General features: G+C 38.2%; 1 protein-coding gene across 3 annotated transcripts; it reads right to left on the bottom strand.

The window, feature by feature from the left end:
- Positions 1-34,944: 34,944 nt before the first annotated feature.
- On the bottom strand, positions 34,945-65,914 carry tsc22d3 (TSC22 domain family, member 3). 3 transcript variants are annotated; one of them, XM_020923564.2, is made up of 4 exons: positions 65,765-65,914; positions 65,337-65,674; positions 36,681-36,732; positions 34,945-36,280 (listed from the first exon to the last, which is right to left on the bottom strand). In XM_020923564.2, exons 2-4 carry the CDS (start codon positions 65,669-65,671, stop codon positions 36,020-36,022), a joined length of 648 nt encoding a protein of 215 aa, XP_020779223.1. In that variant the 5' UTR covers positions 65,672-65,674; positions 65,765-65,914; the 3' UTR covers positions 34,945-36,019. The 3 variants fall into 3 exon arrangements, with proteins under 3 accessions (XP_020779223.1, XP_020779222.1, XP_020779224.1); XM_020923563.2 differs by having other exon boundaries at positions 65,337-65,904; XM_020923565.2 differs by lacking the exons at positions 65,337-65,674; positions 65,765-65,914 and adding an exon at positions 37,221-37,551.
- Positions 65,915-72,089: the final 6,175 nt, after the last annotated feature.

Genomic DNA, 72,089 nt, shown 5'->3' with positions numbered 1-72,089 from the left:
TTGTGAAACCATCTGGTATCAAAATAAACATATCCTGGTGTTACTTTGTATATTATTGATTTCTTACAGAAAAGCATGAAGAAACAGCTAATGGAAATAGTGGTTGTTGTGCAAGGCATCAAATGTCTTTTCCCACACCCTTTAAAAGATTGCACAGTGGTATTGCCAATCCTCTCAAACTTGTTACATTGCAAAATAATGAAGAGGCACATTTCAGTGGAAAGTATTATTAGTTCCTATTTTTACATTGCTTCAGGAGAATTTGCCAACAAGCTTCAACATATGGGATTGGGTTGTCCTGGTAGTTCTCATATGTGCAAATGCCAAATCAAAAGAAACTGAGAAAATGTTAAGTTAAAAACACCCTTATCAAGGCACTTTTATATCACAAAGGTAAAAACTCAAAGATGCCATGTGTACCTTGGTGGGAGGTGCTTGTCTCCATGGAAAAGTCATAACATTCACTGGACTTTTCCACAGTGGCAATAAATGTTATTATTGTAGTTATTCAATTAGATCTTATTATTTTCTAAAAATTATAATGTTATATATATCTTATCTTTTTTAATGATAACAATGACATGAGGCATGAGCCAGGTTTATTAGAACCTACCTTGAATATAAAACGGATTACTGCAAATACCATATAGCGTTGCATGTATCTTCTGTTCTTCAGTCGTTCTATGAGTCTACGCACATGACCTCACCAGGACATTATGATCCGTTGCCTTTTGCCCTCTTGTACCTCCCATTGCCTTTGGAGATATTTTTTCAGAGTGCTTCTAATTAGAAATAATAAGCTAGGGACATTTTGCCTTTGAGACTGTCTACCACCTCTGTCCACTCACACTAATCCTCAAAATGGAGACTTGTTTTGCAAATGTACCCAGCAGGAGGCAGAGGGAAAAGGCCCTGAGCTGTAGCCAGTCATACAGGATTGTGAATGGGTGAGCAGCTTGTATAGGACTCCTACAGGGTTGTTAGCGCTCTGGAAGGCAGTGGACTTGAATCCTGGCACTGGCTGGAGTTAATAAGGATTTAGAGGTGGGAGACGGACTATTTAGGCACAGCTTAGAAGCCCTGGTTGACATGGCTTACTGGAATGCCCATGTGCAGATCCACGTGGTCACTCTTGGTTTGTACACAATATTGCTCCTCCATGCATCTATAGGTCACTTAATTGCAGTCTTTTATTCCAAGTCATTTTTCAGGACATGTCATGTTTAATTTTGGAGTTGCACATTTCTTTGGCTATTATACAAAAATAGTTTGAACCCAGAACAGAAGTTTACTTTAAACTTACTCTGTCAGTTTTTCTGGAGTTTTCTCTCAGGATATATCACCGTTACTCATCCTCAGCTTTGGCTGCATCACTCCAGCACACAATAGCTCAAAGTTGTGGAACTTGAGAGTCTGACAGAGCTGCTAATCTGATTGATGGTAATGTGACTCATTGAACCCGGCGGAGTCCTGCTGCGGGGCCTGAAAACTGCACTGCGTCACTAAATCGTGCTTCCCACAAACCTGTTCTAATGTAAGAGGTGATGATGTGCTGGTAAATAGAGATTATGTTACAGCCTGTTTTGGTGCTGGGCCATTACCCCAAGGTTTGACTTCAACTCGTTTTTGTGTTGGGCCTTTAGTACAGTTACATGCTTATGTGAACCAAGTGTGCTATGATAATACTTAGTTCATTACATGTTTTTAATGCTCAAAACACCTTGAAAACATTCACTACAGCTTCTTCACAAATCTGACATATAATTTAGCCTGGCAAAGCAATAACATAATCCACCTCTAAGGTTCGTGAGATCAGACAATGCAGACTGCTGTCATTTAATAAAAAAATATATCATTTTATTTCTATGCAGGATTGACTTAATCACTGAAATTTGCAAACAGTGTTATCACAAAATCTTATTAAATGCTCATTCTTAGACAAAAAAAAAAATCAACCAGTGAGGTTATGTTGATTTCAGTTGCTCTTTAAAATTGGATAGGCAGTTCACATCTTTACCTTAAATGACTTTTGCATGTCAAATAAAGTTTTTGTGTTTCTGTGAGAAAACTGACATTTTTATTTTAGCCCAGATCTAGTTAGTCCTCAAATCCAGATTGTCCTAAATTTGCGTGCGTCATTATCACATTAAGACCAAGAATTCTCAGACAAAACTATATTCAGATCCCTGTACATACATCAAGAAATCAGGCAGCAGGATGTGAGAGTGCAGGGCAGGGCTGACTCCTTCCTGTCTGAAACCACTTCTGCTCTGCACACCTCTGTAAAATTAGTATTTAAATACATTTTTTATATTTTAAAATAACAAGCCTCTAAACAGAAAAACACAGCAAGATTTACATTGCATTATTCAGTCACTCTTCAGTAATAACATTTGTAGCCACTACCCCAGAGCTGACTAAAATGTTGGAGTAATTACTACAGTTCTGCCCCACTAGTCTGTCTGAGCACCACTGACCACACAGCCACTCAAACACGAGCCTAACTGTCCTAATCAAATCACCAATCTTGTGGCAAATGCTCTCCCATGAGTCTCTGCTGCCTCAAGACATTCACGAGTGAATAGTAAGATCTTTTGTATGGTCAAATTTCTCCACATGAAGTTGTTCTGCTCTTCAAGCCTTAATAAACCACAAAATAACAAATGGGACTGGGTCACACTGAACTGGATCCTGCCTGTCTTTACTACTCCTCAGATGTTGTAGTGACCAGTGGTGACTGGTTTTATAATTTTTTGGTGGAGCACCTAGGCCAAAGTTATAAATATACTGTATATTACAAATACTATGTATTATATATAGGTTAGTATTATAACGAATGCCAGTAACAGACATTCATTTTGGTCACTATTGGCTGAACTATATCTTGAATAAATATAAATCATTTGTCTTATATTTAATCAGTCCCATGTGTTTGTCTATGCAGATGCACGTTACATTTTAAACAAAATATGAAACATGTAACCTAATACACCTAATATATATCTAGGTCAAGTTAGGGAGTACGGCGCACTTGTGCACTCAGCCGTGCACACACATAAGCAGTGCCTAAAAACACGAACTTAAGGCGAAACACGGTCATGGTCTTGACTTGTCCATTGATAGTTTTTGGCGTGGCACTGGCACATCACGTTCCAAAATCCTTTCATAGAATTGTTCAGTGTGTGTTTTTCTTGTCAAATGAAATGTGCTGTCCTTTTACTAAGCCTCTGTAAAGATTCAAACCTGTACCACCTTCTTATGTACTTACTTTACTTACTTAAAACATGAAAAACAAAGCTAGGTTGCAGCAGTCCAGAGTTCTTCCTCATTTACCTTATGTATTCCAAGCATAAAAGCATTTTTCACAACGTTCAGGCTACTATGACTTTTATGGAGGATTATTTTTGTTTGTTTGTTTCAAATTGCCAATGAAAGTTCAAACTGGCAGTAGTGTATAGAGAGTCAGCAGCCTTGTCACACATGTGCAACACCTGAAAAAGGACAAACAGTCGCTGTATTTCTCTTTCCTTGGAAAATTACTTTATATTATACAGCTTTAAAGCTTTGCTGTTACAGTAAAGCTAACAACAACTAGTGTGTTACCAGTGCACCTCCTGATTCTCTGACAGTAAAATTGTTAATTAGGTGCAAACAGGACACAGTGGTCTTGTTCACTTTAGTGATTCATCCCTGTGTAAACCAAGTCATAGTTAATCCAGTCTAATCATTTACACCTTGAATTACACATGAAATTTGTTTCCAGACATGAACAGTGCACTTTTTGGTCTCACATCCAAAAGAGACTATTAGTATCATTACATTTACCACAGAGTTTTTCATATTGATTGCTTATTTTCCACATCATAAATTTGTCATTGTGCAGGCAGGTGGGGCTTGGGTACTTCCTTGTTTGTTTACACCAGTATATCTGGATTTTATGGCTCTGTTAGGCATGTAAACAACTTAAGCATGACTAACAAACTCTTCATTATCTTCTGCTTTAACTTCTCTCGTGCTACCAATTTCACAGCAAGTCCTCTTTGAGTGCCCTAGTTCTTATGTAACATTCTGAGTCCCACATGACCATTACAAGCTTATATAGTGCTCCATTTTGTGATCGTGTAGAAAGAAGAAAACCTGCGACTTTCTTTCCTCAACACCAGTGCCACAGTGACTGGAGAGGACATTAACTGTTGCATCCAGCACTGGCACAGACAAGGCCTCTCTGGTCCAGACAAACTTTCGATAGTCTGTTTTGTGACATTATATCTGGCTGTGGTGGCTGCTTGCAGAGACTGTTTGCCTTTTCTTGGCAGTGCTTCTGAAGTGCTGTGGTGCTTGTGCGGCGCACTGTGCCTGGTGCTGCGCCAATGACCGTACTTTGAACCAACAGCAACAGCTGCTAGGTCGCACGCCCCGCCAAAGATAGATAGTTGTGCTCACTGTCTCTCTCTCCCTCTCTTTCTCTCTGTCTCTCTTTCTCTCTCCCTCTCCCTCTATTTCCTTCTGTTTCTGTTTCTGTCTCTCTCTCTCTCTCTCTCTCTCTCTCTCTTTCCCTCTGTCTCTCTTTCTCTCTCCCTGTCACTCTTTCTCTTCCTCTCTCTCTCCTTCTCTCTCCCTCATCCTCTTCCTCTCTCCATCTCCCTTGCTCTCTCTCTCTCATCTCTCTGGGTCTCCTTTTCATTCTCTCTCTCCTTCCCTCTCTATCTCTCAGTCTCTCTCTCTCTCTCTCTTCCTGTCTCTCATACTCTCCCTCTCTCTCTCTCCCGCTCTCTATCACCTTCTTCCTCTCTCACTCTCATCTCTCTCTCTCTCTCTTTCTCACTCTTTCTCTCTCTTCTTCTCTCTCTATTTCTCTCTTCCACCGCCCCTCCCCACAGTGTTATACAATGTTACTTTCTCCTCCCTCTGTCACCCACCCAAAAGCAATCATACTTCACAAAAGACAAAGAAAACAGGAGTTTTTCAGCCAAAATTAAGTTTAATATATTGACTGTAATCATCATCACACGGCATTGCTCATGTAATAAGTACAATTTGTCTCCATGTAATAATAAATAAAGCGCTTTTATCATCTGCAAACTAGAGACTAATGCTGGTACACAGTTAGTAAGCTTGTTGTTGTAACAGTGGTGTGACAGCAAAACCACTCTGACCTCTAAAAGTAGTGAGAAGTGGTTATAAACTCATCAGTGTGAATAATCAGGATGCTGGGAATGCATCAACACAGCGAGGAATACATTAGGCCCAATGCGTTTTTAAGATGGTGCAACGCCTCTAAACTCCCCCAGAAAAGTTACTAAAACAAATAATAAAATCGAACGCCACTAAATAACTATAGCATTTTCAGCCTTGTTTATGTCCTGTTCTGTTGGGTTGTGTATCTTGTATTTCTATTCTTGGGCACTTCCTAAAAAACAAGCATGCTAATGGATTACAGATTTCCTCTTTTTTCCATACAGAGCGCGTTAGCTTGTTGACTGTTTTGTTCTCCACATGACTCAGAGCGGGGAGGGGGCGGTCTTCTGTACAGCGCCTCCGTCTGAAACTAACATCAGTAGTGTAATCCAGCGCCTTCACTGTTGTGCATCATATCCAGCTCTATAGCACAAAGAGCAGATCAAAAGACTTCAGATCTGTGCGCTAACAACAGAAGTGCAGCTTTGTTCCTGTCTTGTCTCCTGGAAATCCTTGGAGTCGTTGGTATAATGTTGTTTATTATAAAAGGGAAGAGACGGTTAAAAGTATACACCACACCTCAGCAGTTTATCTTGATATCTATAGCCTCACCTACTATGCATGTTTCTTCCGTCTTCTTATCTCATACAATATGATTAGGTTTGACAGGTGAATCAGTGCAGTAGAAAATGTTTCTTCTTGTCTTTCAGTCTCACTGAATTGAACCGGAACGGGCTAATTCAATTTCTGTGTGTAATTGTTACTGTACATTGGTGATTGAGGACGTGAGCTAAAATAAAACTCGGGTCCAACATAAGGCAAAAAATTAATAAGAAAGGTTTTGTAAAGATTTTTAGATTTTATTTTTCACTGATCATTTTTTTATTCATAATATTTTGCATTCTATTTTATTGTATTTATTTTGCACATGCTCTTCCAGTGTGTAAGATGGCTATTGGCAGTGTGTAAATTACCACCATCTGTTTCAACTTTTTGTGTATAAATAAAAGATTGTGTAATTTACGGGAAGAAATACACTTTTCTAAGCTCAGACATTCACTGAGATTCTCCTGTGGTAACAAATGTCTAAATAAATACAGAATATGGAAAGGAAACAGCATGACTAAAGTGAATGGTCACAAGAAGAGATTAGTTCAGAAGCTTGTCTCTAGCACACTGTGGCCAGAATGTTCGTAAAGAAGATCCCACAGTTGCTCCATTCATGTCAGCTAACAAGATTGGGGCTGAACTGTGTCGCAGGCCAGACATTAATCAGGCAGGTCTGCAGACAGAAGTACAGAAGCACAAAAAAAAAAAAAAAAACACACACACTCCAAAGACTGTAGTGTGTATATGAGAGGACTACTTCACTTCACTAAAGCATAGTTACTAGTTCTTATTTTTAAGTTAGTTTTTTTTTAAATAATTAATTTTAAGTTAATCATTTTACTTCCTGGTTGGACACAGGCACAGGCAGCAGATATGACAGAGGTAAAATACTGTTAAGCCAGCATAGTTTAAACCAGGGGGTCATCAAACTCCTCTGCCCCCCACCACTTGAACTGGCACTATGAGGCAATCCTCAAAAGTTGTCATGGCCTATTATTTTTTTTAAATCACTTTTTGGTTTATAATAACATGTCTACATCCTGCATTTTGTAGATTTTTTTTTTTTTGCAATAAAAAAATTATATTTATATGACGTATTTATATTTAAATAATTACATGAAGTATTTACATTTGCTGCCGAAATTGCCTCTTAAATTTCGTCACCTGTCCAGCTCGAGATCAAACAGTGACAGTCAACACATGCACAGAGTACTGTTGTGCAGTTAAGGACAGTAAAATGGCAAGTGTTAAAGTGCAAACAGTTGACTGAGAGTGCCAAGTTTTCAGAGTTCAATGTAAGGATTGTGCAGTTTGTCTGATATGTAAAGAAAGTGTGGTGGTTTTCAAAGAATGTAATCTGCATCATCACTACGAAACCCTCCACAAAGAGTATGCTAGCTTGTAAGGGCAAAAGAAAGAAGATAGGATTCAGAGGATGAAAGGTGGACTGACTGCTCAGCAGCATGTACTCCTTCATTGGCCTACCTGACCTCGGTCCCCCATCACAGTCAGTAGAGATAATGTGGCCCCCAGAGAAAAAAGTTTGGTGACACCTGGTTTAAACAATGAATACAAGGGCAATGTAAAGTATTTTCATTATTATACCGTTCTTACATTTTGGATGGAATTTTTGGTGCTGACAGAGATATTTTATTTTAGAACTCAGCTCTACTTCCTTTATTTTTGTTCTTTTCTTTTCAATGTTATTTTCCTTAAACTGCCACTTGACTGATGTGAAACTATAATAAATATTTGCCACAGGTATTATGCCAAGCCATGCCAAGACATAATTACAGAAACATGGAAACCTGTCATGTGCACTAGAAGCCTTTTCATGTTTTTGTGCCCAAGTAAATAGGAACTAATAAATCAACACAAACACACTTTTTCTCCTCCAACAGCAGCCAAGACAAAATACCGAACAGAAAATATTTAGTTAAACGTGTAAATTTATGACCACTGACATGTCTGACCCATATTTGAGCCAGTCTGCTCTGTTGTCCAAAGTGCTGACAAGGCCTTACTTCTAACATCTACGTGGGATTAGTTTTGCTCCAGTACTGTGCTTACTGTCTAGTTATTTGCTTTTCCATTTTAAAAAGAGGCAATTACTAAGTGTGCTGTACACTTACTGATGGAGCTCTGGAAATCTTACGCCAAAAATAGTAACACAACGTCGTGAGAAGGGGCTGACTCAGATTGTGGGGAACAGTTGAGGTTGGGGCCAGGAAAGAGCAATATGTTGCTTAATATATAGTCTATGATGAGGTCATTGGAAAAAAAAACAGAGCCCCTATATTTTTACTCCTGCGCAGTGTTGCATTTTATTTGTATATATTTACACCTTTTAGCAGCTTTAGTCTGTTCAGAGGTTTTGCAAATTCTCTATTTTGTAGATTTAAGTATATAGTTGTAAACTCGATTGCTAATGGTATATTTCTTTCTCCTGCTCTTCTTGAACTTAGCATTGCAACTCTGGAATTTTCCCTGAACAAATAAAAGTTTTTTGAATCTTAGATGTTTCTGAATAAACATTAATGACACAGTATGTAACTTTTTGTTTTGTTTTTCATTTTGGTTGTGTTCTTACTGTGAGCAGGTTTGCATCTCCACAAACCTAACCCTTCTTTGGCCTGGAAGAGGGCCTCCACCTGCTTGTTTCCAGGGAAATGTTGTTCCTTTGGCTATTTAAATGCATATAAATGCATGAAATGTATTTATCGGCATTGAGAATATTCCAAAGTATGGTTTAACTTCCTGTTTCTGTGAAATCATGCAGATGTGCCACCAAAGTTACATTCTGTACCTTTAAAGAGATTAATGAAGGAACATGGAAGGGAATATAAAGCTATTATCATGAAAACAATATGATAAAAGTTTCAATTATTTAATGCTGTGTAAAGCTGTGTTGCATAAGTGAAGAGTAAATAACATTCCTTCTTGCAACTGTTGCCAAACACAAATTTCTTGGAGTACTAAACTAAAAATTTGTGAACTCCAGTTTTGGGCAGGTCTGGTCACTGTTTATTATCTTTAGAAGTCAGAGCAATCTCAAACGCACACACCTGTAAGAGTCACTGTGTCCACGGCAACAGGAGGGGCCGAGTCATTGAATGAAAGCCTTATACTGAAGCTTATGCATAAACAACCAGCGCAATGGCTGTGTGATTTTAACACCAAATATAGAAACACCAAGACGTAATGTCCAGTGGGACGGAGAAGTGGCATGACATCTTCACCGACCAATCATCTTCTTTCTTTCTCTCTCTTTTTTCTTTTTTACCCAATAAGGCGATGGCAGTTGAAGGGTTTGGTAATATTTACTTTTCTGTTATTTCAGCACATTTTCACAGTCAGATCATGAATATGAGAATTATACAACCAAAAATGTTTTCAATGTATGGATGAATGATCAAAACAAGTTGTGTCTCGGTTGTTATCAAAAACAGAACATTTGTGAGGTTTGCAAACCACAAAGTCACACCATGTCCTCATTCACACTTCCTCTTCACGTCATTGTTAATAACGTTAGACAGTCACCATGGAAACAAGTCAAAACAGACTATAGAATACTGATGTATCACATACAGATATAGAAACATGCATGCTGTCAGTAGGTGGCTGAATTGCTTCTGAAATCACAATGTTTTGTGTGATATGTCGACAGCAGTTTTGTTGTGGAAACAAAATGTAAACAAAAAGTCACAGTGTGACTTGGTAAACAGTTTTTATATAAATGGTCTGTCCTTTATTTATTTAAGTTTTGTACGTGAGTAAAACTTTATTCATAGAGCACCTTTCACGGGTTGTTTTCATGAACTTACTCAGCTTACTGTTATATCCAAAATTTGGTAGGAAAATTTCCCATTCCCAAAAGATATAATATCTTGTTTTAAATTGGTAATCGCTATGACAACTGTTCTATTTTCCAGTCATTCTAAAACTCATGAGGATGTACAAAGTGGTAAGCCTATTGTGAGAAAATTCCCAAACTACTTGCTACTTTGCGTGCTGTAACCCATTATATTTAGAAACAGTAAACAGCATTGCATTTACATTGTCAGGGCTTCCACAGAAATAGCAATACAAACATTACAGTCTAAAATTAGAAAACAGTCTACTGTTTTCCACCGCCTTCCAGAATGACTCCATAGGCCGGCCTATAACTAAGCGCAGTTTCCCTTTTTTCCAGTGCGCAGACAATTAGAGCAGGGGGTTGGTAAAATGCTCCGTCTAGTCTGACCGTCTTCCGGACCATGACTCAGTCTCAGGGGGCTTTCCCAATCAATCATCCACCATCTCCATGTTACTCCAGGTTTTCCCCTCTAAACAGTGATATTTCTCATTGCGTAGTTTGACTGTAGCCTGGAGAGAGCTAATGGGTGGGCCGAATGTCCTTACAAGGCCTGTGCTGGAGTCTGGGGACAATGGACCAGCTGTGCTCATTCACTTCGCCCTCTCTCCCCCCTCTTTATCACGGTAGGTGTTTCCCAACATTCCCGCTGACAGACTCTGGCACAAAGGCAGGTAAACAGGAAGCAGATAAAAACACAGGGAGACGTAAAAGGCTGACATCATCATTTGTTTTTCTAGTCTTTTCTAAGATGTTAAGCTTGTTAACAGCCCTTTGCAAGAGTCTCAGTGAGCTGGGAAACTCACAATTCAGCACAGAAGTGAAGGTGATGTCATGACTCTGTATTATGCCCATAACAACAACATAATGGCCACTGTGGAAGCATTTTGGGATGTACCATACACCATACCAGAAACATATTATATAAAAATATTAAAATGAGAAATAAAACGTCAAAATTATTTATAGATTTACTAGATTTTTTTACAGTTGCATTTGTGTAAAAATATTATGTGAAGGTCAATGTGATGAAATCATCTTGCTTGACCTTGACTCCCGTCTTTGAATGATGTCCTCATATGTCCAAACATGCCCAGGGAAATCCCTCCAAATCCTCTAATTATCTCTCATCAGCTCCCTGGAGTAGCTGTGCGCCGAGTGGGGAATGAAAGAGGGGCTTGAACTATTGTATGAAATAGAACAGGCAGAACTGAAGCATTGACCTTCTCAGATGATAGGACTGACCTAGTTGTGGTGAAAAAAACTGCACATAGCATATAAGGGGGAAAAGTATAGACATGCATTAGTGGGCCAAGGGTCAAACACATCCGTAACAAGTGCAGATACAAACAGATCAATGGTTATTACTGTGCACTATGCAGGGAGCAAACTTCTCCAATTTTCAGTGCACGTATGAATCAAAGTACGCTCCTACAAATTTCAGTACATTTTAGTGGCCTGAATCTGAAAAGGCTGGCTTTTGACACCCTTGGCCTCTACACCTACAAACATGCTATATTGTTCCATTTTCTACATTCAGCACAAGGTAACTGTTGCATCATTCAGGATATGGAACGTGGAGGGCTTCCGAAAGTCCCAGAAGTCATTAGTGTGTGTCTGTGTGGTGTGCACCCATGTCCACCAGTGAACAGGACGTTTGGTTTGGGTGGGGTCTCTGGGTGAGGTCTGGGAGTTAGATAAATCTCCAGACCAGGTTGAGATTTGAGCAGCAGGACAGACAACCAATGATAAGAACATGCTCATTGTCACATTTCACAGGGGAGGGGACTGGGAACTTGTTTTCAGGAAAAAATGGCACAGTTTTGCATTGGGGAGATTGTAAACTCACCATAGCGTTACCATGACAGCGGTTTGTCCTGTTGTGGCTGCTGTTGTTGATAGTGGCAACAGGGCAGAGCAGGGCAAACCAAACAGGAAGTGTGACTCAGACTGAGAGGCAGAGTTGTAATTTCAATCTGCTCCTCAGTCAGGAGTGAAACTGTAACCAGCCTGTCTCATTACAGTACCATCTGTGTTTAATCTTAAACTATTGATTCTTTGCAATGACATCATGTTGGGCATGTATGTGGGTCTATGGGGGAATGTTCAGCAGTTTCCATGGTGATACATTGGCAAACACACTGCCAAATACTGCAAAATACTGAAGAAAAAAAAAGAAGAAAGAAATACAAACAAATATATTTACCCAACACACATTGAACACAATCAAGTATTCTGTGATCAATATGAGTGTTCATGGTCCTGAGACTGAAAAGCTATTGGCTAAAGACACGCAGCATAAATCAGTTCACTTGTTGCAGTTCCAGCTAATTCAGTTCTTTGATGATTATGTTAAAATAAAACTCAGATTAAATTCTGAATGTGAGCAAATGAGCTTCAGACAGAGCAGTGCTGATGCCAGGGAACACTGAAAACAACAGTTGCAAAGAATCAATCATGACCACATCACACTTTCTAACTGCTTTCAACACTAACCCTTATTGTGTTGTAGTATTCATTGGTTGAGCTTGAACTGCTAACCACTTCTACTTTCAACATTTATTGAAAACTGAAAATGGATCCAGTACTTTTAAACAAACTGTTAAACCTGAACAAAGTTTGATCTTGTCTTTCTTATTCTGTAAAACACATTGATTTACTCTGCTGCTATAAAAAAAAATACCTTGCCATAGTTTGCCATTTTCATGCAATTATTTTAAACAAATGACTCTTTAATAACCAAATGTAACCAGATGAAAAATGGGGTACCTGTGAAAAATTGTAGATTGTAATGTAAATCCTGTTCATTTTTTGTTTGTTCATTGTGACTGTATGGCTTTGCGCGAACATTGAAAGATTGAAAGCATCAGAAGGGTTCTATGTTTTGCTGGAGAAAGATCTGTTTAGGCCACAAAAGTTCATACTTGACCATATTGAGATGCCATTGCTGTTCTGTGTGGTTGTTTTGTACCGTTATTTTAGTGATAACGCTGTAATAATGCCCTTTTGTTCTGTTTCTGAACTAGTGAAGAGAAAGAGAAATAAAGAACCCCAAAATTTGAAGCACGGTGTGCTCTATAACCCTGGTTTCACATATAACTGTACTAAACCCTCACCTCACCTGCGTCACTAGATGCTTGTGAAAGATGACTGTATAAGACACTTACACATGTCACTGGTGCTGTGGAGTAAACAGAGCCAGATGGCACTGACAACAGCAGCGGCCTGGGCAGCATCACCACCGCTGAGAACACTTAACAACATATTGAGACGTGAGCGAGCGGGAAACAGCCTCTTAAACTCATAGGTCAACCTGTCTCAGTTCTGTGTTATAACTAGTGTGAGCACATGTGGGCTTCTCTATGTGAAGTAAGCTGTTCTCCTGGTAACTGGGCATGTCACAGTGAATTATGGAGAGGCAGTGGTCTGTTGGCATCAACTGTGCTATACTGTTATATACCAGTGTGCTGTGCCAAGGTGTTGATGAGAATTGGCTAGGACATTGCAACATAATATGCAGCTTACATATGCAATAAATGTAACTTTTCTGGAGGGGGATACGCTACATATTTGTCTCAGTGGAGAGGTTACTGCTTTGCCTGGAGTATATACGTATCTTGCTTTGCATTTATTCAGCTGCAGATGTTTTTTATTGCTTTGAAAATACTTTCGTAGATTTGACCCTAACTTGGCCTGCAGTGGGAAACCTGTGAGGAGCAGTGGGCTGGATCTTGATCCACTTTTGGTTAGACTAGGAGGGTGGTTCTGAGGCTGTAAAGGTGGCATTTTTTAATAGTATTTGATGCTTGAACTTGAGGTATTATGCAAAACACTTTTGGAGCTTTCTGCCATCGACCACATTATAATATTATTCTCTCATCCAAAACATGAAGTGATTTTATATGTCATCTATACATGTTTGAGTAATATTGCAATTTATTAACTGTACTATTCAATCATCCTTGTGGTTAGAAGTACGAGCCTGCACAGTGCTCTGCCCAAAAGTCTACGTAACCCATGCTTCCACTCAGCATTTTGTAATAGTTACATAAAAGCAAGATCAAAACAAAACATTTCAACTTAAAAAATCTGATACAATGTGCAGTAGTTTCATTAGCAGAATGCATGCTGATTGTGATAGCACTCTGAAGGGGGAGTGACTTTTCAAAATAAAACGTATGGTGATCTAAATATGTTATGTGTTAACCATTAATACCCTGAAGATTACTCTGGCTTACATACAATGCAGTTATGTTAAGTAGAGGATTTAAGGGAAGACTCAAAGGAACAACAGTCAGGAGCACATTCTATTTTGTCAGGGACCACTGAGGAATACTTGCCTTTGTTTGTTTTCACTCAGCAGAACACTTATACAACACTGTCTTTGTATCTGCCAAGTGTCTGTTTGCTTTTCCACGCACGATACAGTTTCACAACTGAGCTTCAACTTGATACACCAGAATGAAACTGGGGGAAATTATTATGATAATTTCAGTTTTACTTGATTTAATCTATGTTAATTCTGGTTTTGTGCACATACCATTTTAGTGCATTTTTATTTAGTAGCACATTGTTCTTGGAGGGTATTCACTTGATTGTCTCCAATGACATAATACTGTTTTGTCTGGAATGTTTCACAATATGGCATTAGTCTTGCAATTAGTAAAGTACATGTGTTTTTATAGCTCAAAAATACCTGGAACAGTGTGTAGTCCTACTGTGAAATGGGGTCAACTCTCCACAGATGTGACCTGTAACTTGGCCTGGTGGTGTTGCCTGTCTGTGTTCATGTAGACTGATACTGTACATTTAATTATGGTCAAACTTTGGAACATATCAGGCAAAGCAATAATATCTCTTAATAATAATAATAATATATCTCGATTGCATATTACACCTTTAAATGATCTTCATAACCCACATAACACACATTACTGTTTTATTTTCAGAATTCCTTTTTGCTAAGTAACTGTTTTACCTGTATGCATGTAATTAGAACATTTCCAGCCCTGTGCTTTCTCGGTAAAGACTGTGAAGTGGCACAGACCATAATGAGATGTCTGTGTGAGTTTAAGCAAAGGTTTTGCTCTGTTTACATTCCCATTCAGCAGCCGTCAGCCATGCCACACACAGACAAAAAGCTACTCCAGGCTATGCTACGCTATGCTACAAACTGTGTCAGTTGCATAACTAACCGCGTGCTAAGTGGCCTAGACATAAAGCATTAACACACATCTCACCGTGGCAGGTGTCCAACATCTTTCACCTCATTCTAAAGCTACTGTGCACTAGACCATAGTAAAAAAGGATTTTAAGAACAAAAAGTATTGGCTGCTCATATCTGGCAAAAAGGTCAGCTGATAAAACATGCACTGTATCTTTAGAGCAGGTTTGCCAAGGATTAAGACACATTGAGAAGAATCAACAAAGTAGTTCCCAGATTATCGTTGGTATTTCAAGAATGTCAGAGTAAGACGTCACATGAGCTATTAGTCTATTCTCCAATGCTGCAAAAGACTTACAAAACTGGTAACTGTTGGCTTTAGTCAAGATTCATGCAGGAGTTATTGCTGACAGTCAAAAAGTCACATATTAAATTATGAGTTAGAATACTGGAAAAAAGGGTTGGTCTCATATATTGTATTCTATATGCCTGATCACCATTCAAACCACTGCACTGTCCAATTCATTGCTCACAGAAGTGCTCCAGAAAAGTACAGTAAGAGGATAGACAACAGGTCAAAGAGAATATTCCTTTTTATTCCTGGGAACAGTTCAGAAATAAGTTAGGTGCATTTCCTCTGTCATGTGATGTTGTATGTAAAAGGTCATTGTAATTCTCTTCCAGACTGAATAAGTATGTGCTGCTTATATTCACCCTAGGCAGTCTTCACTTTCCTGGTATCAGCTTGAATCCATGTATTCGTTGCATTGTGAATTACATAATATACACCACAGATAACCTGTAGGGTATTATGGCAGCTGTCTGAGGACTGCAGCTGAATTGTTGTCAATAATGAACGTAAGCAAAGATGAAACTAACCATTTTTTTCCCCTCTGTGCCTGACTGGAACACATTGAGTGGATAACAAAATACAAATACTCAAAATGAGATCCCATGAAACGCCTTTAAAAAGCAATGATCCATCCTTAACCAGCTTCAACATGTTTCCCAACCCATGTATTTTTCCTCATCCCCACCTAGTTTCAAATACAACTTGCTAAGCTATTTAAAACCCGCTGACTCAAACAGGGATGCGTCCTTTTTTCTTTCCTTTCCAACATCTCTCTGTCTGCGTAACTGTGGTCGGCTGTGTTTGTGTAGTGTCACTTGCTCACATCTCCAAGGCAACGGCTCAGGAGGGAAGCCCATAATTGATTGCTAAAAAGTACTTGAGAGTTTACCACACAACACAGAGGAAATGGAGGGAGAAGTGACTAGGCTGAATGGGCTGGAACTGCTAAGTGTTGTTTGTAACTTTTGGATGTGATTCAAGTACATTTTCCCATGCTTACACCAAAGGGAGGTGCAAAAAATGAGAGGGGAAGTAGGTCACGCCTTGGTCAACTGTTGAAAGCCTGCTCAAAGCTGAGTCTGGTACGACTTATGTCAGTGGAGAAGTGGTACTGAGCGGCTAATGTCTAAAAAGTGCCGATCAGCCAAAGAGCCAGTAGTACAAGTCCTTATTATAATACACACAAGCTTAAGCCCATTACTATGTGGACCAAAAAGTAAAGTACTGTATATTCAGGATCAGGTGTTGGTTACATAATTGCTCATGTAGATGCATCTGATTTGCTATAGTCTGCAGGACCCTTGTGTGCAGCTGTCAAAATAGCCACAATAGCCTGGAGCAGCCTGAGGGGTCTGCATGGGAAAAAGACGGGAACAGTAAACAACAGAGACACTTGTAGCTGGTGGAGTAGTAGTGGTGCAACCTTCAAAACATCAGTTATAAAACACCAGTCTAGTACAAGGTTCCTCTCTGTGCTGTTTCTATGGGCTTCTGGTTTAGACAGACTGGCTACTTTTTCACATAGTAAAGTAAAATTCATCATGCCCTAGTACAGATATATTGTAAAAGCAGCATTTTGATACAAGTTGGTATTGGTATCAGATCAATATTGCAATATTTGCCATAGAAAAGTATCATAAAGCATTACATTAAGAAGGTCCTGGGTTTGATTGTGTGTGGAGTTTGCATGTTGGGATGCTTCAGTTTTTACCTACCACTAAAAATTACTACCATTAAAGAGATTCTTAATCTCAGAGGAACTATCCTGGTTAAATAAAGGTCTGTGTGTTTTCCAGCAGAATCAGCAGAGAGAAGCCAAACTGGTAAATAAGACTAAGCACTGTACAATTTACTTCATCACGCTATGTGAGCCCAGGACTTAAAGGCATTTCACCCTGTGATTTTTGACTAGGGCCACCAACAAAGACTCTACCAGAGAGACTGAAGTAGAATGCAGTTTGCTTGATTATAAAACTTTTGCAACCCTGCAGAGGAATGGGCTGAATTGTGTTTGGTTTACAATGTGTTTTTTTTTTCTAATTTGATTATGCCAGATGTTGTGCCATAACCATGCAGTGATTATATAAGCCTTCTTAGGGGTTTGAAAGATAAAGTGTAAAGCCATATCCTTACCAGCCTGTGACAGATCCCGAAGTGAAAACCTTAATCTGCCCAATCTAGAAGTAGCATTATGCAGTCCTGTAAAGTACAACAGACTGTGTTCTGCTGTACATGTTACTACTACTAGAAATGTCAATCAAATCCAAATACTATTGACATATATCTTTCAAATGTTCAGTACCTGCTCAAATAACTTTTAGCTTTTACTCGTTGAGCTGTCATAACATCCCACTAAGAACATTCTAGTTTTGTTGATACTGTGACCTAGTGTGCACTTGTTGAGACAAAGCAACATTTTGTAGATCGTCAGCCAGTGAGTAATGGTGGTTTACGCAAGTGGGTCTTTTAACCGATATTTGACAATATTAGGTCATTATAAGAGCCACTCCATGATGGCAGAAAGGGACAAAAGAGGCTAGTGTTGCTGAGAAGGCTCATCATGGGAGTCCCACAAAACCAAATGCCATTTAAAACAAGCTGCATTCTGTCTGAATAGTGCATGTACGTGTCCTATTGATACAAGTGGGTCATGGGAGAAGACTTAACTTTTGTTTTGTTTTTAGCATTCACGGTCCTTACATTTTTGTTTGTTTTGGCATTATCTTCTGAACTCACCTCAGCAAACCAGGTTCAGTTATTCTTGCTATGGTCTTATTTATTTATTTGGGCTTGGGGCTGTTTTGTTGTTTCTAAGAATGTACTACACTTCATCCCACCATGCACGTGTGGATCTACGCTTATTAAAATGTGCTTTTGCCAATTCAGCAGCAGTTTATATATGGGTTTATAGGTATGTTACTGGGAGGCATGTTCATATGTTTAGGACTTAGGTCACAACTTAGCATGTCTTTGAAATGTATCCAGCGGGGATGGCGTCATCTCTTGCCATCTGCTGCGCTAATTGCTAAGCCCAGTCACTTTTAAGAGCTCTCACAAACCTTATGCATTATATATTACAATGTATTACACACTGTGGGCCCCTAAGCACCATGGGAAAGTGGCCCAGTTACTTACAAATGAGAGTATTTAGTAGTTTTATAGTCTTATGGATTAGATTGCAACAAACACTTTGATTTGGAGCCAGGGGTTAAATGCTGGCAGAAGTCAGAGATAGACTACAAAATAATTACTTGAGAAAAGTGGAAACGTACCACAAACCAAATAAACAAGTCACCCTCAATTCGTAAATGTACTACAAAATTGCACTGCAGGGTCACTTAGCAGAAAATCGGAAACAGCCTAAACATAATTCTGAGTAAGTGTCCTACTGGAGAGATGTGGACATGCTGTTTTATGTGTAACAAATACTTTGCCCAGAAACACTGACCTGTGATCTCTATTAATTGATTTTTTTTTTCATGGCCAAAGCACATAAGGCAGTTCTTCAAGTGTGACCCTAAAGTATTGGGACACTAGACACAGACAAAAAAACTGTTATGAAACCATGACCTTAATCAGTTTTTTGTGTTGCTCATATAAACCAAACATACAGCACTGGCGCCTTCAAATGTATTTATCCCAACAGTGGTCAGCAGGAATGTTCAGAGAGCCTCATGACCCCATGCCGACACAAAGTCATGGAGGTTAACGTGTGAGTAGATGTAGGTCACTGGATCTGGCTCTATACACTGTCACATGCCTCAACTTACAGAAGCACATTAAACCAGGGTTTCTGTTTGTCCACACAGCCACACTACATTCAGAAAATTCAGGACACATTTTATTGCGACGCAACTGGAAATATGACCTACTTGACAAAAACGTTAGGGCAGTGGTTTGATAGGTATAAGTAAACAGTCCAAGCAATTTGTCATGAAAATTACTCATACTGGATGAATGTCACGTATTTGGCAGGGCCTGGTTTTAAGAACTTACAATTCATTGCAAATGTTTCCAGTTTTAAAAATGAAACACCTTTTGTACATACATATACATATATATATATACATATACATATACAGATACAGATACTGATACAGGTACATATACATATACATATACATATATACATATGTATACATGAGGTGCAATTGCAATTTTAACCCTCACATTGTCCAATTGCAAAGAAAATTGGTGTAAGGGCAAGTCATAGCCAAGAAAATTTCAAATTTTAGCATGATTGGAGTAACAGTTGAGGAGATATCGCAATTTCATTTTTTCACTTTTTTGCATGGTCGCCGAATTTCAAATTGCATTTACTCAGCTACTGGCAACTACTGGTCTGATATCAAAAACCAATGTATCTCTGGAAAGGGAAAATCATAAGGAATCCAAATCTGGCATTTATTTTTTGAAACTGCGCGACCACACAAAAAAGTGAAAAAAAATTTAATTTATGATATTTTGGAAACCTAAAATTTGAAATTTGGGCTTTTCTGGCTATGATATATACCAAGTTTCATCAAAATTTGACAAAGTAAGGTTTAACTCATTGGGTGAACTGAGGTGGACTGACTAGAAAGTGGGTCACACAAGGAGACACAAGGGATAAAATGAAAACTTGAAAAACTTGAAAAATATACACCTGTCTCTTGTCCTGAGGCATGTGTTGTCTGAATCTATTGGGCCGTTGTAAATGTGATGATATAATGAACGGCAGTGCATCAGTGTGGGCGTGTCACCATTTTCCAGGGTGTACCCCTCCCAGAGCTGGGTGAGGTGGAGCCACCCTGGGCCTGAATAGAACAAATGGAAAAGAATGAATCAATGAATGTTATTTTTAATGGTTAAATTGTCCAGGTTACATTGTATTTGTATCTAGGTTATAATGTTGTTTCCTCATCACAAACATACCAGGAGATGTGTTTTGTTTCATCCACACATGTTTAAAACACTAACCCTGCATGTTTAGGTCTTCTCTCAAACAGAAAACATTCTGTTCCTCCTTGTGATATCATGTCTTAATACAGGAAGTTGTTGTGGAAAACAACCTCTTCCTTTCATGTTTGTTAGTTTCTGCTTAAAAAATACATTTGAAACAGAAATATAGTCCAGATAATTTACTTATTCCAATATTAGAAAGTCATACTAGTACAAGGAGTCTGTGCCAACATTCCCATGCAGAGACTCAATGTTTACACCTATACAATGACTTTTAGATGCAAACTATAGTGGGAGGCTACCATGGTTTAGACTTAGCACCTCTTCGTTGGTGCATGGGTCAGCCAGGCCTCTTGGCATGTTGCACAGTCCAGTCAGACTCCATCCAGGGTGTTATTTGGCTAACAAGTCATGACATCACCCCTATCAGTGGTTATTGTTTGCTATGAAATAGATTGGAATATCATGTATATGTCTTGACATATATCCATGAGCCTCAAACCTGTGATCAGAGCTCTTATCTTCAAATGACCTCAATACAATAATGACAATAATGAACTATAGAAGTGATTATACAAAATAGTTAAGCCTAGTTATTTATCCTAACAAAGTCCTCCACTGTGTTTTTGTTTTTACACTCCAAACACCTTTACTAAAATCTTTTTGATAATTTCAGCCCCAGATTGCTGATTTAGGTAGCTGTTAACTTGAACACTACCACTACATGACTTCACAAGGTGGAACACAGCATTTTTAACCTTTGGAAAGGTAGACAGACAAATAATGCAGGATTACTCATAAAACCTTTTGATGAGGTAACAGCATTATAACATGACTTAAAGCTCACAAGAGTCAATTTTGTGTAACATATTACCTTTAAAATAAATATAAAAGGCACTTTATCTCAAAAGCAGCATTGTTTTTTCTATATGTTGGCGTACAGTTTGAACAGTTGCCAGTAAACTCCACAGCCATGCACATCATATGACAACACTTTAATGGGTAATTTACATTCACATATACAGCCTAAACTATAGAGCAAGACACACCTTTAGAAATAAGAGCTTAAACCTCAACATCACCTCAGGCAAAAGAAATGACCTAGTGCCCACTTCAGAGCTGAGGAACAGGCTCTAGATTCTTCATAGAAACAAACGTGTGGTGTTTGTGTTGTCAGTGTGCCAGAAGCAGCTCCTCTCAGGAAACTCCATGAAAGTGCACCATCAGATCTGCAACACTGAAGCTTCGATAGGATCAAGACAAAGCAGTAGGATATCAAAGTTTATTTTCAACTCTTTTATGAGGAGGGAAGCAATTATTTATCCATAGATCATATTTCTATGGAAAGAGTATAGAGACAGAGTAATCACATGGAAGAGATCTATTTGAGCTGCAAGAGTCAACTAATAGTCAGGCCTCACTGTTTTCCAATAAATGCTTAAAAGAGACGTGACTTTAGTTTGACCTTGTCGGGATGGAAACAGGGACAAAATGTTCCATAGAAAATATACGCTTCCATTGTGTCTCTGGTATTTTTGAGGTCAACTGTTTCCTGTTTTATCAATATAAACAAACTATAAGAATGACTTCCTCTCATTCTGGGCCTTATTCATTCATATAGAATGTTGAAAATGTTCTATTGCCTCCAGTGGTGGATGAAGTACTCAATTTTGTTACTCAAGTTACTCAAGTGAAAGGAAAAGTATCACATGAGAAAATCTACAGAAGTAAAAGTACCTGTTTAAAATAAAAAGTGAACAATTTATGGATGAAATGTAGTGATTTGGATGAAGAATTTGGCTGATTTTAAGTAATTCAACTGATTTCTTAATTTTTCTAGCAATTCTTGTGTATTTGGTTTGCTCAAAGTTGGCACGTTAACTCAATTTAAATGTGGTGAAAATAAGTCTCAGCCATTTCAGCAGGTTTCACACCGTAAAGTACTTACTTACATTTCAGTCCAGATCTAAAATGTAGTGGAGTAGAAAGTACAGATGGACGTTCTCAAACCACCATGTTTGATTTCCCAGTGGGACATGTTTCTGGTTCTGATATTGTCATATTTTAGTTATAGGATTTGGACATCGTAATCTTGTGGTTGTTGGATGTCCTAACAGCGGAAAACGGCTCGAGAAATGGACTTTCGAAGATTGTGGACTCTATATCTGCAAAAGGGAATCAGATTTGTGTGACTGCAAACCTCTGTTCAAACTGTTTCCCTTCCCAGCGGAACTGAAAATTAGTGAAAGGCGAAGATGACAGGCAGTATTGATACACAGGAAGGATGAAAAAGGTAACCTTTGGCTACCTAAGAAATCATCCTGAGTTTGCGGCAAATATTTTGTATGTGGAGCGCCATCAAAGCAAAATCCCGATCCCTCGCTCAACCTTGGTTACGAATTTAAAAAGTCAACGCCCAAGGGAAAGGCATCCACTGTTCGCCAAGAAACACCTTCCACTGCAAAGTGACCAAGACGTGACTTTGCTGTGAAGCCAGTCAAACAAGAAAGTGTGAGCTCAGCCTGCTTGTTTTCTGTACATCTCACTTAACAAATGGGATTTTGTGACTGCAAAAGATCGGCTTTGACAATAGACGCATCCCATTGCAAAATCAAACATGGTCATTTGATGCTCACTTTTTTGGAGGACCCTTCCCAGTATGCATTGCATGATGACCGGAAGTTCGGGATGCATGTATTACAGATACCTAAAATTTGAACCAGAATATTCTCTGATTCCATCCATTCTTTATAATCCATTCTTTCTAAATAAATGTTTCCAGCCACATCTAGTCCTCCTTATGCTAGCCCCAAGCTGTCGTATTTATTCCTTTTGTATGATCAAAAACAAAAATACTTGACTAGACTTGGTTTGGTCCACTTCTAGTCCTGTCTGGTCCAGGTACAGTTCTAGATTTTGTTCCATTGTCCCATTTTGATGTGGTGCTTGGCAAGTGTGAACCCAACCCTAGTATTTCCAATTGATCCATTCTATGTTATCATTACAAATAGTTTTTACTGGAAAGAATAAATTTCTCAGAATTCAAAGAGTTCCTGCTTTTCCGAGAAGGAATCATCTGACCACAACTACAAAATAATTATACAAATTTTTTCCACGAAAGAACAGCTCATTATGACCTATTAAATGTGCATTTAGGTCATTTGTTAGAGGTGAGTGTGATTTTCATTTTTTTTAAATGTACGTACATTAAAGTTTTATGTAACTTTTAGGTTGGGGTACGTCACCTTCTTGTTTCTATGGATATGTCATTGCTCAGCTTCAAATGTTCCCCAGCAGATCTACCTTACATTTATTCAATCACAGGTGGCTTTATAATTCAAAAATAACTACAAAACTGGCAATCTGACTGTGAGTGGGGTTGCTTCTCTAGAGATCTGATCTCAAACTTGGCCTGGTTTAGTCTCCATGATGATAGAAAGGTTTAAAGCCTAATTTCGAAACATTTCTGACAAAGCAATAACATCTCACCAGAAAAAAAAAAAAAAAAATGCACCTTAAACAGTGGTGCTTTAATATTACCAATATACCTAAAACACCATCCTAAACTTCTTGGTAACACTTACTGACAACTACCTTAATTGGCCCTAACAAATGAATTATGAATCATGTCTTTCTTTATGCTCTATTAAGTCTGTAAATAGTGTTTGTAAATAGTGTTTTATAATGATATATACATATGTTAATGAAGGCAGACTTGGCCCAGGTCAAACCATAGACAAACAGCAGTGAAATCTTGTGTACTTGTGTGTGTGCCTACAGCGTTCTGCACTGAGGCTGACAGCTGAGAGGTGTTGCGTGTGAAGGCTGTTGAGTCTGCAAACCTAGACAGTTTTTCTAAGACCTTATGTGATTCACACACGACTTAGGAGCTTCATTTAAATAGTTTCCCTAAGGCAGAAGAAGTTTTATTTTCAACATCAATCTAAATCTCAACCACTTACCAAACTCAGTGTCCCTATCAGCACTCAGAGGTGTGTGTACGTTAGTGTGAACTGAATGAACTGTAAGGAGCAAAGCTAAATCAACACTGGCTGATCTGGTTTCACATAGTGTAATCAAATATGGGAGGAGAGTGTGCTTCCAAAGCTTGACAAGCCAGAGATGAAAAATGCTTCTTACGTAACTCATTGAATTCCACTTATTTTCGCCTTACGTTTTCTTGTTTTAACCTATAATCCTAACACCGTGACCTCAATGAGAGAGTACACAGAGAAGCATTAACTAAAGTGTAATTTACAGCAAAACTAAGTAGAGAAATAAAATGATGAATAGATTTTGTTAAAGGCCTCACCTTTTGTTCAGCAGATATGGTTTATCTCTTACCAAAGGATTCCTGGAATGTCAGATACATAACCAGGCGTTTCATGAGATTTCTATCGGTGCTTCTGCAGACTATGAAATCTTAGAAACTTGACTTGTATTTTTTCTAAATGAAATAAAAATGTAATGTCATGGTTTGTCATAGTGATAGCCTTAATAGTAGTGAGGACAAAAGCCACTGTGTTATTATCACTGATGTAACTTTAATAGTGGCTCTCAGGATGTGAACTGGAGTCATGTTTTTGTTTGGGGAGCAGTACAAACAGTAGCTTCATCATATGAGTTTCTTTGTATGTTAGTTTTTTGTTTTTTTTTCTATCCCTGTGGGAAAAGAAAAACATTGTGTAAGCAAACACTACCAGTAATTCAGGCAATTTGGGGTGCTTCTGAATGCTTTTGACTGCTTGTTATAATCTTTGACATATCATAAATCATTATTTTATATTTTGAACATTTTGAATATAGATTTAGAATGACTTGACTGAAAATTGGAAATTGCGGTGCTGATTTCCGCCTGCTCTGTGTGCGTCACCGTAAACATTACACCGTACACCCCCGAGTACAGCCCCCCCATACAGCCCCCTGTACAGCCCCGGGTACACAGCAGTGGGTAAAGGAAAAATTAGCATTTTTGGAGCAACGGTGTATTTGTTTATTTATTTATTTGTTTATTTAGCACTTGTTCAAGTAAAGTTCATACAAACTGTGTAATAATAATCTAAGTGCTGTGTGTGATTTTAGCATGTTCTAATTTTATTAATATTTCTACAGTAGTATTCACTGATCTTATGTCTTTGTCATGTGTGATGGACTGAATGTTATTGTGCCTATGTCCTGTTTTTTGTCTTGCCATCAACCTGCCAATGGGACTTTGGATGAAAATGAGCCGGCACGGTTAACTCTGGCACATTTACATGCTGTACAAACACATGTTGATCAATGTGCACTGTCCCATATTTAATAAATAAGCATAAACATAAAGATAAACATAAACATGTATGACAGTCAAACAATACAAAATGCATGTGCATAAGAACAGTTCTATCGATGGGAGTGGTAGATGCTAAAAAGGCATTTGAAGACACCACTCCCAGGAGATAAACCTCAGTTATCAGTTGATCATAATCAAAGATTAAAAGTAACAAGACAACTGACAACATTGTTTTGTTTTGTTTTTCTACACATTGCATTTATAGCTTTAATAAATCAGAGCAGTGTCATCAGTTTAAATTTGAATCTAGATTTATAGTGACAGTTTCTAGAAGGTCTGTATGAGAGTTCAATGATTTTTGTTCATGATGTGAATTGAAAATTGCTTGTGAGTTCTCTTGTATAAAGGTATATGCAGCTTATTAGCCTGTCTAGTGGAATAATGGCAGAACAGATCATTTTGATATTAATAGTAATAAAAATGTGTTTTAAATAAGTAGTGAAAGCACTTCCTCACACATTATCACAGTGTGTTGAATAGGGAAAATCATACTGCAATACACTGTACATTTATAATGTAATATAATACCAGGTGATTGTGCTATCTTTTTCTAGATATGTTCCACTGCAGTATAATAAATTTATAATAAATTACTCAAACATGCATAAATCCCTCTAAATAAAACTTCAACAGGATAAAGGAGAACAGAAAATAAATTTAAGTTAACTTAAAAATGTATTTTGTGTATGTATGTATAAAAAATGTGTCCTTAAAATAAATCATAATCCTACACAAGTCCATTGTGATCAGGTCCAGAACAGGTTTGTTGTGAGAAACAATATGTAAGAATAAAAATTCAAAAATGGTTGCTCACCAATCTAGAAGATTCCAGCCAATATCAACTTTAATCTAGGGACACTGACCTGCCTCAGAACATTTTATCAGATATCAAGGCTCTATTCCTCGAAAAGTTTAATTATTGAACTTTATAGATTTTTAAAGTTGGAGCACAGACAGATAAAGAGATTGTAGGTGTGAAAACCTGTCTCAGTCTTTCATAATCCACACACTCTCACGCTACAAAACATATTTCATATTTACACCTGTCACTGCAGTGCCTCGGGCTAGAGCCACTCTGTTCACTAAGAAAGACAAACCGACTCTCATTTTAGCCAAAGGTAACAGAACAGAATGATCTGGGTAATCAACAGGATACAGGTTTAAGTGAATGCTGCCGTTTTTTTGAATAATCAAAACTTGGCCTTCATTTCTGCAGGATAATAAAAAGGCCATCAGACAGTGGGTGGGAATTCTTGGATTGCAATCAGATTGGTTTAAACAGCAAGTGAAGGAAATGTAGTGATTTTTTTTCCCCCACCTTTATTTTACCAGGAAATCCATAAGTTAAAATCTCTTTTGAGGGAGACCTAGTCAAGAGGCACCTCAGCAGACATCAAACAGAATAATTAAGAATTCAATAGTGAAAGGTTTAAAACATATTAAATATCTGGCTCAGGAAAAACATAGTCACATGTATTTTCAATAAGATGCGTCCCCATATTGTACTGTGGCTGTCACAGTCCTTGGCAATGAAGCACGGGTTACAGGCCAGTTGGAGGGCAATATTCCCTAATGGGACAACAATAAAAAGATTTATTATCTTTTTTTTTTTTTTCAATGTTTATATAACAAGTGATGTCAATGCAGCCTCTTTGCCCAAATGTTTTTCACTGTAGTGGTGGTGTGTCTGTGCAGACAGTTTGACACACATCATCACAGCAGGAGGCTTGTACCTTGTCATGGTGAAGCTGTGAAGAATGCACTGGAGCCAGAGGAGAAATGACTCTTTATGTAAGACTTGTATAAGGCCCCCAGCACCTGAGGTGCACTGTTCACATTCTGTTCACTGTCTCTCTACACTTTTCCCACTATTACATCAAAACAAATTGTTCCTTTGGAGTTACTACACCTCAGCAAGTCATCCAGACTTTTAAGCATTTTCCTACAGTATATTTATGGCACTGTTTACAACCCATTACAAACTGTAAAAACACACATGGTTAGATATAAGATATGATGGGATTGTTGTCTATACTCTTGTTGTGCTTGCAAATGACCCAATAAACTACAACTACAACAACTACTACTGTTACTACTACTACTACTACTACCACAACTACTACTACTGCAAAGATTTGGTTTTCACTTTGCTTAGTAGCATTTTGTCAGTAATCTACTATATGGTAAGGCATTCAGTTTGATAATACAAGTATCTTGCTTTGTAAGATTTATAAGAGACAATATGAATAATATCATAAACATAAACTATTACTGTGCAGAGCTGAATGAAACAATAGAGTTAGCATTAAAAAACATGAACTTATAATGATGATATATGTTGATTTATAAATATATAAAGGCACGTCCCAGATTAAAGTGACATGACATGATCCCATATGTTGAGATGGCCGCGTGTTCAGTTATTTCAGTGGGTGCAGAGGTGACTGTCACACTATGTACTCTATGCGCTGCCCCATGTCCTTCTACAAAACTGCCTGAGCACTGATAGTGGAGCTGGTGTGTCTTACTCTGGGTGACTTCTCTAACAGCCTGTTGTCTCTTCTGTGTCATCTGAGACTCAGCAGCTGTGAGCGGCTCCCCTGAAGGGTCTGTGCTCAGGTCCGACCGCCCCTTCAACCACCAAACCCTGAAGACAAGATTTAGTGATGGAGGGGCTGCAATCTGTGGCAGCAGGCAATCAGTCGGATTGAGAGAACTGTCAACACTGCACACTGTAAACATGGGCAGCGTCAAGGAACCTGAGATTTCCAAGATATACTGGTATAGGCTAAAATGAATACCAAATAAACAGATATTGCTAGTTTTCAGAATTTTCAGAGTTTTGTATGTGATGCTGTTATACTCTCAGACAGGGGGCAAGAGCCAGTTTGTACATTCATAAGAAATATCCAAAAGGAAAATTCACATATTTTGAGTCTGATTGTTTCTACGGTATTAGTCAGTAAACCTTACAACTTGCTTTTTTATTTGATTTATTTAAGCTGTGAATAATAGACCAAATTGTGTTTCAGTGTCTAGTGCTCACTGCTATAAAGGACAAACACATCACTATTGTTAGTAAACACATTTTAATTCTATTTTGAAGAGGACATGTTCAATCTGACACATTGCCCTCATGCACTCTACTCAGCAGTAAATTATTTTTCATCAGATAAACCTAAATGTCTACTTTCGCTCTGTGAGTGACAGTTCATGCGTGCTGTTTTGGAGCTCAAGGGCACTTATACCTTCTACACATTTACATTGACGTAAACCAAGATCACCCGTAGTGACAAAACTGTCATAACATCATGATAAGCATAACAGGTTAAGGCATTACAAAACCATGAATAAGACAGACATGTTCCCAAAGCCCCATCTGCAGAGAATCACGTGGAATAGACCAGAAACAGTATAAAACTCAAGGGTGGCCTAACTAAGACATAACCACAGCTGCCAATGGTAGAACATAAAGCTTGGCTGGCAAATGTTGTGTGATCTACAGCGGGTGCACACAGCTGGGGACATCTTAAAGTGATAGTAAATAAGGCCTTGTTAAGTTCACAAACCTGGAAAACCTGAGAAGGCTGTAAAACTCCAAGAACATAGTCCTCACTTCAGGAGAGATGTCATCCTGGGGCAGGCAGGTGTAGGGCCATGGAGTAACACCTTGCTCACACTCTGAATGAAAACATCAGGACTTATTAATAATACCAACACCATAATACCATAATTATATTCATTAAAGGTTCTATATTATACAAAATGTATTCTTGTGAGCTTTAAGCATGTTATAATGTTGTTACCTCATCAAAAACATACCTGGAGTTGTGTTTTGTTTCATTCACACATGTTTGAGTAATCCTGCAATATTAGTCTGTCTACATCTCCAAAGTTCAAAATGCTCTTTTCCACCTTGTGATGTCATGAAGAAGTAGTTTTCAAGTTAACAGTTAACTTTTACTTTTCCTGGCTATTCCAGGGCTGAAATCATCCAAATTATTATAATGAAGGTGTTTTAGAGTTTAAAAAACATAGTGGAGCACTTCCTGTATTACCACATGACATCATAAGGTGGAACAGAGTGTTTTCAGTTTGAGAGAAGAACTTAGCCTAAGCATGCAGGATCCATGTGTTAAACAAATGTGAATGAAACAAAACACAACTCCAGGTATGTTTTTGATGAGGAAACATTATAACATGGATCAGAAAATGGCAGTATATGGGTCAGAATCTCTGACAAACCCTCACTATCTCTAATAATAATGAGCTATAAAAAGCCTATTCTTTTTAAGAACATCATAGCAAATCCACACATTAGGGGATATGCCTTGAACAGTGGTGAGTTGCTGCTGAGTTGTTACTCATATGACCAGAGGGTCATTTGTCACCTGTTGTCACACATGTATGACTAACCAACTGTAACACACACACACAAACATTTCCAAAGTAATGATCAATAAATCAAAGAAGTATAAGACCTATGGGAACAGGCAGTCCTATCTTGGAAGGGGAGATTTGATCATGTAAACAATGTTGCTTATGTAGAAAAAACCTGAACTGTTTTATGAGGCAGAAATCAGTTGTGTGTTGTACAAAGAAGCTCTCACAGTGTTAATCTCACTTTTTTATGATGCAGCCAGTACAATGCACAAACTATAAAACAGATTAACAGAACAGACTTTGCAAAGAGGCTATAATTTATTAACTGTCTATATAACATTTTTATTTTGGTATGTGTTTGGAGTTTATTTGTACTAACATCCTCTGATTCTTGCTTGACACAAAGCTAAAGAGGAGAGGTTGAACCTGATTCCCACTCTAAAGGCCACAGTCACTCAAACGCACCACAATGAAGCCTTACATAAACTCTTTACCTCTATGTGCCATAAACTTGTGTTTTCTATTTGTAGTGCAGGACAAATATCAAATACATCTTAAAGGTGGAAGTTTTACAACATCTTTTTACTGCAAGTGCTTCAGCAGGTTTGTAGGTCTATTACAGTAATGAGATATGTCAACAACAACACCTTTATGAGGTCAACCAAACTTTTACTTAGAAACACACCATGAGATGGTGATGGACTGTATATACCATGAATAATACACAGACTTCGAAAAGCCTGCAGTCTTTGCATCTGATGGCTAAATTGTCATATGAAATGTATTGGAATTGCAGGTTAGATTTCTTTCATTTTCTGGTTATGCAACTATGTGTGCCCTATGACCCTGTGATGTCACATGCTCCTGTGGGTGCCTGCGGAACTTTAAAGAGTGTCTGGACTCCTGCTGGGCTGTACCAGGAACTGGAGTATCACCATAAACCCAAACCCCAAAGGTCATGACCTTTTGTCTTCAGGAATAAGATGTTCTGGTCAGCCACATTTCTGTACTCCATCAGATCGTATGCAAACAAAGCTTCAGTATTTTCCCTCTCACACTGCAAAAAGTGTCATCTGCCAATCAAACATTTAAATAACCCACTAAAGGATTAAGTATTCAAGCATTATCGTGCCGCAGGATTAGACCATTTGTTTTTCCAGATCTGCACTAAGTGCCATAACTAATTCTGCACTGTACACCTGTCTTATCACATGAGGTCCTGCAGACCAATCTGTATCTGATGGCTACCACAGTTCAGTAATGCCACACATCAAATTAAATGCTATGGTAAAGTCTTGACTTGAACAAAACTACCAAGAATTAACTCATGAGTTAATTCATCGTTTATAAGTCAAGGTGAAAATGATTTGCTCAAAAATAAAGTACAAAATGTAAAACCAAAGACTAGACTAAACATCTCCTTGAGGTGAAATAACTCACAATAGTACATGTGTGACGTAAGTTTAATCTGAGGAATGCTGTTTTTCCACATGAAATGTGAACTAAATGTGAGTCTAATGCTGTTTGATAGACATGTGCAGTGCCTTTAAAGTGACATTTTTGTGTGGTTTACAAAGTCCATACTGCATATTGATCAAGACTTTTGGACTGAACATTCTGAGAAGTGACATAAAAAACAAAAACACACATCAACTTGACGGACAGAGACAGACCTTTAATGAGTGGAAATGGCAATGAGTGACGCTCATGACCATTACCCCACAGTGGTTCTAATGATAGATGAGCAGCCTGTAGCATCTCCACAGCTTTATACAGACAGAAGATTTCATGTATCTTGTTTTTATTCACTTCATTTTTCCATTCTTTATTTTGGCACAGCCTGTAAGGAAATCCCAAACAGATCAATCTCAAACCAATATGTTTCTGTTCAGCCCAGTGCTATTTTTATGCCTTGAAGGATATTTTCTATTAAAGAATGTTCTTTTTTTTCCTCTTATGTAATTTACCATGCACAATTTCCAAATCATTATAATATTTCTAGACAAAGTAGCAAGCAATACAGTTATAGCATTTGTGTCTCTTAGCCTGCTTTAGGTTGACATATTTGGGTTGAGCCAGCTATGAGGGGATAAACAAAGTACATATGTGCATGACAAGCAGTCAGACCAAATTATACTAGTGCATGCAATGCTGACCACATTTAAGCCCTGCACGCTTTTTCCAGTACAGCTCCAATGTCTCATCCAAACCAGATGTTTTGTCGTTGCATAACACTTAATCCAAGACAAACTTTACTCACTGGAAGAATCCGCCACTTTTTCCCCACCTTTGGATATTCCCACACTTCACATTCTTAATGAAAAGACAGGGCATGATTCTTGTCTCTGGGGAAAACCTTATATGGACATGGTTCTATAATGGTAATGAAAAGTAACACCCTGGCTAGAAATATTTCTTACTTGAACAAGGCCATACGTTTAGAGATTAAATTAATAAACATGCTCAAACCAGAGTGTATTTTAGTTAAGTCATTACCTAATTTGGAGATTTACTTTTTTTTATTCTACTTTTAAATATATACTGATACAATAACAAATAGACCAACCAGACAGCTTTTCTTGTCTCTTCTTAATTAGTTGCAGTTATTAAGCATGACCTGGAGGGTGTTTTCGACTGTGTTGTTTTCAGATGGAAGCCACATGCAGAAGATGAACTCAAGAGCACATGCATCTAACCCAATCCTGAAATAGAACAACAGAGTTTCAGAACAAAATCATAAATCAGACAGCCCCAGACTCACGTGTAAGATGATACAGAGCTGTCATGTGTGCTGTATTTGCATAACATTTCAAACCTGTCATTAAAAGCAGTAGCTTTAATAGAGTGATAATTAACAGAAGTACTCTCAATTTAAAAAAAAAAAAATCTGGGTGCAACAATAAAATTGTATTATTACTCCCTAAAACATTAACAATTATTACTGCTATAATAAGACAGTGTTTTTCAAACTGTACTGCGTGTGCCACTGGCAGCACACAGACTGACTCTGGTTAAGGTTCATTATATTGTCCCCATAGGGCAATTTGTCCTCTGCATTTGACCCATCCTACATGGTAGCTGAATGGGGACTGCTCAAGGACTCCAGATCTAAGGCTGGTCTTGGTCTGGACTACCTTAGCTGGAGAATTGTATCTCTTGTGCATGTTTTGGGTTGATGGAGAAGTTTGGAGTACCCAGCAGAAACCCATGCAGACAAGCTCAACTCACTGGTACGTGGGAACTGAACCCAGAACCTTCCTACTGTGAGGCAAGGGTGCTAGTCAGGGCTGATATATGCAGGGGCTGAATACATTTTTAGCAATTGTTTAATTTAGATACACATTTTTGTCTGTGAATGAATCATTATTCAAACAGGCCTTATCCATGGTTTGGTCTCATTTCAGACCTGGTTGGTTCAGTTTCCATGTTCAGATTCAGTAGTCTGGCTGGGCTCAGAAAGCCAAATATGATGTTGCTTGGTACTTGGTGAGAAACAATGATATCATATCTTTCCATCATTTTTTGTTTGTTTGTTTGTTTGTTTGTTTGTTTGCACTTTGAGCTGTGTACTGTGCCCATTACATGTGAGACTAGTTTGCAAAAAACTTTACTTTAGATTCCAATTTTCAGATTCTTCCTCTGTCTGCCGAACCCAAGGATATTTCAATTCAAAGTTTTCTTCCCATTGTTCCTGTTATTATGATCTGGAACAACAGGAAGTCTGAGTTGTGATGTAAGAGAGGGCCCAAAGCAGTGGGGGGAATACTGAATGTACTGGCACTGAATTATGGGTCTGTAGGTGTCCAGCAGTATTCTGTCCAAAATCTGCTCTGCTCTATGGGGAAGCCACAACATATCTGGTTACACGCAGACTACTGACTGTCTGCCAAAACCATCTGAAATGCTACCAACTGTTTTTCATTTTCCAATGTACTCTATATGCCTCTTATAGTTTCACTGTTATTAGTGGTCACCTACTTTTTGAATTTGGAAAAGTTTTTTCCATCGCACTGTGTTATTTTCATTTATTTCCATTGCCTAAGGAGGGACCTTTTGAAATTAAAAGCATCCTTTTATGGTGCCCAGATGCAAATTTAAATTTGTAAACTTTAGTCAAAGAGACCTTGTAGAAAGCAAGGCAGAATCCTCTGTAAAGATTCAAATCAGAGCATCATGTCATTCTGATGAAAACAATGAACACTACATGCTGGTGTTGATAAAATATTTACCTGAGCTGTTTGAACTCATGTTTGAGAAGCACAACAAATGCTTTCTTTCAGGGTTATAGTACTTAGAATGGAGGGATAGTACTTTATTTTAAATTGAGCAGTTACTTTACTTGCAAACATTGAAAAGTTGATTGCTTCTATTTGGTATTTTAGATTTACATTATTTGTTTTAGTAGAAGTGTTATACTGCAGTTCTAGCTGCAGCTAACAAATTACAGTAATAAAATACAGTATTTATTCATTCTTTATTAGTACAAGTAGCAAAGGTACTTGTACAAGTAGTGAAAGGTCCAGTCTTTTATATTATCATTGTTGTGTTGTATCAATTATCAACACGTTAAACTCATTTCACCTTAGTTTTGTTATGAAAAACCAGACTATGTCAGTGAAATGCAAATAATCTGAGTTCACATATTGGGAATCTGTCATGAGTTGTTGTAAAAAGTACAATAATTACTGGCTGTCTACTTGGCTAACCAGTCCCTCCTTTATTCTGTAAAGTGCTGTGTAAGTGTGACTATGCAAACTTTATTCATTTTCATTTCATTTCAGTTTATTTATTTCGGTCACAGGTATATTTTGACATTAATTCATAAACAGTCATATTTAACATATACAGACCGAAAAGGTGCAGGCTGAAGCTTAAGCTTATTATGCCTACCCTTTCTTATAACTTATAACATTACCTACAATTATCACCACTTGTGGTGCATCTAATAATCTAACAATTTAGGACAACTTCCGATAGTGCTAAAAATTCTGGTCTGTTATATTACCATGCTATGTTTTATCAATTGTCAATAGGTTTAATAATTGTTACTTAAATTCTATGAAATGTGAGAATTTAAATGTGAGAAGTTATCTGACAATTATGAAAACAATAACAAACAGTAAACAAAGATGTATCATGTAAACATAAGGTTTATTGCCATTGTGCAGCTGTATCCAAACATTGGATACTTCAGAGCAACATCACCATTATCTTTACCAAAAAACATAGAAAATTTCTCACTTCTCCCTGTGATTTTATACACATGGTCCTGGGTTGTATCTGTCATCGTAAAAATAATTAACAGTCTTTGGTAGCTAGCGAACAACAACAGATTTCAGTGTGAAAATCTCCCTCTTCTGCTACTACAGGCACTGTTGTCATGCCATCGTTATCAATACAGACGCATACAACAATCAGGAGTGCATCTGACATAGTAACTTCTCACTAGCTTCTATTTGATCAGGACGTTTCATCATTATATACATTGTAGTAACCTTTTACAATTGAGATTTATAGGCAGACAGAATGGACAGATAGGCCTATTGTTCCCAGAGATCTTTACAATTTACAACAACCGATTTTTCTTTACAAAACATGAAAAAATAGCAGTATTACTTCCCCCATAAGCAGCAAGCCCCAACTGCAGACAATACAAGATTACACTGTGTCACTCATTATGGAGATTAATGAAGGCAGCCTCCACCTCTGTGTTGTTAGCATGTCAATTACCATGATTAAATGAAGCAGATAGCAGTTATAGTGTACATCTTTGTAATGAAATGTAATGACAGTCCATGACACTTGTATTTTTGATCCACATATCGGGGCTCTTCTTCAGAAACATGGAGGACCATCTCGCTTTGTACTCCTCTACCAGTGATCACCCACATTCCAAGATGATGTCAGCAGGGCCAGCCCAGTCAGGACCCTTCTCTTGGTTTACTTTAGAGACGGTCCGGCTATAGGCAGGTCAAGGAGGGTCCCCCTCTCTGTCTGGACAAAGTGCTGAACTAGTCTAATAAGAGAGACTAGGTATCCACCGCGCCTAACTCAGAGCATCTCGAGTCCTGTGCTTATCAACAGTTCGTTTAAGTCCCATCTAGCAATTACAAGATGCATTGCCTTCACCTATGGAAGGATTCATCATCAAAACATGGAGGTCCATTACTGTACGCGACGGCTCTGCTCGCCCCAAAGCAGAGCCACTTATACAGCAGAGCCAGAGCTGTGGGTACACATCTGAAGCTGCTGGTGCTCCGTGTTCACCTGCATGCTTTGATTGTCCAACTGAACGTCTGTAGGGATGCGAGATTGAAATTTCTCAAGCTGTTCGGGGCTAGCCAGGTTCTTCAGTAGGTAGTTCTCCCTCTCCAGCTGGTTGTTTTTCTCAGCCAGCTCCTTGATCTGCTCCTTGAGGATCTCCACTTCCTCTCGGACTGCGTACATCAGGTGGTTTTTCACAAGGTCCTGCAGAAAGAGAGGACGGTTAAGACTGGAAACGCATGCTGAAATAATAATTAGTTGTCAACTAGTACTACTACTCAATTTGAATAAGCACTAAAGGGTCTCCAGTGATAAAATGGTGTGTTTGACCTCAAGGTATTTTCAATCATTCTTGACAGACTTGTAATGAGTATGTCTTTGTGAGCTTCCTGACACCACTTGCACCACGCTGTCCAAGCATTTGGAGAATTAGTTTTATAACTTGCCCTCTAGCCTAAAATACCACATTGATTTCATCAGAAGAAACATTACAGTATATGTAAAAATAACTGTGATATTAAACACATAAGGTCTATGAGAATGCATTAATGTGCTACAGTGCTGTTGTGCATGTGTAAGGCAGAATTTATTCATACTAACTTACCATTGCTTGTTCAATCTTGTTGTCAATGGCCACAACGCTAGCACCAGAGGCACTGTAAGAAAGAAAAAAACAACATTAATTACCTATTCAGTGACAAAACCTCTTCAGTCAAATGCATATTCACTGGTCTCTGTGCACTGGCAGTAAACTGAAAGTAAAAATATACAATTTCTCCATTTTGGTGGTACAAATCCTATAGTGCCATTTGCCTATAGAATAACTGCATTGCAAAGGGGATTAGAGAAAATGGGGCATTGGCACACTGGCCCTGTCAAAAGATCTCAATATCTGTTGAAAGCGTTCAAAGTGCAGCTCCACGCACGTCTGACAAATACCTTACAAGGGCATGAGGCAACAAGCAATAGACATTAACATCAACACGACAATTGTTTCTTAAGATATGAGAGTGTAAAATAATACTACTACAGAGCAGCAGAAGACGCTTGGAAAACAAAGCATTCACGTGTTGTAACAGTCTACAGACCTAGTATAACACAGCCCAGTGCAGCGCATCAAATTCATTCATAATAAAATATTTACCTGTTGTCAAGTTTGACCGATACTACATCCCCTCCGAGTAGCGAGGAGAAGAAAGAGATCGAGAAGTTATGCAACTGGTAGACGGCCACTTCCATTGGTGTCTTAGCGAACATCTCTGTGCTCATGTTGAGTACTAGACTCGTCTGGAAGTAACTTTTCGCCACGTTTGCAGCTGGCGGGTCACCTAAGTGAAGATAAAGCGGGTTTGTTGTCTCGCTGGTTGATCGCGATGCACTACCTCAAAGCCGTAGGCTGAGTGCAGTGCTGTGTCAGAGTAGTGAGCTTCGCCTCGCTTTGTACAAGCGTCTGTCTGTTGCTATTTCTGCCAGCGCCCGCTATATGAAAGGAGCGGAGTGACGTCAAGTGACGCGCGCATCTCATTATGCAAATGTGCCCCCGGGTCACACATAGACTTGTAGTACTGCTGTGATCAAGGTACAAACTGGAATTAGGAGTAGGCGAGTATTTGGGAGTCTGATTAATATCGTTTTTAACATTTACATAACAAGCCCGGAGGGCGATAACAAAGTGTTCTCTCAGCCACAACAACAGCTGTCCATTTTAACAGGACAGACTGCAGCCTACGTGCATTTATTTGAATATACTGTGCATTTTCTACTGTAATATCTATCCACTTATCTACGTCCTGCGTTTCAGCATTTAGAGGATTTAACAAAACTGACAGAAGCAGTTCCTTTCAGCAAATCTACTGATGCACTGCTGTTGCAACGCTAGTCAAAAAATGAATAAACTATAATATATAATACACTACACTTAAGTCTATGTACCGTATGATATCAGAGATTCACAGAGGTATCTTTTACTATTTTTATATTATTTGCAGTGCTGATTATTTAGGGGTTGGGTAGACCTATCTACTAAACGGTACGTGCTCTCATTAACCTACTTCTCTGAACATGATGTTCCCCGGCTCATTTTTGTTATTGTTCCTTCACCATATGGCCACGTGCATGTGTACACCAGCGGGTGTATTTTTCCATAGCCTCATTCTGGTAACTTTCCTCAGCCAGAACTCTACCAGCCTCTAGTGGCGACTATGTAGAATGCAACTGCGCGGGTGGTAAAGCGCTTTTCCTCGAGGTTGTTTACAGGGGGAATTTTCCGTTCACTTTCTCCCCAATTTCTAGCAGAAACTGTTCTGGTAAACGAAGTTTGTTTGTGCGGACTAGAAAGCATATGGCGAAAGCGCATTTCCATTGAGTACAAACTATTCTGTTGGTCTGTTTAATAAGCTGTAAACATCAAAGGACCCCTGCCATAGGCATGTATTGTGCTGCTATATTTGGATTCAGTTCAATTCAAGAGATCCCAACCACCCTGCACTGTATTCTGCAATCTGCTTTGGTGCATACAGGTAAACTACTTAAGCTCCTAAGAACCATAATCATTTTGTAGTACTAGACAAAAGACTAATGTAATCACTGGGACCTGCACACTCATTACTGAAGTATTATCAGATTAAACTGTGATAATGAGTTCATATATTCTCCATTATTCTCCATTTGTGGCACTTAAGTGCATAAATATTCCCCCAACACAACATTAGGAGTACTGCAAATACATATAGTCCTAATGCATTTAAAAACGCATTATTATGAAATACTCAAAAATTGTACTACTACTATACTAACTGCCAGTACTGCTGAGGGGATAGCATCTCACACAGTTCTACGCAATATTGCATTAGCTAAATGTATTCTTTAATGTTGATTTTCACCACATACACTCAGAATTATATTATAAAACAAAGTTAATAAATAATTAACATTTGGACAGTTATATAGCGTGATCATGGAGCGTGTGTTACCTTGTATTTGATGTATCCACTTAAACACTAATTTGCTTAAACACAACAAACAGTAACATGACTAACTAATGTAACTGTATAGAGACAGATATCTGCTGTTGTAATAATAATAATAATCTCCTGTTTCTTTCAGACTGCATTATGTGTAGTCAAAACCAGCCTCGTGGAAATGGGTCAGTATTATTATCCCACTATGGAAATCCTGTTTTCAAATTTTTTATTTTATTTTTTTGCAAATGTTGAAACAGCAGTAAGAATAATAGTAGTGACAGTGGTTGTAACTGGTTGTAGTGTTTTGGGATGTTTCTAGATTGCAGTTGTTGTCAACATGGATTTTTTTTTTTTTTTTTTTTTTACAAAAATTTGTCCAATAATTGCAAAAAAAAGGAAAGCTATTTTGCATTTGGTGCAGTTATGTCGTGCCACATTTGAGTGGAATACAAACTGCCTGTCCTTTGCTGTTGCCAGATTTGGTGAGTCATTCTGAACCGGGCTGAGGGCCATAGTTTTCATCAGATGTCCCACAAGAGCAGCCCTTATATAACTCTGTGATTCACTTGTACCAAGGGAGACTGCACAAGAATACAGCACAGAAATGTACCCACTTTTGCTAGGAGGGACATTGTGAGATATGGATAGTATTTAGTGGGTTTTGTGTTAAGCAATGCGTTTGACTCTGCACTGTGCATGTTCTATAGGAAACTGCACAACTTAGAATTCTGTACAGCTCCTGAGGAATGGTTATATCAAGAAATAAGGAATAGTTGTAAATGTTGTAAATTAGTTAGGCTTGTAGGGTTGGGCAAAAATATCACTTTTTTCCTCTTAATGGTACATTTTTGATTCCATGTAATTTTGTCTAATTAAAAACAAACAAAAAAGGGTTTCAGAATAGTTTCCTGAATGTAATTAATACAGACCTTTAATCAAAGTCATTTAATGCACAACTCTACTGAACTCTACTCTAATGCTTTCCTTGGCTGTAGACTTCACAATTAAAAAGACCCAAGCTGATCATTGAATTAAATGATTCTCATTCTAGATTAAAAGTTGATAAAGTGCACCCAAGCCCTGTAGCTATCTTAGACCCGCACTCACCGGCGCTCTGGGGGCCTCTTGAACAGGCTGGGGGAATAGGGAGGGGAGTAGCTCAAGACCCTCTCTGGATAGGTCTGGTAGTGCTGGTGATGGCAGCAGAATCTATGGCCAGGGTGCTCCAGGCGGTGGGCACAGATAGTCCTGGGAGAGGCTAAATCCACCCGAGGAGCGTCAATGTAACGTGCCTGCCTCTGTCCCATCTTTGCTATCTGCTGTGGCGATGTGACAAGGAGCGGTTTCGTCTCTCATTGTTCTGCAGTGTGCTGCGTTGCTCACTGGCACAAAGGGACAATAGAGCTGCACGTGTAAACACATAATTGTCCGTACCACACTCAGACTGGCACTTACCGCACTACACTAAAATACAGGCACAATACAAATGTGTTGTAATTTACGTAAGAAAATGTAGGTTTTTAACTGCACCTGAGTGGAGCAATCAAAACCAAGCAATTAGATCTAAGCTAATTGCTGCTGTTAAACACTGTATGTAGTTACAGTATTGTACTGCATGAGAAAACACGACTGCACGTTGACACATACAGAAAGAGAGCATAACATTATGACCACATGCCTATTCTTTGTCAAAATGTTCTTTGTAGTGTTGTCCAGTCACTTTAGAGGCCATTGTAAATAGGGAATACAAGAACTCCGCACAATGGAGTTATATAGGATTCACAGTTGGGCATTTGTCAAATAAGATGAAACCTGTGTATAGGTATAGCATTAAATTTATAGATATTTTCTGGTATTTTAGTATTAAAGTGACTTCCTTTTCAAAACTGTCTATGTGTCTGTCAATAAATACAGTAAAGTATATGGGGTAAGTGAACACAGACATTTCCTGAGCACTCAAACCTCAAATGCAGGACAATGACAGAGTACTCAAGCATGCAAAGATCAGTCAAAATATGACTCAGAGTAGTCGTATGGTGAGGGAACTGTAATAAACTCATTTTATAGTTTCATGTTGAGACAAATGAAGTGGAAAAAATCTTATGTAACATTAAAATTGGTGTCTGTGGTTCTTAATCTCTGTAATTTTTTAATTTTGACTCAGAGGATTTGTAGCTTTTGTTCAGCATTAGTTGTTATTAGTGGTGTAATTAGCTGCAAATAAAAAGAGACACAGCACAATGGGCTTGTCTCGTCCTCAGCAGCTCACAGACTTGACAAGTCTGAATCTGTAATCAAACGGATCACACATAGAACTTGGAATAATCACATTTATCAGCACCTGGTGACCACCGCCTGGTACAACAACATGAGAAGTCTGCAACCACAAACCCACATTCATGTAATGCTGATTTTTATTTATCCTAAGGCAAATGAATAACTGGAAATACAATTACATAACATCCTCATTATCTCTCAATTATTTGATCCTCACATTTTTATAGTTCCTGATGCTAGTTTGTAAAGCTACTACTGTGAGATGTGGTTGTCTTTTGTCTCTGAGGACATATTTGTCAGACAAATGAGCTGCGTGTTTGTACAGATTGTGTTGATAGCCCTCTTAAAACCAGTGTCATCATTTAATCCTGGGTGGAGTATATCATTCATTTCAACAGTTTAAATTCTGTTTATAAAATCAAATAGTGAATCAGCCATGTGCTTCGTTGGTCACTAGGTTACATAAAAAATAATTACAATGATTCCGAATAATACTTTTGAATTGATATATATTTATGAAATTATATAACTAGAGATGCAATAAAAATGAAACCTCAAAGCATTATTATTATCATTTCTAACTCAATTATAACTTTTTCCTTAGTGACATAACACACTTTTATCATTGCCAGACAGACAGGAAACATCCACATACTTCCCATTTGACTTCTGTTCCTTCTGTCATGAATTAACTGTGCTAACCAGAGTAAGCTTTCACTGTGTGCAAGAAGAAAGATTTAAACAAATGTGAACAGAGAACACAATGTACTGAGAAAAACATAATAAATTGAGGGGCTTGTTTTAAGTTTGTGTCATGGTACCAGTCTGTATCAACACATTAGAGACAACCTAAATCCATGATATAGAGCTTTAGCTGTTCTTACTTTACTTGTGTAAGCAGAACTAAATAATCCAAATGTCGTCATGTGAAAAAAGTACAGTGAAGGTATGTAGGTACTTTATAGGTCACATTATAGCCCTTGACCTGAGTCGCTTAAGAAGTAACAGTATGTTCTCGCAGCCCATAACCATAACACCACATAAGGATCCAATCTGTAGCTAAGTGCAAACACCCAGAAGACCACAGGACCACAGATGCACTGGAAAAGGTCAAAGGTCAAAAACCCAATTGGCCATGAAGTGTTTAATCGCTTGCTAAGGGTCGCAAAGCAAGTAAATTTCTGCCACCACTCCAAACCAATTAGGAATCCATATGTATCAGAGTCTGCGTAGGAATCAAGTCAAAATATAGGCTGTGATGCCAGGGGGCACACACTTGAGAGGGTACCTGAGCTAAACGCTGTTGACTGGACTCAATCCCAGAACAAAAGGTCAGAGAGGTCAGGGCCATCTGTCCAACATTCATCTGCCGACCGTGTGCTTCCAGCTGTCTATATACTGCTGTGTGGTGTGCGCTGGTGTCTAATCTGAGTTATCTTCAGCTGTGGAATGCTAACGGCAGACTAACGGGTACATACTGGACCCAATCCGTCAGTGCGCACTGCCAAATGGAGATCTCCTATAAGTGATGGGAAAAGGAAGAGGTCAGACTTTATGTATTGTGATGTACGGGTGGGGAGGGTGCATACGGCTGTTCAGTGAGGACTCATTTTTCAAACACTGCGCTAATGAAATGCTTGGCGGTGTCTACATGTTGAGATGTGTCCAGGGAGTAGCCCAATTCAGATGATGGTCAGACAGCATAAGCCATCCCATTACATCAGGATCACACGCTGGTATTTTGAGGACGCTGACAGATCATTACCACAAAGACATACTGTTCTAGGGTGTAGTGCTTTAAGAGTTTATTTATCCCTTGAGTCAAAAGGACCTATCTGGCAATGGTGAATAAAGAATGTTGTGTGAAGGTATAGAAGACCAAATGCAAGCCCAAAGAAAAAGAGATATTACAATGGAAACTGTTAAACTTTCCCCCTTGTGGTCAGGGTCAAATATGCTATATTACACTAAATGGATTCTTGTGAGCTTTTAGCACTGTTATAATGTTACCTCATCAAAAACATACCTGGAGTTGTGTTTTTTCATTCACACATGTTTGAGTAATCCGTTATTGTCTGTCTGCATCTCCGAAGCTCAAAATGCCCTGTTAACAGCTACCTTTTACCTTTAGGTCAGTAGAGATGGACAATTCCAGGGCCCATCTCTGGAATGATTATGATTCTAGTGAAGATGCATGGAGTTTAAAAACACAGTGGAGCAGCACAGCACAAGGTGGAATGGATTGTTTTCTGTTTGAACACAACCTAAATATTCAAAATATGTGTGTTAAACATGTGTGAATTAAACAAAACTCAGCTCCAGGTATATTTTGAAGAGAAAACAACATCAGAAAACAGTATATTATGGGCCCTTTAAAAGGCTCTATTCACGCTTACGCCACAAAACAGGACGACGTTTGGAAAGATGCGATTACAACTTCCAGCGGGCTTTGTTCTCAGTAGTGAGTTTGACAAAATCTAGGAAAAATTAGAAAATGGTCCAGTTTTATTCATCTACATGTCATTGTAGCTGTCTGTTATGTTTGGATAATCAACAACTACAACCATAACTCAGTTTTTGTCATTTCCCCACTGACACATGACTTGGAAGAGATGAGGGCACCAAATTCAAGATGATTCCAAACTGCACATAAGTATGCATTGGGGATGTAACAATAACCGAAATATCGTGATATTGTATCGTCAAAGTTCTCACTCATGATCGTGGACCATCACAGTATATCAAATTACAAGTCTCTTTGCTTAAATTAAGAGTTATGGTGCAGCAATAGCTAAAAAAAAAAGACAGAGGGAACTACATAGACTATGATCCTTTGCTCTGTTTCAGTGAAGACTACAAGATGAAATAACATTTCTAAGCACTTTTAAGTCTTAGTTCTTTGGATTAAGTCTTGTCAAGGCATTTTAAGAGGAAAACGTAGCATATTAACAGTTTTGTTAGTCTTCACAAAATATGGCAATAGCTATCCAAGAGATGTATATCATGAAAATATCTATATTTATATAATATTTGGATATTGTTACATCCCTAATCGTGAGCTTCACTATCATATTGTGAGCTTTCCCAAGATATCGCAATAAATATCCTATCGTGAGGTTTATACGGCAACAATATCGTATTGTGAGACTTGGATATCGTTGCACCCCTAATATGCAGTCTTCAATTTACGGCTGATCATATTTACTTCATTGGGTTTTATCACAGTTGGTCAGCGAGCCCAGTGTCAGGAACCACACCGGAAGTTATCATTGCATCTTTCCAAACGTCTTCCTGGTTTGTGAAGTAACGTGAATAAAGCCTATTATTTCCTATCTACTAATTTCATTACACCACTCAATCTACTTGTTACTCAGCCTCCGATAATGTAGCCTGACATATATTCGGTGAGATCTGAACTTTGGATTCTCTCACCTGGCTCTCATTATTGTTTTATCTTGGATGGCCAATGTTTATTTTCTTCTCAACTTTGTGCTTTGCTTGTATAGGTTGATATACACCACGATATTCTTTTTAAAATAATTATTCTTGGATAGTTTCATTTGAGTTTACATTAGCTTGTCATTTTCCCACCATTTTATTTGATCAAGTGCTGCAGCTGTTTGACCCAAGTCATTGCAAACTGGGACATCACAGGAGGGAGCAGGCCCCTCTCAGCTCTGACTACACACTTGTTTGTGCGAGTGTGTTTTTGCTTTCTGCCCTTGTCCTCTGCTCTCTTGTCCCTGTCCACATGTACACACACACTCATACGCAGATGTAGGGTTTCATGCTTTTTGAGGACATTATATTGACTTGTATTCATTTCCTGGAGGCTGATCTAACTTTAACAATAGTTATACTTGCATACCTTAACCTAAACCATAATCTTAACCTATTTTAACGCATGTATCTGAACTTTAAATCATGTTGTTGATCTTTTTTTTTTCCCATTTCCAGGAGCAAGTTACATAGTATGAGCAGACACCATAAGCTGAGTTTTTATTTTCAACAATGACCCCAATAAACCAAACAACAAAAAATATAATGACAATAAAAAAAGAAAAAGAAAAGAAAAGGAAACAGCAGACAATGCAAAGACAGATAAATAAATCGTGACAAAAAAAGCAAACAAATGTTCTAAAAATTAAAAAATAAATGATATACAATTATGCTGAAGTATGGTGCCCAATTTATGGAATCAAGTCAAAATATAAGATCTATTTCAGAAATGGCTGCCATGTTTTTTTCAAATTTTGTAGTTGAGTTGTAGATCTTATTTTAAAGGCCTTTTTGTCCCTGAAAGTGAGGCAGATCCCCCCCATGATGAGTGTGTGTGTGTGTGTGTGTGTGTGTGCGTGTGTGTGTGTGTGTGTGTGTGTGTGTGTGTGCGTGTGTACAGATTTTAGTCCCCACAGCCTGCTAAAAACCCACCCACGTGTCCACACTTGCAGCCCCATCAGCGCGTTCTGGATCAGACTGGATATGGGACATCCCGCTAACTTATGTCACTGATGTCGTCCAAACTGAAGCTCAGAGGAGAGGTTCCCATGGACGCCTGCAGACTGCACCACTGTGAGTTAGGACTGGGCCTGGGTCACCTGTGATAACTCACCACAGCATGGCTCCCACCCCACTGATAATAGTGGAGAGGTGTCATTAAAGGTTATATGCAAATGCAGTTGTTGTTATAAAGTTATTATTTGTTAGATTACAGCTCATAAAAAGTATGTAACAGTATCATAAGTGTATTCCTATCTTGTGGCTGCAGGTCGAATCTTTGTCACATTTGCAAAAAAGTAAAAGAATTTTGTGACATTAGAAAAGGAGACTAGCATTATTATTCCTGATACTGCTGGTGCTACACTTGCTATTTTTTTTCTACTACTTCTTACATAACTGCAACTGTTCAACAAAAAGGAAAGGAAAAAATGTTTGGCAAATAAAGCATATAATTTAAAAAGATAAAAGTGAAGTATGCAGTTATATTAAATTTAACAACAATACCAATTTTAGTGAAGTTTTGGCTTTCATTTAACATTGCTTATAAATAGCTGTAGTCTGCCAGTGTTACTAAGTAACCCAGGTCAAATCTAAAACAACCAGAAGTTGCAGTGGGCCTTGTCTCTCACATATCTGCAAATCTGAGCCGGACACACTGTGAGTCACTATCTCACTGTGGCTCCAGCAAAAGAGCAAACACATTTACATAATCTGGGTGAAGAATGGAACACACTGTAAATTGTCTTTAATAGCTACACTGATTTAATGTTCTTTCAGAAAATAAAATGACCTATTCAGTCCTACACAGTGCAATGTTTTGTTTGCTTGTCATCTCATCTGTAACCTCTAGGGGGCTAATAAAAGCCTTTCACAGCACTAGCACTGAACTGTTCTTAAACGTGAGATTCATGTGCAACATCTGTGCACTGGGACTCTGGACAATGTTGTTTTCATATGTAAATATGGACATCCATTTAAGTCCATTCTAGTGCAGGTGCAGCTGCAGCATACACACTCTGCCCTGCTGTACAGGAGATCTTTAGGCTAATAAAGTAACTAGTTGTATTGTGTCTTTTTGCTTTTTGGTTTGTTCATAAACTATTTATTATTCATTTATTCATTTGAAGCAGGAATCAAAAAGACAAAAAAAAAACTCTGAGATGCAAATATGAACATTCATTTTGTTTGTTAAAGCCAAACCACTTCTGAAGTGACATTCTGAATTGAAAGTGTGACTGTGACACGCAAACCCAGGCCATAAGGGACCATTATTTCCTCTATAGAACATCAGACCAAAGCCATTAGTCTGAGCTGACAAACCACAGTCTGCTCTATGGCCCACATGCAAACAGAGGAGGGCCTATAGAAGAACAACATGTGCACCCTGTTTCTTCAGCCTGAGTGCACCGAGAGGGTCGCCCAACGGGAGACACCCAGCACAGACAGACAATCTTAAGGCCATATGTACTGAGCCCTATACACTTTTAAAGCACAATTAAGTGAATGAGAACAGTGCATCCAGATGTTGGCCACCCGCTTGAGAACTATAAAACTAAAAAGAGACGTTCTCACAGTCTTGTAATTACATGCAGTACTGGTAGAAAAGTATACTCCTTTACGTAACTTTTAGTACAGTAGATTAAGTCAGAAAAAAGTGCAGTGTCAAATGTGATCACAATGTAAAAATATATTTGTGAGCTTTTAATCATATTATAACAGTGTCCCCTCATCATTTACTTAATGAAAGTTATATTTTGATTGACTGATGCATGTTTGAGTAATCCTGTATTGTCCTGCAAGGCTTGAGTGCTCAGAAGTTCAGAGTGAGGGTAATACATGTAGGGTTCAAAAGCATCACAAGTTAAAAAAAGAAAAAAAAAATCAAAGTCTACTTGTTACATTGGCATGCCTGAAATAGGTGGGGCCTATCAGTTGTGAGATTTTGAACTGGAATTCAATTGACCCATTTCTATTATCAAGCTGATAAAATAAATATTGGGCTTTACAACAAATAATGAATGAATAATAAAAAATAATGGTATAATGGTCTACTTATGTGATAGTTTCATTCTAAATTAAAAGCCCTAAAAAGCATAATAAATGTCTTTTCTAATAAAGCTTTCCAAGGTTATGACAAATCCTCTTGAACCCAGACACTAGAGTATAGAGTATGGAGTTAATAGCATGTCTATTTCTGATGCGTGTCTAAGAAGGTGCGCAGAAGATTGATGTCACATAAGGCTGACTGTCAGGGCTCTAATTGCACTGTGTTTTACATCTACCAAGTCTGTTGTTAAGACACAAATAATTATGCGGGAACACTGTCCTTGTTCAGTGGTGTACTCATGAATGGTGTGACCATGAAAAAGTACTCAAATGTCACAGGTATTGAATTTGTGGTTATTGGAGAACTGCTAATAAATATGAAGGCAGTTGCTTACCTTATAATAAATTATTTCAAAACAATTCAAAAACATTGTACATGACATTATGAGGAGTTAGTAGAAAGTAACTACAACTGCAAATTTAGTAATGAGAACTGAAGTTCTTTGACTCAGGAGGTGGGAATGACCTTTACCTCTTGACTTTTACCCAAACCTTTTATTCAGTTTAGTCATTTAAGTAGATGGGCCTGTGTATTCTTCCAAATTTTAGAATTCTGCTAATACGTAATAATATATTGATGAACCCTATAGTGCTATTGTAGGATTATATTTTTTTCTACCTCCACCAGCATATGTGATTGCAGCAGTTAGGCCTGTCATGAGGATGATATATTGCTACAGAGAAATATTTAATGATAAAGAATAATACTGAAACTACTTTATGCCTCTGACACAATGAAACAAGATTACTCCAGTAAATCTTTTGGAGTAAAAAAAAAAAAAATCCCACTGTTGTAAAGATAATGTACGATAAATACTGAGCCCCAATATACTAGTCCCATCTTTCGTTCTAGTATATTCGTGAATATAGTAATTATGGTGACAGGCCTAGCAGCAGGTTTGAGTGGTGCATTAGACACCTCTGTAGCGTCCCACTCACTGCTCTTAGTATCAGGTAAACAGTGTGTCAGACTGGCCTGGCTCCAGCTCTCACTGCACTATAAGTCCAAAGTTCACTTATGAAACCACAACTCACTCCTCTGCTATCTGGCCCGCACGCACTGTTAAAGGAGAGCACTGAGGCATACAGACCATAAGCACCAGTTCTATCTGAGGAGAACAAATAAGCACATAGTCACTGCTGTTTGTGTCAACACCAGCAGAGAAAGCATAAAACCAGGAATGTACCAGTGTACTTTGGTCCCAGTCAGGGCGTGTAGATTTATTGCGTTTGGCAAGGAACTGGCCACATACCTGCGAAAACTAATACAAAACTAGTATCAAGCCAGCAGTGTTGAAGTAATATACCTGTTGTTATGTAAGTGCGATTTTGAGGTAAATTGATAGTGCTGTAGTAATACTAGAAGTAGATATAAAAGTCACAGCAGTACCACTATTTGAAAACAAAAGAAAACTGTATTCTCTCAATTCCTCAAAAGAATGTTGTACAGGTTACAGATTTCAATTTTCTGTGATGGAAAATACCTGGATGACTGAGGGATTTCACAGATATTAGTAAGTGATATAGTAATGATATTGTAATGAATATTTGCAGAATGTAAAGTAGCAATATACGCAATGTTGTATGTTGTAGTTAGAAAAAGTTTAATTAAAAAACATGCAACTAACAAAGCAAAAGTGAAATTTTAACAAGATATAATTGATTAAAGGGCCAAGTATTTTTGGATCTTAATGTTCTGCTGTTGTTTCCTCATTAAAACATACCTGGAGTTGAGTTTTGTTTCATTCACACATTTGACATACAAATTCTGAATATTCAGAGTTCGTCTGCCAAACTGAACATACTCCACCTTGTGATGTCATGTGGTAATACAGTGGTAATTTCACAAGAATCATTTGGATAATTTCAGCCCTGGAATTGCCAATCTGACTGAACTAAAGGTAAAAGATAGCTATTAACTTGAAAACTACCACTTCATTACATCACAAGGTAGAAAAGAGCATTTTGAGCTTTAGAAATGTAGACAAAGGGTTATGTGTGAATGAAACAAAACACAACTCCATGAAAGGTAACAACGTTTAACATGACTTAAAGCTCACATAAGTCAGTTTTATGTAGGACATTTAATGAATTTTACCCAAGTCATGGTCATCCTATTGCATGTCTTAAATCTATTTTGTCTTATGTAAGTATATAAGAATTATTTCCTGATAATGCCCTGGTAATTCTTTATTTTGAAAAGCGTTGAACTGAAGCGCGCATTCACACGCATCTAAATGTACTATGACTGTGTTGCGTGCACAGTAGTGCTGACGTGACGCTTTATCAGATAGAGCCTGTACTTTTGATATAACTGCGTAAGAGCCATGATTGTTGTCAAAATGTCTGATGTGAAGCGTGAATTTAAACCCAAAAGTCTCCTGTGTCCCAGGTCCTATCTCTGGGCTTTGACAGCAGTATTTCCCTATGCATGAGGCAGGACTGGACCCATGCCAGCTCTGACAGGTGAAGTGAGGTCAACACACAGCGCAACTAGAATTAAAATATGTGTGTTTTGTGGTTAACTGATCAGATTGCACAATCAACAATCACAGCAACATACAGAGTTGGAAAAATAGAGGAAGAAGTTACACAGTCAGAAACATGCAGTCTTTGAACTCACTCTGAGGCAATAAGTCAGCTGGGGTTATGTGTAGCTGCAAAGGACACGGGATAAATTAGAAGAATAGAAGAAGAACATGCCATATACTATGTGACATATATCAATTGCATGTGAATGAACTTGCTCAAGATGATAGTAAGATAACTTTTGTGTTCTTTCTCAGTAAACAGATTAAACTCGTTTTAGTCGAGATAGGTCTATGGGAATCACATATTAAAAAGGAAGAAATAAATCAACATCATAAAATTGGACATTTAAACTGTTGCTAGATTGTAACCCTTTGTTATGTCAATCAATTTGTCAACAAATATTTGTAATAAATTTTCTTTGCATTTTTATTTTTATTTTTTTTACTTTTTATATTTTTCTTATTTTTTGTATTTTTCGTATTTTTGTATTTGTCTAGTGGTTACATCTTATTATCTGTATTTGTCCGTACAAGCCAGAGCAAATACATCTTATGAGTCATTGTCTGCACTGCCTAAAGCTGCTCTTCTTTCTTAATTCTCTGTCTCAGAGGTTCCATTTGTGCCAAGACTGACCTTTGTGTTTGTGGGCAGTAAAAGTGTTGACTATGTGTCACCCTGACCCTGCTCCCTCTCCAGGTGCTGCACCTGTCAGTGACCTGTCTCCCATCTTGTCTAATGCACAGCTGTAGTCTCACCTATTTTTGGCCCTGTCTCGTGACTCTGCTGTAATGTTGATCCAGCAGCGCAAAGGCAAACGCGCTACGTGAGGACAGCGTGTCAGGGAGGTGAAACAAGATCGGCCTTGCTCTGCATCAGTGCACTTGAACTTTTACGGTGTTTGTTCTGGGTGAATCATCAGCTCGATTAGAGGTTGATATAAAGAACAGGTAACAACACACGATACAATAAAGTGTCCTCCTAGTAAATTCTCAGAGGGGTTCAAGGATAATTAAATGTAGGCTATATGTGTTTTGGGCATTGTCCTACTATTAAAGGTGCACTGAGTAACTTTTCTGTTGGAGGGTCCTGGCTTGTCTCTGTGGAGATTTATTTATTCATTTATTTATTGAGAAGTTAAATGCAATACTTTTTTTTATAGTATGGCGTTTATTTATTTATTTATTTTTTTAAGTTTACTTCAATGATTTCAGTGGCACATGACACCACACATGAGAATGGACAAGGACATAGGACAAGAATAAAAACAACATGGAAAAAAAAGGGGTAATTTAAGTTAATTGTAGTATATTTAACAGACCTTCTTTTATTTTGTCTATTTAATGCCATACTGTGAGATATTCCAGGCAAAGTAATAACATCTCACAAGTCTAGAATAAGTTACATTATAAGTTATTAGGGTATTTATCAAAATATCTAAGCAAGAACAGAGCGGTACATTTTAGGCTACTGTCTGAAGTATCAAAGACGAAGCAAAGAGAGACTGCAACCAAAACAGGAAAACACAAAAATGAGGAAGAAGGCCTGGAGGAGGCGGAGGGCGTGTGTCTGTGCGGGGAGCAGGAGAGGGCTTTCGCAGCTGTTGTTAAACACTGTTTCCTCTGATACAGGCGTTGGCTGTACTCCCAGTACTTTAGGTAAACTATCAAAAACACACGTACAAGGAGTGGTACCCACCACTAACTAGCTGATAAGATTTTTACTAGATCGGTATAAGTATTTACTAACCATATATAATGCTTTCAATTTAGAGTAGGGTTTGTCTAACATAGTTGCATTTTTCAGAGCTTTAATGATCAATATATTTTTCAAAGCTTTAAATAATCCAATCCACTTTCTATAGGACATTTTATAAGTTATTTCCTGCACAGAATGAAATTAAATATTGTAGTTAACACAATAAATAAAACTAAATAAAAAAATAATGGACTAAAACATAAACAATAAAATAAACTAATAGGCAGAAATAAAATCAATAAAAATGAATCAATAAACGAAAACAGAGGACCACAACTCACACAGTGTTAAAAGCTAGAGAATAAAAGGGGGTCATTAGTGATCATGGCGTGTACTTAAAGATGATGACACATACATCCCTGTTCTACTGCAGCAGTTAGCAGTGCTGAGCTCTGCAAGAAGTCTTAGTCCTCTTATCACAGGCTCAACACTATGACTTTGTCTTTAAGTCTATAATCTGTCTGCTCATGTCTCCTTGTCTGCCTCAGATATGTGCAGTGTCTTACAAGTTACAAGGTGGACAGGACAGGTGCAGTGCCCTACAGACAGGTGACACAGTGGAGGGACAGGTGCCGTGTTCTACAGGTTACATAGTAGAGGGGCCAGGTGCAGAGTCCCTCAGACAGGTGACAAATTGGGTGGGGGTAGGTGCAGGGTCCGTCAGACAATTGATAACCTTTGGTGGACAGGTGCAGTGTCCCTTAGTCATGTGAACAGTGGAGGAGCCAAGTGTAGAGCCCGTCAGGCAGGTGACACAGACGAGGAGGCAGGCGCAGTGTGCCTCAGACAGGTGATACCCTGCAGAGGACAGGTGCTGTGTCCTTTAACCTTTAGACAGAGAACTTCAGTTAGCGCTACACTGTAATTATTCCTTACGACTGCAGGCGCCACACATCGACTTGTTTGAGGTGGAAATAATGATCAGATTCATAAAAGTGTCAGTGGTAAAGTGACAGGTTTGTCTGTGCATGTTTGTGGCAACAGAAATATGCTGGTAGTTTTAATAGTCCTTATTATCATATAATACATTACAGTGAAGCAAGTTACTGAGAACTTCACCTTGCTCCTAGAAAGGCATTTATGCATTTTAGTTCAATTGGTTACATAATTTAAAAACAGAAAAGCACTAATCATATTTAATTTATTATCATATATGTTTCAAACCTTTCTCTTTCTCTTTGCAGAAAGAAATAATGGACTTGTGTCTTAACTAGGGCCGGGCACGTTAACGCGTTAACTTTGCGTTAACTAATTAAGTCATTAACGCCGACAATTATTTTAACGTCGTTAACGCAGTTTTTATTATTTATTTATTTATTTTATTATAAACGTCTGTTTCTCACTGGCTTTTATTTTGAAAAAGTCCACCGTGAGCATTTCTTTAAGTTTGACGTCTTTTCTTGACACTTTTTTCACTTTTTTCTGGCTCTGGCCACGGACTCAGCGGGCACCGGCTGTGGCCGGACCAGCCGTGCGCTCTGAGCTGAGCTTATTTCTTTAGTTCAGTGCTGGAGTCACTGATTTACCCAGATACCATTGGAAGAAAAAATGTGATTGGTCCATTTCCATTCCATTATATTAACCCTTTGTTTCCTAAGAAATATCAGTCCAACTTTATAACACTGATCTAGAAATTATTACTAGTGTAGTGTTCATTACTCACAGCATAAAAAATATTCAATAAATATATTAGTAGTACAAACGTCCATTCAATATTTTTTCTTGAGCCTTCCCTGAATACCTTGAAGGCTCTGAGGATTCCCCTGTAAAAGAAATGCTGTTTGCACAACAAATGTATGGCTCTTTCATTTACATTTCCAATAAAAGAGCGCTATACTCTACTTTTTAATTCATTCATTGGTTTTGCATATAACATGTGATTAATCGCGATTAATCGCTCAAACTCATGCGATTAATCACAATTTAAAAAAAATATTTTTGCCCAGCCCTAGTCTTAACATGAAGGCCTCGTTTCTAATCTTTCCATTCAGTATTTAAAAAAATAAATAAATATTTACACTGTCACTCTTATCTTTATTGCAAGAGTCCATTTAAAGCTTAAAAAAACAAAACAAAACTGCTCTATATGATTAGGTCTGAACAGAGAAGTGGCTGGCTTGATTTGTTTGCCTTTTAACCCTGCTCGCTCAGCCTGTCTGTTACATAAGTCCATGGTGAGAATGGTCAGGTTTATAAAGAAGTCATTGTGGGAGCACAAGGATTATACATGCTTGAACAGTTGGAGCAGTCATCATAGCAAATCAAGAAACTTTACTTCCAACAGGACATTAGACTTGAGATCACATGTGGTTTTGAAAATCCCACAGTGCATTCACTTTTATTTACATAACTATAATGTTGTATCTTAATGAATGTAGTGTATGTTCCAATCCATAGCCTACACTTGGCCTTGTGATGTGTGGCCTCTAAAAGCTGGCAAACAAGCCTAGAGCCATCCAGATAAGCAGAAGGTCAGGATGCGGTCAACCAGCAAAACACGCAACAACAGTTTGACCACAGCATAAATATAAATAAATGTTAAATGTTTTATATATTTTTTTGTTTTTAGTCAATTAAAGACCCTAACAAGCATTGAGGATTTATCTAAGATGTTCCAGAATGTTAAAGGTGCACCAACTTTTCTAGTAGAGGAGGCTCCACCTTGTTCTGTCACTGGAGATACTGTTACACAGTATAGCTTATATATTTACACGGAGAAAAGAAGGTATGGCTAGATCTATGAAGAGATGAACCCAATGAAAACGCCCGCAATGGAATGAATTTAGTAAAGTAGTTAAATGAGTATAATGGCATATTGTGGAACATTCCAGACAGCGTTCCCCATGAATAGAGCAGACTACCGTCCCCCCATATTCTAAATCTTAAAGAAGCTGAACGATAAATTTGTATTAAAAATTATACCTTTTGCTTATTGTATTATTATAAATCTATAGTTTAATCTTTAATCAATCTCTTTTTAATTAGTAGAGGTAATGATGCATGACATTTATTCCAAAAATGTGTATTCTATAAAATGATTCAGTAAGGATTTCCTATGCCACTACAGTCTGACCTAAACCTGCTGGATTTTTGTTAAATGTCTTTGACAAAAGGTGACTTAATGATATTGTAAAGAAGTCTCTATAGGATTAGCTCTGTACACAAAGCAATAGTGACAGCTTATTTGAATAGCGGGTCATGTGTTTCCCTGTCCCCTAAAGCACAAGACTCCTCTCATGACCTCAGCTCACTTCCACATAGTCTACACACTATCCGCCAAAAGGTTACGACCTGGGCCATTACATAAAATCACCTTGTTTTTTTTCCCCTCTCATGGGTTAGCCTAGCACGCTCTCCACTTCCCTATTCTGTATGACACTAATAATGGTTCTTTGTATGCACTGTGGGCTAGTGAAAGACAGTGCTGGCAGCATGCATGGAATATATCTGATGGAGACAGATAGTTGAATAGGAAGGATGAAAGGAAAAGGTATTAATCAGACAAGCCAGCACAACTTTGGCAGCACAAATTGTAACATCTTTTTACTTTGAGATAGCAGCGATGTTTAGCCTACATTTTCAGTATATAAACAGTGTGCAAGAAAAATCTATGAGTCAGTCCACTCCATGACAGCACTGGAAGGAATGCAATGCTAGTTCGTTATACCACCACCACTAATTAGCACAGAAGCACAGTGAGAAAGAGCGCGGTGACACCCTGACAGACACCACTGGTCCATTGTGTGACGGCCCCTTTAAGTTGTCCAAGTACAAAGGCACAACTTCTTGGACAGGATGCTTCTTGTTATTTTGGCCCTTTAGAGTGTCTCCCTCTGTGCTCTGTCAATGCTCAAGAACAGCCAGAGAAATTCAACAGCCTGGCACATTTCTTTCTTTCAGCCATCTTTCCAACTTCCCAAGCACATTCTCTTCACAATTTAGTTGGAACAATATGTGAAATGTATGCAGATGCTACAGAATACACCTCTGTGGGCAGATTGCAAATTGGCTATTCAGTATATAAAATCTGCTTTTATGTACTTACAAAATGTTGAGAAGTGAGATCAAATTTAAGTAGATTATTCTACTACTAATACTAATATACTATATTACTTACTTTGGTTTTCAAAAGTTACACTGTGTAACTTTTCTGGTGGAGGATCTGTCACTTGCTTCTCTACATGGAGACGTTGCCTCAAATGTTCCACAGTATGGCATTCCATTTATTTAGTTCTATAGTGGCAGCAGGTGGCGCTACAGCCACCAAGTTACATGCCATGTCAATGGAGAGGCAAGCCCACAACAGTGAAGCCCAATTTATGGCCATGCTTCAAATCACCTGCATCACAATGCAGGGAGTCAGAGTCGCCTTGAATCCCCTCCACAGAGCGTCTGGTTCAACCAACGTGCACCTCAGAAATTTTGTAACTACACGTCAAACCAACGCAGACAGTCAGGGAAAGCGAAGCAAACAATAAGAGCTGTGATTGGTCCTCTCTACATCCACTCTACATACATTTCCGGTATTCTGCTTTCCCGCTTCATTTTGTATACACACAGGACATTTTTAAATCCTAGCCTCCTACCGTTGTGGTGGTAAATTAGTTTGCAGCACATAGGCCTCGAAGCAAATCCATAAATCAAAAACGACGGTGACAAGGTGATGGCAGCTGATGGTGCTGAGTCATGCAGAATTATTATTTGGCCTTCAAAATAAGTTTTTAGGTAAACAAAAACAATGTTATTGAGTAAATGTAAGATGGATATATTTAAGGCTATATGAGGACATTCCAGACAAACCTATATAATTCCCATGGTGACAAGCAGATGGCAGACTCTTAACCAGAAAAGTTACATAGCGCACCTTTAAGTTCTACTGTGAGCATAAATATATTATTATAAAATATAATTCTGCAAGTGTGAACTTTCTTGACATTGATTGTGTAAAAGTGTTTTCTACCCTGCAAGAACTCCAAATGTGGCACACTAAATAGCTTTGTGAATAAGAATTGTTTTCCAAGACACATAAACATGATGAAAATAGATTTATGAGTCGTAAATATTTTATCTCCAAAAATGCATTTAATGAGGAACGGAAAACTTGCAAAAACTAGGCGTAAACAGCTTACCTAACTTAGAACAGTTAGGTAAAAATAGTTGTGCAAGTTTTGATTAATGGTGCAACTGGGAGTGACAGCACAGGAGTTCCCAGATGTGTGTTATGTTCTGGTTAGAACCCTCCAAAATGCCTATTGCAGTTTCCTGTAAAGCCTCTCTGGTACTGTAGCTTTAAACTGAAGTTGATTGGGAAGTGAGCTGCTCTGATTTCAATGTGAACTGCATGTTTCCTGCCAAACGCCCATTTAGCGCAATGACCTGATGAGAAGCAACAGCAGAATGGAGCGTTAGCCGTATGCACTCAAACCAAAATGTCCCTCAAATCCAAACTCATTACCACTCTGGCCTTCGCACGAAACATGTGGTTTGGGGACTTTTTTGGATCAGGGCTAAAAGGTCAAACTACTTGTGTCTGATTTGTTTTCCCTGCAGTGGCACTGAAGTACAAATATATTACTAAAGCCCCACAGTGCAAGAGAAAAGCAAAACAAGCATTCATTATGAGCATCTTCCTCTTACCTCTCCACAGACTTGACTCGTAACTGTTGCAACCTGTGGATGGCAGGTTTCTGCATGGAGACCAGCTTACTTTGCAAGAAATGTTCCACATAAAACTGATCTATCTTTATAGAGAATGTTCTAAAGTTTATCTTTAACCTTCCAGTCACAAGCAAGCCTCATCTTCACAACCAAAAACACAGTCTTATTAAAGTAGGTTATATATCAACAAAACTGGTTGATATTTTAACATTTTTATTACCTTTTTGATGTTTTTACAAGCACTTTTCAATCATGTGTTCTCTAAAACAATGTCAGACATCCTTAATAATGGCTCATCAACTATATTTAGCTGAGGCTGAGGCAGATTATAGTCAGTGTTATGGCCCTTAAGTCATTAACACGTCTGCACTGTCAAGTACGATATGTTCCCAACCTGCGTGTGAATACAATAATAGGCTAATGGCAGGCCTGCTCCACAAAGCAACTGTCTGGGTGTATTGTATAGCGCCCCATTGTGTACGTCAAATCTGACTCAGAGTGGGATAACCGCACTGGGATTATGAAACCAGGAATGCCAGGGTTGAAGTGTGAAAACTGCCTCTAGAAACTGAAGAAACTCACATGAGAATACCATTGCATGACACGGTCCAAAAAAACAATCCTTTCCATGCAGTAATGTTGGCATCCTTCATCTGAGTCTTAATAGAAGGGCGGGTTACCACGTTCTCACCCCTAATGCTGAGTGATAAAAAGTGAAACGCTAATGAAAGTGGTGCAGATTGGAAATTTTATAGCTCTCTAACCAGCTCCCTGTAACACTCAGCCTGGGTGGTATCCTATAGTTCAGACAGACCCTCCCCATCGCTGATAAAGATATGAGCTGTTGTATGCTTATAAAGCCTGGGAATGACATACAGTCTATTTGTGCTACCATTACTCATCACTCATCGTTATATCAAGTGCACTAAGGCAGCAGCAGCACAGTGTCATTGCCAGTGCTGACAGGAGGGCTGATTATCTAAATGGGCGCCAGAGCTTTGGGCCAAACAGATAAGGCTCCAAGGGCTAGCCTGGTCACTCACCCACAACACAATCACAACAGCTAGTTTTTAAGCTCACCCACTGCCAACAACTTCATCTCTGAGGAGGGGTGAGTCCGAGATAAAAAAAAAATGGACTAGCAATTAAAAGACAGTTGTACAAACATCAAGATCAGTATCAACAGAGACAGAGATAATGAGTAGCCAAAACTCATACTCAAGAGTAAAGTTACTTCAAAATAATATTATTCAAGAAGCTCAAAGTATGCTATATGAAGGTACTCAAATAAGAATAAAAAAGTATGTCAGTAAATGGCATATATATATGTATATATATTTTTATATATGTTTTTGTTTTTCAATTTAGAAATTATCCATAACAAAATCAAAAATAGACTCAAAAAAAGACAAATTATTTAATATACTAAAGCCTGTGTTACTAAAAACCCACTTACTTACTTACTATCGTGCAATGTGCAGTAGTGAATGTGCTGCTCATTACTGTACATATGTGTGTGAGTGGAACAAAAGGGCTTAACCTGATCCAGCATTGGTGACGTGTCAGCAGAGGGTCAAGGCTGTGTGTGTTTATGCTCAAGTGTGAGCGCTGTCCAGTCAGAGTCCAGCTCGAATCTCAGCACACTGACTCTCATTAGTTATGTAAATAGATAATAAAACACAGCCACATGTGTAGATTAAAAAGCAGCACAATTTACTCACAATATATTTCACTTTTAATTATTTGAATATTATTACATTAATTATAAAGGTAACAACATAAAACAATCAGGCTTAAAAAATGAATATTTTAAAACTGAAAGAATGATTCAAAGGCCTATTTAAACATACATCAGACCTATCAGCGTTACCTCAGTAATATTACATAAGTTGCATAAGTTATTTGTATTCATATTTCCATCAGACACTGCAACAATTTTCAGGTTTTTGTCCCCATGCAAAGTTATGGATTAGCATGTTTGCGTGGACGCTTTGACGAGCGAGCCGGTTTACTGCGTTGCCACGGTAACCAGACCTGAAACCACAGCCTTGCAGGTAAAGGACATATGGCACAGGGGCGTGTGTTTATTCCTCTATCGGAGTTACACAACAGTATGGTAATGGCAGAGTTAAGTGCGTCTGTCTGTGTTTGCTTAGTGGTTAAAGAGGACCTTACGGGCATAAACAGGCTGATCACCAGTTTAACAGCTTCCAGCGGCCTATAGCAGACATACAATCCACACAAAGAACTTCCGCAAAGCAAATGTAACAGCCAAACATCTCCACACTCAAGGGCGCACTAGTCACAACACTGTTAAAAACATTACTGTAGTGTTAAATTGGTCCCTCGGTGGTTTATTGTTTAGGCTCCATGCTTTATACCACTTTACAATCAAGTAAAACAGGTTATGGGCTAGATCTAGCCTAGACTAAAAACTCTTAAAAATAACCCACCAATATTGAGCTGTAACACAGCATTAATGTGTAAAAAATAAACTTTTCTCACACTATTTTATAGAGCACGAAACTAATAACATGCAGTTACATAACAGTTAAGGTTAGAGATCATGAGGGAAGTTTACATTTATGTACAAAAAGTCAAGTTTACTGGGCTAAAGACTGAATGAGGTAGTGGCCAACAAGAGTGGCTTTAGTTCAGTTGATAGAATTACATTTTCTTTTGAAAAGGAGCCAACCTGGACAATTGAGGGATTACACAGACATGGAATTCTCACATTATTGTAATTGAGAAGATTTTTTTTTAAGATTTTTAAACATCTACTTGCCCTATGTCTTTAAAGATCCTATGTTACGCAAAAAACTCTTGTGAGTTTTAAGACATGTTAAAATGTTGATACCTCATCCAAAACATTGTGTTTTGTTTCAGTCGCACATGTTTCAATAAATGATTCCAGTGAAAGTGCATGGAGTTTAAAAACACAGTGGAGAGCTTCCTGTATTATCACATGACATCACAAGGTGGAACAGGGTGTTTTTTTGTTTCAGAGATAAGAAGAAATAGCCTGAATATCCGTGTGTTTGCATGTGTGGGGAAAAAAATCACAACAGATTACAAAATAGTGTAATACGGGCTCATTAAACTATACAACAACAACAACAACAACCATAAGAATGTGAATGATAGATGCAGTTATCATGCCCAAATAGCTGCCTATATTTAGCTCGTGAGCAGAGTGTGTTGTGTCTTGGTGTCACCCTTGTCTGTGTTTGTGCCGCTGTCCTGACATGGCACGGACCCTCTCACCCTTTGTTTAGAAGGACACTCGCTCCACACACTTCCCCTCCAAACCATTCATCAGCGTTTCCTCTCTGTTTACATCCTCCCAGCCCACCTGTAACCCCTCAAGTTATGTAAGCGCTCTCCAAGGTTTTGTAGGTCACGCTGGCACTAGAAACTCGGGTTTAGGTGCTTTGGCGAAGGATTACAATCACATAAAACTCTATGTCACTGCCACTTTTCGTGAAGCGTCTTTCAGTTAATGTGAAAAGCTCTATATAAAACCAATGTATTATTATTATTATTATTATTACTATTATTATTATTATTATTATTAGTAGTAGTAGTAGTAGTAGTAGTAGTAGTAGTAGTAGTAGTAGTAGTAGTCTACTAGTATTAGTAGTATTAGTAGTAGTAGTAGTAGTAGTAGTAGTAGTAGTAGTAGTAGTAGTAGTAGTAGTAGTAGTAGCAGTAGTAGTAGTAGTAGTAGTAGTAGTAGTAGTAGCAGTAGTAGTAATAGTAGTAGTACTTCCAGATTTGACACCATTGATCGTTTTGCAGGGAGAAACACAAAATCACCATTATAAACTTCTGCTGGTTACGCTTTTAGGGCATAAAGGGACATGCTCCCTCTAAGGAATGCACTTGCTATTATAACAGTTATCTTGTCTTGGAAAATATGCAAAATACATGCAAGTAATTTAGGTTTGAATACTTCCAAAGTGCGTTATGTAACGTTTTAGGTGGAGACCTTGTAACTTGCTTGTATGGCTTTGCTTGGAATGTTCAACATATCAGTGATCATAGAGTCGAGGTGGCACCTCTAGGCCAAGGTCAGATCTGTGGAGAGGCAACCTCCCTCACATTACGAATACATAATTTGAAGGTATTGTCTTAGCAATAAAAACAAATTGAATAATATAAATACATAGATAATCTGAATGTCATACTGTGCAGCACTCCAGGACAAGCAATAACATTTTTAACCATTATTTATGTGTGTGTATATATATATATATTTTTTTTTTTTATGTCCCTATATAAACAATGTGGTATTATAGTGGAAGATAATTCTGTATAAAGATCTTACAGAAAAAATGCACACATCATGAGGGAGGGGAGCATTCTGTCAATTGCATTGACAGGACAATGCAGTTTTAAATATACTTCCAGTCAAAGTGGCTCACTCATATTCATACTGTGAGCATCAACACCATTCAGATACTGTCAGTGTTAGAAATGTGTCTTCTTCAACCCTGTCTGCACTTTTTGTGTCATCTCTGCTGCAGCTGCACACTCTACAGCCCCAAACATGACAGTCTGCATACTGGGGCATTAGCTATCACAACACTGTCATTCTTTCCAGGTTTGATGGACACTTTTACAGACGATAAGGAGAAACACTATGTATGTATGACGCAGTAGTGGAGACCCAGGGGCATGGACTCAAGAAAACACCTCTTCTGACTCATGACTGATTGCCAGTTGCAAACTTCATATCAACATGTATACAAAAGTATTTAAAAAGCATACTATGTTTTTACTGATATTTAAAAATGCACTATCACATACATAGATCATTCTTTTACATTTTCTTCTTTGTATTGCTCAATTTTACTGATTCATTGACTTCCTTTTCAAAACTGCAGAACTGATTTTCTGATGCTGGTGAGACTATGACAACAACTTTAATTATTTGGTGCTATTCTAAAGAGAAAACACAAACAAGTTTTGGGCTATGGACGGAGATAGGGAACAGATGACAAAATGTTTTCTGAGTACTCAACTGTCAAATCCAGATCCATACAGGAGTACTCAAACATATAGACATGAATCACTCCTTTAAGATGTCTTTCCTGTCTCCTGGTCTTATTTTAATTATTATTTGAAATACTACTATTTGGATGTAAAATTATCAGTCTCCATAATATCATTGTTTCTACAAAACCATTTGACTTGTGCTACCCAGGCCCTCTTGAGATGTGGAAGTTCATGGACAAAGTGTTCTTGGCTGGAAAAGTGTATTTGTCAGGCAAACAGTGAGCTGGCACTGAGAGGTGTATAGCCACACTGACCAACAGCAGAGGTCAAGCCACACAGACAGGGCCAGCATCTGTTACTCAATCAGGTTTGGACAATACAAATGCTATTGGCACGCTATAGTCAACCACGTGAGTCAAATGCAGAGGACAAATCTCCCTACGGGGACAATACAATGTTTAAAATATATATGTGAAAGCAGGAATAGACTATAAAATGTAGAAGCACAGCCATCATATGATCCCTTTTAAAGTTTGGTGTGCGTTGGGTAGATAAGTCAGTGGGTACAATTTATACGGTCTGATAAATCTCTTGGCAGCACATTTCTTAGATAACATGAGTAAACAAAAAGTGATAATACAAAGTTAATTTGGCATGTAAATTTAGATAATTGAACATGGCTGTGGTTAAAATGTATTTTATTGACTGTGGAGGGGAGTGATTAAAAAGGAAATAGATAAGGAAGTAGGTTAAACTGAAAGAAAAAAATATCAAGAGTCTGACATTTTGAATAATGATATCTAAAATTATTATCACGCTGTAATTGAAGATACTCCTTGTCTGTTTTATTTACATACATCTATACATTAACAATGATGCATAGATAAGATTGAGTTTTCAACCTTTCGACCAATGTAGCATACAAAGGTCAATAATTTCAGATAAAAACAATGCAGAATACCTAGATATTATTGTTATCATGTAATGACATAACCAGCTGTCAGTAGTTAAATTTCAGGTTAAAACGGGTGTGATGGGGTTGAGGCACAGGTGTACAGTAGTGCAGCCTGCAGCACTCTGCAGAGGCCTGCGCTGGGAGATGTGATGTGACACAGGAGTCACTGAGGAGACACTGCCAAAGCACTGGGCCAACTGGCACATACAGTGTGAGGCAGCACTTTGAGCAGCTCACAAACACTGTGAGGTGTGCTGCCAAATGTGCTTTACACACACCAGGGAGGAAGGTTGGAGTAATTGACCTCAAGCTATTACAAAGAAGGTTTTAATGGAAACAGTACAGCAGTAAACATAGCCATTGTGTTCTGGTTTGTACAAAAAACTAGCCACGCATAACATTATGACCATCTGCCTCCTGCTCTGCACATTTGAGCCACAACACTTCAGCTCTTGGATCCATTCACACAGGACCACTTCCACAGCCCATGTCCACACTTTATACAATTAAATATGAAAAAATCACACTGGGTATTCTGTCATTTAAAACACATTTCCTTGTTATGTAAGCTCTCACTAACAGCTGTGTGAAGGTGCCACTTTTCACTTATGTTGTTTGGAACAGGATAATTTGTGCATTGGCTGATGATTCAGGCCTGTTTTGCTGTTTCCCACTTTGGCTCATAATGACAGCTCCCTTTGGAAGATTGTCAAAATGAGCATTCTGCACCATATACTTAATCCATAACAGTAAACATCAGTGTCAGCCTTTTAGGAGATGTGCTGAGAAACACCATTAGTCTCCACAAACCATCTGTTATTATTCACCGCTGTGCAAGAGATTTAGTCAGGTGCAGAAAAGGCTGAATTAAAAAGTGCTGAATTAAATATGGGCAAGTAATCATCACAAAATCAAAAAGCTCTATACATATTTAATTCATGTGGATATGCCTCTTTCATGGGGACTTCTTTTAACAATAAATAATATTGTTGTTGTTAATAAATCAATAACATATTTTAAAATGAAGATATAGTTTAAAATAGGTTAAGGTTAGGGTTAGGTTAAGGTTATGTAAGAAGTAACTATGAGGTTAAGGTTAGGAACAGTCTCCAGAAAATGAATGCAAGTATATGTATTATGTGCTTATGTATTGATGTATTTATTTATTTAAAGTTGATTCACTGAAAAAGTATTTATGTATGTGTTGTTTTTCATGGTTGTTTTGTTTTTGTTCATGGTCATCATGGTGAGGGGTTTAAGGTAAATGCTCTTGGGAAATACTATCTTAATTTATGTTTTTATCTTTATCTTTACATAACCTGTTCATTATAAGTTATAAGTTCATTATGTTCAAGTGTATTCTTATTTTTGGTGACAGTTTTGTGTATTTGTGAACACTGATTTGCTTTCTACTTTTAACACTTTTTAAACTGTAACAGGCATGGGTTGTGACTTATTATGACACAATAACATATGTTTTCTTCATGGACGGTCAGTATTGAACAAGATGCCATACCTGTGGAAGTAGAGCAGGATGGACAGCATGGTCTGGTCGATATTGCTGTTGCAGATGCCCTCATTGAGCAGGAAGCATGGATCCCTCACCACAGACTCCAGTGAATCCTGCCTCATGATGTTGTTGAGCTTGTCCGTGTTCAGGTTCTGGTACCTGAGCTGGTGGCGAAGCTGGCGAAAGTGACTGACCGTTGGGCTGGTGGGACTCCCTGGCAGTGCCCCCAAACCTCTCGGACTCCCCCTGCCTCCCATAGACTCATCAATACCATTGGCCAAATCCAGGCAGCAGCTACAGCAGTCCAGACCAATGGGAGACCGGCAATCATCTTCAGACATCTTCTGCAAGTTTGAAGGATGTGATAAGCAAAGACAGGTGCACAAGTAGTAGAAGAAAGTAGGATGAAGTAGCCAGGTGTGTCTTTTCAATACCCTGGAGTTCCCTGAGTTCCTCTCCAGTGCTTTGGCTGCTTTTTCCCCTTTGTTCCAGGTCAGGCGCTGTGCCGCTGCTCCTGCTCCTGTGGCAAACAGTGAGTGAAACTAGTGAACGCCCTCCGCGCTCACACAGGACTCCAGCAGGGAAGGAAAACCCAGAAGCCGCCTGCCTACTGCTGTGACTTTTTTCTGCGTACACTTTTCTCCCTCCCCTTGGTTGTTGGTGCGCCTAGAAACAACAGCGGGGAGGAGACTGGAGACTGGGAGGGAGTGGAAAAAATTGTGATTGGTCGGAGGAAGTGTCAGTTGAAGATAAAAACCCACCCCCTCTTCAGTCCGGGCTCTTGTGTAGCCAGTGGAGTGGAAGCAGAGTAGACAAAATAGGAAAGAGGGCTTTTGGGCCATGCTTTAAACATGTGCACTTGTAGCGGGCCAGCTCTGCTCCAGAACAAGGAGTGGCCTGGAGAGGAACACTGTGACCGCAAAGCCAGGATCATCCATGCGCCAGGACCAAGGCTTTGAGAAGGAAGTGTGGACAGATTACAAGTACTATGTGGGAGCCTTAATGTCACTTCATCAAAACATTTATTTATGTATTTATTATAATATATTTTCATATTAACATATTTATGTATTATGTATTTTTAAAAGCATGCACTGATGCTCAAAATGCATATATGCAACTGTAATATGATATATTTAGTTGCAGTAAGAGCAACTGTAAAAGATCCACATCTATCATTTTAACCATTTTAAGTTTGAAATGGTATCTATAGCTGCATTTTGCACATTTGCATTATCAGTGCATATGACCTGCTGTTACCTTTCTCTTCGTAATACTCTTTTCCTTGTACTCATACTCTTGTCTTTGCTGGGAAAGTCTAAGATTTGCATTGATCTACTTAAAGCGCAACCAACTCGATGTTCCAAGCAATCTGAAATGTGCATGAGTTTTGGAATTATGTCTTCTGAGAAATACATGAAATCAAAATTTAGCTGTCAGTTTGGGTTTACATAATTGCGCTTTTGTGTCTCAGAGAGCTTGTATATTTATGATGGAAGAATCCACTATCTTTTATTGCCTTGCATAAGCAACATAAACAATCTCTTATCAGGTTTTCCCTCATGCTTGTTTGTCAATTCCACGTCTGCATTAGTTGGGATTGGGAAAGAGCTGCTTGTGTCTCGCTTGCGCACAAATGTTTCACAAGGTCTGGCAAATAGCAGCACAGCGGAGGCATTATTCCCGCCATGAGAGACGCAGACAGGGACAGGAATGCAGCACTGACCTGGGCACTGACCAACAAGTGTCCTGCATGCTGTTTACAGATGGCCACTCAACAAGCGCACCACAACAAGTCAATTACGAATAGAACGTCTTCCTCCGAGGTATTTTACTGTCGCGTCCTGCCGCAGTAAAATGTCATGCAACACATTGTGTAGCAGCGCTGGGATCAATTAAGCAGAGAAAATGGCTGACTATTGCTTTATTGAGTGTGTAATAATGTCCTTGGGCAGAGCGGGCTGACGCGCTACGGCAGAATAAGCACGACACAACAGCACAGAAATCTGAGCAGTGGCTGCCCTCTTGTGGAAATATAACATGATAACGTTCACTCAAACAAGTGATTTTCAAGTTGGAAGTTATAACAGAACATAATCTAATCTAATAATAATCATAATAAAATAATATATTTTTTAAAAAGTGTAAATAATTTTTTTTTTTTAAAGTGTGGGAAGTAACTGACTGCATGTAGGCTACCGGAAATTAACACATTTTGAGGAACTATACTCTGTATTCATGTGTGTTTTCCTTTCTCACGTGAAACAAACATTAAGCTGTTTTAAATCATATATTATACTATAATTTAAATGCAATCCAATGTAAAGGTATTCTAAGTATCAGATGTCAGTTTAATGTGGACCATGTAACAAAATATGTTTCAAAATAGGCCACATTTTAATGGGAAAAGAGGTCAGACACCTACCAACGTGGAACTGTAAGCAGTGGTGGAGTTGGTAGGTGTCTAATCTCTGTTCCCATCTCAAGTGGCCTAGTGACCTCATCCTTGAAGAGCACTTGTGTACTACATCCCTCCTCCGACTCACTATAGCCCCATTCAAGAGCTCACCTTATCTCCTCTTTTCATAGGCTACATCTAAATGTGGGTACTTAGTTTTCTGAAACTGAATACATTTTCAAGTATTCTTCCCATCTCTGGATATCTATCATGTTTTATTGCACCGAAAACTCCAGAAACTAGATACAGCTGCTGTACCTATCTGATAATTTATGTAAATTTGTTTTCATACCTGACAGTTTTGACTGCTCACTCGCGGTCTTCTTCAGAGTGTTCTGAAAAAAGAAAAAGAAGACCAAATGAACCTCACTGGACGTTTCTGATCAATTCTAAAGGCTCCAACACCATCATGTGACTGTTCTGCTCTGCTCCCCTCTCTGGCTCCTTTCACAGGAACAGTCTTCAGCCCTCAAATGCTCCTCCAAAAAAACATCCTTTTATGGAATAATCTTATGTATTTCCTATGTGTATAAAATCTATAAGAGAAAGTGCCTCACTGACATGGCATATCATTGGATGCTTACATATTTGAGTGTTAAATGCCATGTGTGTTAATAGGTATGTCCACTAGATGGCGATGAATACAAACTAAATGTTACTGAATGACTCACATTGGACAATAAGATATTCATAAAATATGCAGTTCTAACACTGTATGTAGAATTGCAGCACAAAGTATATATTATATTGGTAAGAAAGACCACAGAAAAGAACAAATGTATTTAAGTTTGGAGTTGAGTCTGAAAAGTTGCTCTTCGAGAAAAGGTTTCTCATCTGCATCAGTCCAAATCCACACCAGTGGTCAGAGAGATTATATTTAATCCTCATCTATTATCTTCCCTCTGAGGATTGGCTGGCCATTCATCTTTAAGAGGCCATTCCCAATGCAGTGGGTTTGAAGTGAAGAAAAAAACTCTTTTACTTGGCCAATCTGTCATGGCAGAAATGTACAGTTCCTGAGCCCCAGCCCCGAGTGGTGAGTGAGCTGAGGAGCTGTGAGGAGATTCAGGCCACCAGTTAAGCCTGAGAAGTAATTACCAATGTCAGGAAACACTGGTTTGAACTCTGCCTCCTCCACAGCAGCCCAGGGGTATGTGACACAGTTTGATAATGACTATGACTCATTTAATCTTATCAGTGTTGCAGATTTAGAAATGCCAGCTGTCTAATTTAGTCTTAATATTTAGACTTCCAATATTGCAACCCAAGTCCTGTTAAATGAAACCCATAGTTTATTATATTACAGTTGTGTGAAAACCCTAATTTGATATAAACTTCTGCAAATACATATCTGCCTATGTTTGTTTTACATTTTATTTTAGTGTTATATTGTGTGCTACAAATATGAAATATATTGTTGGGAAAAGAAAAAGAAGGGTACCTTCTTACAGGCTGCCATTTTTGTTCTGCTTTTAATATCTGGTGTAAAAGTCTAATCTACACCATATTCCCCTGTTTAGTCAGGAACTACAAACATATTTTATTCATACTCCTAAAATCACATGTAAGCTTTCAAATATATTCCAGTTGTTCATTTTTACATTATCTTACAGTACTACATGTAGATGTACTATGTTCAAAGTGCTGCCTTTGACATGCATTCCTCTGCTCCTGTATCAAACAGATTTGTGAAGAGCTCATATTCTTTTATCTGCACCATTTAAAAATCACTACACTCAATCTTTTCCTTGATGGTTTCTGTCATTTCTTCTTTTGAGAAATATTTATATCAGAGCTGATAGGAGATAGGAAATTCACACACAGCTAACAACTGGAGGCTGATATAAGAGTTTTCATTGGACTTGTTTCTCACATGCTTTGGTTTGGCTCTGTGTGTGGTATTGATCACTGCAAGAGTTGTTAAGTCACATTCACATCCACATGTGATTAGCCAGCTGTGTGATGGGGCATCTCAGGAAATGGAGGAAAATCAAATCAATTTGAAAAAAAAAAAAAAAAAAAAAAAAAAAGCAGCTTTGATTACATAAAACAATGGCAAAACAACACAACACTGAGCACAAAATTTAAGTGAGTTTAGTTTTTAGAATAAAACGAACTTGAAAATATAGATATCAGTTATAACAGTTATTTACAGTTTACTCAAATCACTTTATGTGTGCCAGTGTTATCTTTGACAAGATTTTTATTTTATTTTAACTATGAGACATTTTATTCATGGTCAGTTTGTGGCACAGAGATTGAAAAGCAGAACTTGGATTTATTTTCCACTCGTTAAGCTTTGATTCATTTATGTATATTGTTATTATTCAGCAAAAAATTTACAATAACAGTGATTGTAATATTTTAGTCAACAAAATGAACTCTGGTGCACTGGTTATGGTTTGGATGTGAAGCCACCTCTCCCCCATTCAATTCCAGGCTTATGTAAAGAGCAGCAGCACTCTGTTTGGGTTAGGTCTATTTTCATCACATAGATCAGTATTGATTAGCCTTATCTGACTTTAAAGGACCACATCCTCTGGATTATTCAGAGCACAGAGCATCAGAACAATGCATGTGTTTGTTTACAACATTATGTACTTTCTCTATGAGCGCTGAGGGACATGAGAAACAATATAGGCTGATCAGACAATAGTGAAAGCAGGTCTAAATGTAACTGTTGACTCATAGTGTGTGTGAAAGCTCTGTTTGTGGTTGACACATCAACAGTGTTCACGCTGCTACACCATAAAAGCAAGTAACCTCTGCAGATCAAAATAAAGTTAATTGAAAATGACTCATACGGAGTACCAGATGAGTTATTATGGGATGGGGGAGACAGCAATCCTTAGAGCTTTGACCTCAGACAGGGTGTTAAGTACTTCAGTGTAATTAAAAAGGACCTTCTAATTCTACTCCTTCTGTGACAAATGCAACTACTTAAAAGTCTGCTATATTTTTATAAAATTTTTTGCTACCCTGAAAGTTCCATAGTACAGTATGTACTAAACATAATTATTTTTCATTTATTCAATTACAAGCATTTTTACTGCCAAATACTTTATTTGATGATGAAGTTACTGTCTTACATTACATTACAACCCACTAAAGGTAAATAAAAAATATAATCATTCCAATGGTTCTTAGAAACTGGATTAATGGGTTTCAAGATCTTTTTAACAATCAAAATTTGGTTATATATTATGGTTTCATAATATGTAAAAATGTTTGATCAACAGAAATAATGTCTCTGAATTTTAGGCTGCTTTCTCATTTATATTCCTTGTGCAGTGTTGCTCCCCATGACCAAGCGAGTATATTTTTATAAAAGATAAAAAGACACAGTGGCAGACCGCTCTTGTGGCGGCTGTCACTCACTCTTAATTAAATCCCGTTGGTTCAGTGAAGAGCTCCTTATCTGTTTTTGTACAAACACCATTATGTTGAGCACGCAGACGACAGCAAGTGCTCTCCCGCTGTCACACTCCACTTTCAAAGGAAAACCACTCACACTTTTTATTGTTTTTAATGTTTATAATGTACCTTTTAGCACTAATGAGCTCTCAGGTTATCAGAGGAGAGAAAAGAGCCCTAGGCAGTTATTTTAATGGAGATAATGTTTAGTGTAATGTCTGTGAAATAGAGCTCAGGGAGAGGGAATAATTGAGATGAGGCGTTTGAGTGTGCCTAAAGAAAGTATTTGTGATGCACAGTTTATAATGTCTTACCTCTATCAAAGAAGATTTCAGGCTGGGAGTTCACCAGGGAAGCTCTGACTACTCTGGACCAGTCACAAAGAGGATTTGCAGATTTGGAGAGCTCCAGATTTATTTTCTTGGCCAACGACTGCCAAAAAATACATATTTTTGGCACTAGCCTTGCTACATTGCTAAGTAGCTTATAGATTCAAATGGAGATTAGTTTCTGAAAATTGTATAAACAAAATCTGACAAATATATGTTCTCAGTTATCCATTAGACCAGTATTTGGTAAAAACTAATAAAATCTTTTGCCATTGTTAATGTAATGTAGTTAATCTATGTGAACATGTTTTCTGATCTATTCCTATTTGATTTAAAGTCATGTGCATGTTATCCCAAGGGCTATTTACACTGAAGTCGCGGGATGCATGATTTGAATTATGACTCAACATGAACTTACCATACAGTATGTTATATTTTCTCAGAACAACCAACGTTATTGACCGAATTCCAGCAGTGTCTAAGTGTGAAACCATGTTGGTGTCTCGTCTTCCCCTTGTGAGGGTTGGCTCGCACTCAGGCTTACTTTAGCTACAGACT

This window comes from Boleophthalmus pectinirostris, unplaced genomic scaffold (genome assembly GCF_026225935.1).
Source record: "Boleophthalmus pectinirostris isolate CB_2022bp ecotype Guang Dong unplaced genomic scaffold, ASM2622593v1 HiC_scaffold_23, whole genome shotgun sequence".
NCBI classification, from domain to species: domain Eukaryota; kingdom Metazoa; phylum Chordata; class Actinopteri; order Gobiiformes; family Gobiidae; genus Boleophthalmus; species Boleophthalmus pectinirostris.
The sequence above is the reverse complement of the archived record's forward strand: the minus strand, read 5'-3'. Positions and strand labels throughout refer to the sequence as shown.

What these genes read in the sequence shown, in the direction of transcription:
- tsc22d3 (XM_020923564.2), bottom strand. Translation starts at nt 65,671, where the DNA reads ATGTCTGAAGATGATTGCCGGTCTCCCATTGGTCTGGACTGCTGTAGC. An exon ending in ATCCTGCTCTACTTCCACAG is followed by an intron (nt 36,733 to 65,336) that starts GTATGGCATCTT and finishes TCTTTCTTACAG; the next exon opens with TGCCTCTGGTGCTAGCGTTG. An exon ending in ACAAGATTGAACAAGCAATG is followed by an intron (nt 36,281 to 36,680) that starts GTAAGTTAGTAT and finishes CTCTTTCTGCAG; the next exon opens with GACCTTGTGAAAAACCACCT.